At 38.6% G+C, this 72,089-nt stretch overlaps 1 long non-coding RNA gene across 1 annotated transcript; it reads right to left on the bottom strand.

Annotated features, from left to right (window-relative positions):
• Window positions 1-13,790: 13,790 nt before the first annotated feature.
• On the bottom strand, window positions 13,791-66,139 carry LOC137153942 (uncharacterized). Its single transcript, XR_010919965.1, has 3 exons — window positions 66,087-66,139; window positions 25,251-25,370; window positions 13,791-14,390 (listed from the first exon to the last, which is right to left on the bottom strand). It is a non-coding gene; the product is annotated as an uncharacterized lncRNA (long non-coding RNA).
• Between the last annotated feature and the right edge of the window lie 5,950 nt (window positions 66,140-72,089).

Raw genomic sequence — 72,089 nt, 5'->3', positions numbered from 1 at the left:
TTTGCAGCAATAAATAAATGAAGACATGGTAGTATCTATCCTTGGTACAGTACTATTTGTCAGATTGGCTGTGACAAAACATAGGATACAGAATAGGTTGAACATAATGCCAAGCTTAATAGACTCTTTTGATTTTGTATCTACAATCAACGGAATAACAACATTATGAATGTTGTAGTTTCTTTTGGTATTCCTCAGTGGGATCGGACAGTAGTGACTTGTAAAATGTGGTCTTGCAGAGTTGTTTAGCAGCCTCCTATTCATAATCCGACCTATTCATGATGACTACGGCACCTCCTTTGTCAGCCTCTTTGATTATAATGTCAGAGTTGTTATTGAGGCTGTGGATGGCATTGCGTTCTGCACGGCTGAGGTTATGGGGCAAGCAATGTTGCTTGTCTACAATCTCAACTTGTGCACATCAGCGGAAACATTCTATGTAAAAGTCTAGTCTGTTGTTTCGAACGCCAGGAGGAGTCCATGCAGAATTCTTCTTCTTGTAGCATTGGTAGGAAGGTATCTGTGGGTTAGTGTGTTGTTCAATGGCATGGTGGAAATATTCCTTGAGTCGGAGATGGCGAAAGTAGGATTCCAGGTCACCACAGAACTGTATCATGTGTGTGGTGGTGGTAGGGCAGAAAAAGAGTCCCCAAGACAAGACAGACACTTCTGCTGGGTTAAGTGTATATCTGGATAGATTTACAATATTGTTGGATGAGTCAAGGGTATCACTGTTGTGGTCCCTTGTGGCATGTAGGAGCTTAGATAGTTTAGAGTCCTTTTTCCTCTGTAGAGAAGCAAAGTGAGTGTTGCAAAAGGCCCGTCTTGTTTTTGTAAAGATCAACCATGTGGAAGCTTTTGTGGGAGCTTGGCTTTTCATGAGATTTTCCAGCATTGAGAGCTCTTTCTTGATCTTCTCCTGTTTGCTGTACAGAATGCTGATCAGGTGGTTCTGTAGTTTTTTTGAGAGTGTGTGACAAAATCTCTCACATAATCTGTATAATATGTCGATCGTAATGGATTTTTCACTTTCAGTCCATTTGATATGATGTCCATTTGTTTGCACTTGGAGAGGAAGATGATGTCTGTCGGTATCTGTACGAGTTTTTTCATGAAGTTGGTAGATTTCCATTTCATATGGTTAAATTCAGTGCCTTCCATGGTGAAAAGTTCCAGAGGGAGTTAGTATACAGACTAACATGGCTACCCCTCTGGAACTTTTCAACATTATGAATGAGGCATCTGTTAAGTCCTGCACATGAGCAGTGACGGAATCTGGGGTTCTGCTGCTTGAGGACAAATTAACAGATGAGAAAAGGTTCTGTGTTAGAGCCATAAAAAGCCTACCCCTTAGGGTAGACTGATGATGTTCTTTGTAATTCAATTTCCTTTGAAATGAAACAAAGGATGATTTGTAGGAGAAAGACATTTAAACTTTGATAAGTTCATCAGATAATAGCTCTGCATGAATTTTCACACATGCTGATCATAATTTTGGGGGTAGAAATCTTCCTAAAACTTGATACTCTTTCTTATGGGAAGAAATTAAGGAAACAAGTTAAAGGAGTTTCTTAGTACATTTTTACAGTACAATCATAAAAGGCTGTATTTACTTCCCCATTTTGAACTATTTCAGTTAGCTTGAAGAACAGAAGAAAACAGAATCCTGTTCAAGTCTATCTCACTGACAGACCCAAAGGTTTGCTTGAGAAGGTACCATACCAGTATTCTTGTATTCCAGCCCAATTAAAAGAAAAAGCTGATATGATATCCTGCCAGGAATATAATTCCAAGAAAACAAACCCAAATGTTTTCTTTGAGGAGATGAAAAGGAATGTTTTAACTTATTTTAATAAAAGTTAGGCAATAATATGGAGACTCAGGAGCCACAGATTTAAGACACAGTTCTATAAACACTTAATCGCATGCATAACTTGTCTTCTGTAGTGGGATCACTTACATTCTTGATGTTAGACATTTGTGTAAGAGTTTGTAGGATCAAGGCCGGGTAAAAAACTATTCATAAATAAATTATTTGGCTCTTTTTCTCTTCACAAATTTTTGTGAGTAGATTGCAATTTTCCTCTCTAATTTATTATTTATTTGAAATATTTTTTAATGTTTTCTGCAAATAATTCTTGGTCTGTAGATTGTTTGAGAGAAGTGTTCAATATCTGATATTCAACCTCTGTTGGTTAGATTTGATTGGACATAAGAGCCACATAGTATATTTCTGTTCCCTGATTGGATGAATGTAACTCTCAGAATCAGGTTTGCAGCAGAAATATTTGTTTGAACATTTCAAAATTCACTTTCTAGGAATATGCTACAATGTTCACTTGAAATGTATTGTTTTCATTTGCTGCCAATAAATTCATTGGCTAGAATATCCTCAGGAAAGGAACACAAAATTGTCATTATTACTTTCTATCTATTCTTCCTACATTCTAACAATCCCACTGTTTTACTCTTAGCATTGCAGAACCAATGTAGCTATGGAAGAGAGAGCTGGAGTCCTTTCTGGATCATGCATCATCCACAGCATTGTTAAATAAGTTCTGACAGCTAAATCTCTGTTACTGGTGAAGATGCACGAGCCAGAGGGAAACCAGCTTGAATTCCAGCTGGAGTGCACAGAGCTAGAAAAAAAGGCATCTTTCACTTGGGATATGGGCAACCTTAATATGGAAATAACTGAGAAACAATCAAAATGGAAGCCCATAAGGCTATTTTTATAGTATTAGTACTGAATAAGGTCACTTCCAATATATACCAAATATTCATTTTCATTAATATTAATTTTCATTAATATTAACATTTACCTCTTAATTACAAAATTTCCATCCCTAAACAATGCTTTAGCATAATGCTTTAGCATTATGTTGCAATAAAATGAATTGCTTAATTTACACATATTATGTCATTTGCACTTCTGATTAAAATTTCTAATATTAAATATTTACGCATCCTGATTTTCAGTGGAAATGTTAATTAAATATATACATTAACTATGAGACTACATAGGATACAAATCCCTCATGTTACAGCTAAGTGGCTTACTATATAAAACTAAGGAAATTAAATATCACATCCTGAAGTTAAATTAATAATTAAAAAATAAATTTAAAATAATTTTAAAAAATGACTCTTAAATTATTGTAAAATGTTTGATCAAATAAATATAAAAATCTTTATAGAGGAAATTTACTTAAAATACTTTCAACATTATACTACACAGTCATAAAAGTAAGATTTTGACATCCGAAAAAGAAACAATTTGGTTTAAAAAATGATGTAAAATTTTCTACAATCCTGTCAATACATTGTAAGAATGATGGAATCTGCATAGCCCTCTCTTAAAGAATCATAATAAGTGAAGTCACATTAAAGGATATATCATTAATGGGTTAGTAAATTACTACAGTTATCATAGGAGCCAAAAGTCAATGAGCCAGACCTTCAGCTGGTGTGACTTGACAGAGCTCCATCAAAATCAGAGTGATCTCACTTTACACCGTTTAAGGATCTGGACTAGTATTTTCCAACCATTAAAATAATTATCCCAAACATCTTCTATGGAAGCTGTGGTAAAGTCAGATGCCACTGGGTGATAACTGTTGGAAAATATGTCATTTTTAATAAGGTCTGCATTATATAGATGAGATTTTAAAATGGAATCTCATGTTTGGAAGGAAGGAAGGAAAATAAAATAAAAATAGTGCATTCAGATTTAAGACTATGATATCCAATTTATCACGTATTGAAACTGTATCAAATTGAGAGTAAAGCTAAAATATTTAATAGGTCATTACCCTATACCATTGAAGTCAATGGAATCATACCAATTTACATCAGCTAAGAATCTGGCCCACTGTATGTAACTAAACATACATTTTAAAACTATTCATTAATCTACCAATTGGCTAAACACTAGTAGTGACATATATACATTTTGGTTGAGTCCTCCAATGTCTACTGTAGCAACAAAATACTGTAGTATCCCTTGAATAGACAGAGAATATAAAAAATACATATGTGACCATAGCTGTGTAGGGAAAGATTCCACAGACACAGACTCAGCCTACCAAATTCTTTAATTACCCTTTCTCCCACATGTATGTCACTTGCATCATCATCATCATTTTCTGATCTGTTTTAGTGGTGAGGGAGGTTTTGTGGCCATTTGGTCATGGACCAAAATTAGTAGTCATTTGGAAGTAGCCAAAGCTATGTCACACTACAAATATCTGAAATTACGGCAGGTTTTGACGGCAATGACAAATATAACAAAAGACAGAGTTTTTCTGCATCTAAGACTTCTAAATCAAAAGATAAACACAACACTAGATCTAAGACATACAACCATTAAAATCCCTCATGTGTGTGTCATTGTCACTGTTCTCAAGCACATGGTAGCATCATAAAACAAATATCAAGAAACCATGGGGAATTGCATAGAAAGTCTCCAGATACACCTCAGTATAATTAAGCAATCTAATTACAGTCCACTTGTTGAAATCGCACAGCCATAGAAAAGCTGCCCACCAATAATGAATAGCGTCAGACTCAAAGATCACTTAATCACTAAAATGCCAGAAATACAAGTATCCATCACCTTAATTTGCTTGCTTTTGAGAAAGTCAATTACCTCTTCTGGCTTCCTGAATACTTGCTACTGACCTTGTAGCCAGTTATTTTGCTATAGATCTATGGGCAGTGCTAAATAAGAAATAGATATGGATTAAGGCAGTAACACAAAAGCCTAGAGGTCTCAAGCCTGTAAAACAATAGGTTAGCCAAACTAATTAAGGCCTAAACACTTGCCATAAGAAACTATCCAGTAAGGGACCCTATCTCAGAAGATGTCACAAGATAGAGTGCTATTATACACAAACACTGCGAAACTGCTGATAGTTAACCGCAAGATGCTGGTTTATACCAGTTATTTTATATATACCAGGTATTTTAAGTTAGGAACATCAGCAGATGTCCAACCAAGAAGAATATCATGGTAACCAACTGACGTATATGCTAATAAGCTTGAAGTAAAAGGCCTAAAAACCTATGGGAGAAGGGCACCCCAGGAGGTAAAAAATTACAGGTAAGGAAAAGGGGCTGAAACCACTACTGAAAAGGCATTCAGCATAGTAATAATTAGCTAATCTCTGATTAAAAGTGGCACTCAGACACTGCACTCCAAGAAGATTAACTGGAACCTGCCAGGCCAAGGACCACTTGTGCATCATTTTAGCTACTATGGGACTCTCCACAAAGGAGACAGTGACATGGAGATAGAATCCATAAGGGGTCCAGGTGTGGGTCACAGCAAATAACCTAACAAGGAGTCAAAAACAAAACAGCATATCAGGATACTTGTTTCGAGTTTATCTGGTACTCAAAAAATTCTGAGGATTAGCATCAAGGCTTTATTGTCCAAGTCAATTTTTTTATAATAAGAAAGGGAGTCAATGGCACTTAAGCACATGCTCAAATGTTCTGTTGAACAGGGATGGAATTCAGCTCATGCTTAAATGCTTTGCAGGACTGAGAGTCAGGAAGTCCTTAAATTCTAATCCTGGCTGTGCTACAGACTCACTGTATGGCTTTGAGCAACTCACTTCACCTGTCTGTCTCAGTTTCCCATATGTCAGTTGTGGATAACAGTACTTACTCACATACCTCCCAGAGGTGTTCAAGGATAAATAAATTAAATGTCTGCTCAGTGCTTTGAACACATTAAGTGCTATAAAATGTAAAGTCAGGCATTAGCCTTTTCTCTGCACAGAACTGAGTTCATATCCATATTCATACAATACACAGGCGTGTGATAGTCCCAGCCAAGTCCTGAGAAATGTCCACCTCACAAATATACTGCCTAGTGTAGAACAACTGGCAGTCTCTGATTCAGAAAAACTCACAGGCATAGAAAAACAGGATTAGTGTATATGGGAAGCTTGCACATCATCTGACTCTTGGCACTTCTTTTAGTCCCTCACTGTTTTAAAACAGCATGACTTAAAGAGGGAATGCAAGTCTTTTGTTTCAATTCCCAGATTTTCTCATTTTGCATCAATGTTTAATTTGTATTAATTTAATGCAGAGGTCATGTGTCTTCCTGTTGGCTATTACTACCACTAAAAATAAAATATAGGAAGCTACAGACCTGAAAAAATAACTTTTATATTAGAAATATGATTTTAAGGGGGGAAAACATGAGAAGAAGGGTGTGTGTGTAAGAAACAAAAATAAATACTGATCAAAAGGGATTGAGAAGTAAAAGTGAAAATACCAGTGGAGGGGAAATTTATTCTTCTAGGCATTTAGATCATGCTCATCTCTGTAGTATCTGAGCATCCCCATATCCTAAAAATAGGCACAATAAAGGAGCTTTGTCTTTCCCTCCCACCCTCCACTCAGCAAGTTCGAGTTTTGCTTTTGGTTTCAAGGTATGAATATTTGAAACAGTTCTAATATATTCTGGGTTGGGTCAGATGGTCCTGCATTCATAGATCTTACTCCTGAGGGTGATGGTTCCATTGTTCCAGTCATATGTAGCTATTGCAGGAGGTTCTGATCTTGGAGTATGAAGTGGTCCATCTTCCTGCCTCTCCTTACCCCATTGTTCTTCCATCTTCCCCCCAACACACGCAGTTTTACGCCGGTGCAGTATGTGGTCTATTTTGTCTGATAGGGCCCTGATCCTGTACTGAGAACTGATGAGCCCACATGTGCCCACATGAAGCTTGGTGCAGAATCTGGGCCTTTGCTTGTAATCTCTTCAGGGCAGAGACTGTGCTGCTTCCCAGGGGCACCTACGGTAGTGGGGCACCTCCTTACTACCTGCCCTTAGTGTGAGGGAGCCTTGTCTCTCCCTGCTGTGAATCAGCTCCTTGAAACCATCAGTGTCTGGCAGCACAACCACTACCTTCCAAGCCTCCTTCTCTCTACAGGTTTGGGATAGGCAGACGCCAACCCTGAGTCTGACGAGCATCTCTCTGAAGCACTCAGCCTCTGTTTCACTGAACACTCACAGAACTGTTAGATCTGCTATTCCCAAAGGAATAATACACAGCAGCTTGTGATATTCAACTCAACATCCCACTTTGCTTAATACACAGAATATATATATATGGAAAACAAGAATAGTTTATCGAAGAACTGAGATTCAAATGATAGTGAGTAAGATTATTGGAAACAAGTGGTTACATATAAAACAAAATCATAACACACTTTCTAGAGACCAAACTTAACTAACAAAGCATTCTCCTATCTCCTACAACATAGCTTAACCCAAGTTCTTGCCCAGTGTTTTCAATCAGTTTGGTTGAGGGCCCTTCTTATAAGATCAAGCCTTCTGGCAGCTTGTCCTCACAGATTCGAGGAATGTATAGGGGTTTATTTGCACCCCAGGTATAGTTTCAAAAATTCATTGTCTTATCCTTAAACAGGATAACTCCTATTTTTGTTTTTAACTCCAGCTCCCATAACCTACTGATCAGCATTTTTTTCAGACTGAAAATGGGCATTCATTGTGATCAATACAAGACTCAATTTGCATATGACCAACCAGGGTGAAATAAGTATCTCTTCTCCTGCTGCCTTCCAGGAGTATGTGGTTTACCCTTTGGCGACCTGTCTTAATTCACAGACACAGAAAACAAAGTTTTCAGTATGTATACGTAGCTCTTCACATATTTTCCATACGTATATCTTGCAATGATTACGATGACTAATGTGACACAGGCTTTCAGTAGAGACCTTGTGAGACATTCTTTTGTTGAACCGAAGGTATCCTTGTGCTCTCCACCCAGCTGGCATCAAGAGGTCCTTGGGTCACAGGCCTGTCTTATTACATTACATTTTTAAAGCACTTTCCCAACTTTTGGGTGCAAGGTACATAACTAATAATGAACTTAAAACTTACACTCTTATCCTTTACCTCTGAGTTACCACTTGGAAAATATCAATAATTAAACACTGGGAAAACTGTTTGTATTTTAAATGGGTTATTTATGAAGGGCAAAATCCTGCTCTGCACCTCATGTGAGCATTCATTTAGGGAAGGGGAAGATAGCATCACAAATATTTTCTCCTGAATGCATACTAATAGGGAGAAGCAAGAGATAGATCTAGCATTAGGCCTGGACCCAAGCTGACATGACTCTAAAGGGACATGCCAGCTGGCACGGGGATATGAGTAGGCCCCTAGCTCCCCTGTGAATATACTGCCAACTGGCCCTGGAGGAAGCAACACATTCTTTTTGGAACATAAGTAGGAACACTGCTGAACTTGCGGGCTTCCAGCCCCGTGAGTCATCCTGCCTCATCAGCCATAATTTATCTAGGGAACTCTGGTGCAGTTAGGAACCCCTTAGCCCATCTCTGCCTTTAAAAGGCAGCATCCAGCTCATTGCTGTTATTTATATAGCAACACAGATGTCCATTATAATGGCCCTTGGTGGAATTAGATATTTAAAGGGTGGATCATTTCAGGGCATTGCTAGGGGGCAGGTTGTCAAAGAGAGTAGCGTGCATTAAGGCCAACATTGTTAAACATGATTCATCTAGAGATAGGACCTAAATCCATATTTAAAGACCAACAGAAGTGACCAGTGGGAGCTCTGCATGCTCAACACCCTGAAAAATCAAGGCATAAATGTAGGAGGAGCAAACAGGAGAGTAACAAAGACTCTGGCACATAGTGAAACATTTCATTCCAGGGAAACTGTAACAAGAAGGGATACAACCTACTGCATGGCTTCTCTTGGCATATCTGGCTGTGTCACACAGATGAGCAGTCAGAGGATGTGAAGTGAGGCTTCTGCAAGAAGGGTCTGTGGCATCAGGGAACAAGGCTTAGGAACTCCCATAATTAAAATTAAATTTGACTTGGAATGGATTACTGTGACCATCTGAAATGATCCTGAGTTCCATCCCTGCATCTTATGATTGAATTTTTGAGCTAGTGAGATATAAGGGGCTTTTAAAAAATGTTATGGAAAGGCATGCAACTGTGCAAAGCCTTTATGCTGTCACTGTACATCTGGCACATTCTATGGTATTTAAGGCTCATTAAATTTTGAATCTTGTGTCATCTGCTCTTGGCTTAAAATAGTTCTGTATGTGCCTTTTGGCTCCAAACTTCCACCTGAATGGAAATTTTTTCTATTTCTCTCTCAGTTCCCTTTATTCTGCTATCTATATCAGTTCTTCAGTCACACTGTAGGTTCAAACACTACGGTCCTGATCCCTAAAGAGTTGAGTACCCTCCCAGTTACTTACATGGGTGTTGAGGATGCTCAGCATTTAACAGGATCTGGCACCATATAAACACTTAGTAATTATGATCACTGTGGCATAGGTGTTTTACCAAGGTGAACATTGGACAGGTAGAGTTGGGTACTTTATACAAATTAAGGACTAAGTCTCACAGCCTAATGCAGATAAAACTTTGACTTAAATGGCGGTTTTAACAGCATAAGGATCTGGCCCAACATGCTGGATTTTCCAACAGAACTACTCTTTCTGCCTGTTTGTAAACATTGCAAACACCTACTGATATGACGTGATTAGATATGTCTTGAGCTGCTGTAAGTAACATGACGTTTCTTGTTATAAGCCATGAGATTCACTCCAAAAACAGTGTCACATCCCAAAGATATTTCCATTTAATCTAAAATAACTTTTTGAAATTAATAAAATATGATCAAATTTCAGACATTTTTACAGAAATCAAAAAACTTCACATCACCGCTTTTTGATTTCACTAACTGCTTTAAGTTATTGGGAGGGAGGAAAAAAATCTTATTCCAGGTTGGCAGTACAGATTTTATGATAAATTTCTTCCCTGCCATAAAGACTTTATGACTCGAAAGGTACAATGCTTCATTTTATGAAGTATCTTTTCCTGTCATAATAATTGTTACCTTTTTCCTCAGTGCGTATATGCCTCTAGCTTATTTTGTAATGATATAACACCTGCAAAACATTAAATCTGTGCTGTTACTGTAGCAGATAGTGTAAGAAATGTCAGTTCTCATTAGCCTGCATATAAATCTGCCTTTGTGGTAAGCAGGATAAAAGAAAGACAAGTGAAACACCAAGAACCCAGAGCATATGTTGTTCATGCAAAAAGGGCATTCAACAATGTGCATCTTCTCATCATTCCCAACTAGGGGAATGTTGAAAGAAAAAAGAAAGAAAGAAAGAAAGAAGGAAAGAAGGAAAGATGTTATCAGGTTGTAGGAGGTTCTCATAATTGTTCGCTGACACAGCTGAACAGTCATAAAATATCAAAGAATAAATTAGTTGATAATGTAAACCAGTAATTAAGATTTGGTGCAGGCTTATGCTATTTACATATTTTAATGCTTTGATATTAACATGTCAACTTTAATAGTATGTAAATGAATTCCCCTGTGTGAGATTTATCCCGCTAGGCATTAGACATATATCCATTTGCTGCATTTATAAATTTTTCTTCCTTCTCTATCTTTTTTTAGTGTTATTTTTCCAGACTTTCATACAACATGTTTTCGCTACCATCTGTATAGATTCAAGTAAAGAAGTGTATAACTCTAATAGATACACCAGCAGTAGTCCCCCACCCCCAAGCTCCACATAGCACTGAGCTATATAGAATACACACACAAAAACACCCTCTTTGTGTCTAGAGGTTAGGTTAAATAAAATGAAGTTAATCAGTCTATTTCTGGATACCACTGATGCTTGCTAACAGCCTGATGTGACATATCTAAGCTGTGGAACATGATACTCCATGTCATTACAGTGATGCCTCCGAAGAGCTGTGTTACACCCAAAGGTGTTTTCAGTGGTTCAGGACACACAGTAAAACATTTTTATTTCACGGTTTTTCCACCCTGCTTTTATTCCTGATCTACCCTCCTTTGATATTATGTACCTGAAAAGTTTGCATCCTTCAGAATTCAAACACTATTTCATTAGAAACATCCAGTTTGTGTGCACTGCTAACAATAAAATATACAGCCTAACATCAGTTACTACCTAACTGTGCACAGCAGTTCAGTGATGGGTGTACAGCAAAACCCAGCACAATACATTTATGGTTGCCTAGCAACAAACAGAAACCAGATCGGAAAGCAAGGAAGGTGTGTAAGTAGGGTATGAATGGACTTCCCCTGCCGAGCTGGTATTTGCATGAGCGCACCCATCCCGCTTAGGTGCTCAGCATGATGGGACTGCTTTGCCCAAATGATCCCTTTGGCTGGTGTTGAGTTACAAATCATTTTAGTGGTAAATGCAGGGGTAACGAAATCTTGTTCCCTTTACTGTATGAGCAAAGGGCAGCAGAACTGTGCTTAGCCTGTTCTGACTGAAGAGTCACTGTCATCTGAACTGAACTGGGTAAGCAAGGGGCTCAGATTCCAGAGCCCTGGGAAGGTTGATAGGAGGTGGGTACAGATATTCCTGCCTGGAAGTTGCTGTGCCTAACCTCAGGCATGGTTAACCTTCTCATCCCATTATTCAAAGATAGAGCTTATTAAGATTCCATAAGGAGTCTTTTGTTTTGTTACGTGCTCCCTAGAGCTGAACTCAACTATTGTGGGACAGTGCTCCACCTGCCCAGCTTCAGCACCGAGGTTCACCCACTAGGAGCTGAGAATCAGAGAGCTGGACGGAATCTCAAGAGACCAACCCCCAGCCGTCATAATGGAGAAGCAGGTGGTGGCAGAAGGGGATGGCGTGCAGCAGATTAGCTAGTGGAGTGGCTGGCAGGGCAGCTAGCGGGCAACTGGCAAAGTGGCCTGCAACGCAACAAGCAGCCAGAGGGGCAGCTGGCAGGGTGGCCAGACAGCAGAACGAGCAAGGTGCCTTCTTTCCCACTCTCCCCGAAACCAGTGTCGGAGGCGAACTCTGCAAATATACCTCTAGACTCTGGGTCAGCCCTCACTAAGGACAACACCTATGAGTGGGGTGCTGTGAAAGGAGTGAAACTTCTTGCTGCTGGACTTAAGAACCTGAAGCAAAAATAAACTGCCCCATGTACTCTGAGGTGGGTGTTTTGTTCATGGTTTTATGCGTGTGAATCCTTCTCACTGTTTTTTCCCAAGTTAATGCCGGGTTACTTTTCCTCTTTTTATTAAAAGTCTGTTTTCTGCACTCAGTCTGTGTGCCTGCCAGAGGGGAAGTATTGCTTCTAGAGGTGCCCATGGGGCGGTGTATAATTGTCCCAGGTTACAGGGTGGGTGCTCAAGCCAGTTGCGTGTTGTATTGTTGAAAGGAACCACTAAATATTTGAACCCGGCCCTTGTTGTTGCCAGCTCCGAAAGGCAGAAGTGTTACAGGTGCAAATTAATAAATGGAAGTGACAGGGCAAAGTGAAAGTGTCAGGTGAGAGAGACCAAATTCAGTGCTAGAATGTCTGGCCAGATGCATTCACTAAACTGGAAATTAAACACTGGGCCAAATTCAACCCACAGCTATACTGGGCTGCAGGGGATGTAACTGAGAATTGCCTTGAGCCAAGCAATCACATGCCAGATTCAAATGTAACATAAGGTAGAGTTGGCAAACAAGCTGTTTTGGTGTAAATATGGATTAAAATGCAGTGTTATACTGTGCTGTATGTGCTCTTCCCCACGAACAGCTCAGTAGACATGTCTGGAACTCAACTGTTAGGGCTTGTCTACACTCGTGCTTATGCCAGCAAAACTTTTGTCGCTCAGCAGGGTGTCTTTTTCACATCCCAAAGTATTCCAGGCTTACACATCATTGTTAAGTGGTCGGAAACCAAGTTTCATGCACAATGAATTTGAATGGCCATTGTTCAATCTTTCCACTTAATCCCATTAAGAAACGCCCTAGTGGACGTACTGAGGGTTTTCCCTCTTTTCTTTGCACTGAAAAAGAATTTAAATAATTTCTTTACCTTTTTTATTTATTTTCAAGACTCTTTTGTTATGACCCACAGCCAGCTTGAGGTATTAGATATTTGACACATGGGTAGACTTAATACTGAAAAAATTACCATGTTAAGTGGCACTCCCCTTTTCACAGCACCACATTATTTTCCAATGATAGCAACTAGTATTACCACCATTGTATTTTTTAAAAACCACATAATAGGATCACAGTAGCTACAGATGGAAAAAGACTGGGTAGATCATCAAAGTCCATCACCTTTTAAAGTCTCTCGGAGAGTCCTGGGAAAGGACATATTAAACTGATGTTATAGTATGATTGTGGCACTGATATATTTATATACATGGGCTGGATGCTCAGCTGTTGTAAGTCAAAATAACTCGTGATTTCTGTAGAGCTAAACTGACTTATACCAGCTATGGACGACTCTGTTTCCTAAAAATATGCTGAAAATCCAACTAATATGAGCTTCCAGTACTTATTTTCATCTTTCCTATCACTAAAGAATACTTTAAAAAAATGTGATCAAACAGAGATTGATTAGCCAGAATTATGCTGACGTAATGTTAGAGCAGAAAGTTCCATGAGGTCATCTTCCTGAGCAGATGGTCTACAGATATTGGTTTTAACCGGCACATGGTTGAGTAAATAATGTTTAAGTTTTCTTTGTGTGCCTGGGGAGTGAAGCAGATAGAGTTGAGTGAAATACCTGTGCCTCCTGCCCACATCATCTGCTGCTCCTAGGGTTTTCATTTCCTGCGCTGTTTGTGCTTTATCACACGGCTCACTGGTCAAGCAGTCTGTGCCCTTGGTTCAAGTAGCTTATATTGAAAAATAGAGAGAGATGTGCACTTAGTTTCAATTTGTAATTTCTATATATACGTGGTTTGTTCCTTACAAGCAAATCACAGTCAAGAGTGAAATGGGTATATTGCTGGATTTAATTTTGCTCAGTCAATAGAACAAATTTTTATCTGTAATGATAAATGGCCATCAAAGGACACAAATCTGCATGGTTCAGTTTAACAAATGATTCAGTTTCCCTTAGAACTAAATGGCCATTGAAACATGTTCAGATTTGAATTCTAAACAGGTTCTGTTGATCATCAGTTAACTTTTTAAAAGTATAATAAAAATGCTGAGTTCTTTAAACTGTAAATTTGAAAGGATTGCCCTGGTCCTACTCTGTTGTCTCTCTTCATTCAGAATAAATTCAGAATAGCCACTAACACACAGGCAAATTTTACAAAATGTAATGTTTTTTGAAACACAGCAACAGTGATGGGATTTCTTCTGTATTTTCTTTTGCATTCTTGATGATTACCAAGACATTTGAGAGTGCTGTAAATAGAAGACCTTCTCCTCTTAGAATCAGCCTCAACTTGTCTGACTCCATCAGTAATGCCAGGCTAGTATCTGTACTATAACATTCGCTTTCACAGTAGCAATTTGGGTTGTTTACCGTCATTTAATATTTTGAAGATTAACTGGTGAGAGAGAGAGAGAGAGAGAGATTAGGTTGAGTTACTGGCAGGAAAACCCATATGAACCAATAAAAATCCATTTTTAGGCAAGACCCCCACAACATGCAGTGTTGTATATATCAAAGTAAATCAGATGGGTCAACATTATGCTAAATTACTTTACTGAAAACTACTGAATAAATATTAATCTTATACATTTTACAGTTAACTGTCTTGTCTGGCATTTTAATTATTTTAAAATGACCCAAAAAGTCTAGAGACCCATGCCTATACATTATTACTCTTTGTGAACAATTGCAAAATATATGTGTAAGTCACATGTGCATTCATTTCACTCTTGGTAAAAAGTTACTACTCCTTTCCACTTAACTTTCTAACAACTGCTGACTGCTAGCACAGACTGTATATTTCTAACTTTTAAAATAATGTATTTATAACTTTCATATTTCAGTCATCACTGACATCCTGTTGCTGCTAATAACAAAGGTTACACAAAAATCATAAAGAGAAAAGAATCTAATAGATATTACAGTTTGTCTTGATTAAAGTCCACAAATCATTTTGTTCTCTATCCAGAAAAACAAGAAAATATATGCAAATCCAAGAAAAGAAAAGAAAAAATATATACCACCTGGCTCTAAGGCATATGTAGCTCCATTTTTCACTAAGGGGGGGGTCTGTGCAATAGACTCCAAATCCAGCTCTTGAATATTCTAAAGTTTTGGAGAGTGGGAAGGTGTTTGGATGGTCCAATGTTAGAGATAAGATTCAGCTGCAAAAGTCATTTCCAGGTTTGGATTCTAATCACCTCTCTCCATATTTCAGGATATTGGGATCTGGCTGGGTACGATTCAGGTCCTCTCTAATTTTAATGACACAGAGGCAGTGTGTAGAGCCCTTATGGCTTTCTCTGATTGTGGTGAGTGATTTTCACAATGTCAGCAAGGAAAGGATGTGCTCTTGTTGACATATTTTCTATGGAGAACTTGCATTCAAAAGCTTCCATTTTACTAGAGAAGATCCCTGTTATAAATATATCCATCAACCTTCATCATTCACTATGATCTAGTTTCACTGGAGACACCAGAAGCTGTTAGATCATTGCTAATGTTATTGCAGACAAGTGCTTTTCTCCTGTTTTTATGACTGTAATGTCACTCCTGTTTGACTTCACTGACACGACTCATAGCAGAATTGCTTATGACATAATTATGGAAATACATAGCTTATTATTGCATAATAGCCTTACAAATCTCATGCATGCATCAGTATGCAAATCTGAATAGTGGAGCAAATGTTGTGGATGATGTCAATATGTTCATGCTGGAATAATCTAATCAAATGAAATATGGTCAGAAATCTTGAAGGAAGGAAGGGATGTATAAAAGTTATAGCAAATTTAATGTAACTTCAGAAAGAGGTGAAGAATTCTAGTCAGACTGTCGCAAAAACCCAGTATTGGCAACTCAAGGAGTGACTGATATATTTATCAAACACTAAGAAGACTAAGTTAGCAGAATCTGCTATCTACTGAATGGAGTTTTGTATGTGCCGTCCCCATCCATTCTAATTCTGATTCAAGTGACCAAAATGTGTTTATCCTAGAAGTGAAACTCGGTCTTCTCAATGGATATACAAAGGGTGGGTTTCAGTGAAAATACCATGTAGACTCTTAAACATACTTAATTAACTTAAAAGAGATGGTGGTTTCAGGCTCTGTGAAAATGTTTCTGAACTGAACAGACTGAAAGCAGGCTGCTGACATTCCAATGGAAGAAGACGCCAAAATGCCTATCTTTATCAAATGAACTACTGTCCCCTTCCAGACTCCCTCAGCGACTTCAGAACACTCCATGAAGCTGCTGAAGGGACCCACATCTCACTAAAGAAAATTTACGTGAAAGTCTCAGTTTGCTTGTTTTTTCGCTTGTCACCTGATATGAATAACAAACAGTACAAACAAGATTGAAGGTAAAAATGACATGACAGAGGAATTTTGCAGCTCTGTAAGGGGGACATTTAAAAAAAGTTATCTGAAATAGTGTTTTTGATGGGAGAATTGCAGGAATCTACTTAGTATTTATTAAAAGAGTTGGCCAAATACTATTTGTGGAAGCAAAAATAATGTGAATCTAGGCTTTTTCAGCAGGAGAATAATGAATAGTGTACTTCCAATACAAGTTTATTAAGTTTAAGAAATTGACGAACAGTTTGATGAATACTGGGAATTATGTGAATATTCACAAATATGGCTACACAAATAGCAGCAAAGTGAATCCAAGTAATTTATTCACAAGTTTATTTAGAAATCTGTTTTTTCATTATTTGATCAGCTCTATTAATAGAAGACAAGCAGGTTCTCTGGCCCTCCTGATACACGTAAAGGGAGAGTGGAAGTAAAGGAAAATAATTTCTCGTAAGTCTCTGATCCTATTCAGTGAGAAGCATCTTTATAAACAGAACAGAGTGATTTGGGAGCCTGGGTAGGTTTCTTACTTGGTTGCTCAACACGGCATGAAAGTGTCTTCTACATTATGCTAAAAGATTCTGCGCAAAAGACAGTCAGATAATCTAAGCGGCAAACAGGACCATTTCTAACTTGGTAGAAGAATAAAGTGTCAATATTTCATTAGACTTTAATAGGTTTACTTATAGTGCAAGATAATTTTCAGCATAAGTAAGGGTATCATAAGCTGGCCCTGCACAAAATATGAAGTGTTCAAATGCATTCCACTAAAGTATGTAATTATCTGCGCTGTTCACAAAGTAAACGCCATATGGAACAAATGTTTGTTCAAACAACTCAAGAAAAAGCCAGTTGTAGGTTATGTTACTGGATTGGGTACCAATAGATCCAGGTCCTGTACCCAGTTCTGCAAAAGACTTCCTATGTGAAAGTCACATAAATCTCTCTGTCCCGCAGCTGAAATGAGAATAACTAATTTTTTGCTACCTCACCGGGGTATTGGGAAGCATAAGTGTGATACCGGCCTCTGGGGAGCCACGCTGAGGTAGCTTAAACAAGGCAAAACTGCAAAGAATGGGGGCAGGCAGCCCCCCAATATGGGTGGTTTTCTTCCAGCTTCCTACAAGCCAGCAACAAAGAGTTTCTGATCACCTCACTGGTGATTCAGAAAATAAAAATAAAAATACAGTTTCCTTAAAGTCATCCAGCTTTCTGGCTTTTTCCCAGACAGCTAAATCAAATATGATAGGGATTATTGAAAATCTTGTCTATCATATGTAAAAAAAGTTCTAGCAATCCCAAAGGATTGGACACATTACCAACCAGATCAACGAATAGTTCAGATCTTACCCAAATACGCACTTAAAGTCAATGCTTATTAACTAAACTAATATTTATTTTAAAAAGGAGAGTAAAGGTTAAAAGATTATATGTACACAGATGAAAATAAAGTTCTTAGGTCAGTTTCAAAGTAGAGATGATAAGTGAGTTGCAAAGTTCTTAATTTGCAAAGTCTCTGAAAATTATCCAAACAGCTTTGGGGTCATCAGTCCTTGTTTAAAGCTTCCTTGTTAAAAATCCAGTCCAAAGACGCGAAACAGGAAATGAAGACCAAATAATCCATGTGCAGAGTCTGTTCAAATTCTCCCATGAGAATTAGCAGGGCGATTCCAGGCTGGTGCTGGGATCCCAATCTTGCGATCCAAACTTTCCCTGACAAAGCTTGAACAGATTTGAAATTAAAAGGATCAGTCTCCTAGAGTCTTTTATCAATAAGCCTGCACAGATCTATATCTTCTTGATAGCAGATATCACAGCAGGTAATCCTTCAGTGCATAATAAGTAATTATTTGTGGCTTTGAAATAACATCTCCTATTTTTTATGCACACAGGTAACTAGCTATATTAGCATAATGCAACCAGCAATTTACAACGATTCCCAAGTATTTACTACTTAAATTTCAAAAAGAAATAAAAACAATAGTATTGTTACATTCAAGTTCCATCTAAATGTTAATATCTTCCTTTAATTTTTGACTAACAGAATATAGTGACAGATAGGAACTATTTGGTCACATCGATAATCACTAGCAAGTTTATAGGTAATTACAGACATATATCTATTTCCTAACTCTTAACAATGCAAGGTATAACCTTAAAGTCTTAGCTATTTACAATGAATGGCTCTAATAACCATTTTAGCACCTTTGAACGTGTCCTCAAAGGTTGAGTTTGGGTTATTTCAGCCTGCTAGGCTCAACCCTTCCTGGCCCAGTGTCACAGTAAGTCATTAATGTTTGTAAAGAACACTGAAATCCTTGATTGGAAGGTGCTGTAGAAAACAATTCTGGGTAATTATCCCATTCGTTTCCAGTTTAACTTCCATTTCATCCATCAAGTGAGTGTTTCACTTTTGTCATTTCACAGCTGTTACAGTCTGTCTAATTTAAATCAATTAACTTTTACTTAAAAGTGTTATTTTTCTTAATGCTACTATATAAGGCCAAATTGTTCAAGTAAATTAGACAAATTGCACAAATGGATCTCTCAGCATAATGAAACCTTACCATCAAAGCAATCTGTATTAGAATTAATAATTCATTACTTATTAAAACAGACGGTATGACTAAGTAAACTTCTGTTGGGTTATGCATCACAGTGGCAAAACAGAGAAATATCCTGCCCATTACAAATATGCAGAGTAGATCATGGTGATTTTATTAAGGATCTTAAAAGATTATTGCTCATATTGTTTGATACGGATGAATACAAGGAAAGCTGCATACACAACTGTGTGCCAAACTGCTCATGTAATTACTGCAACTGAACATTCAATGTGTGGGTTTGAGTGATAGGATTTGTAAGTGAAGCATCTAAAAAGTGACTGCAGAAATGGCATCATAGGATCCCACTTTTATTATCTCTCAGTAACTCCTATGTCACATAAAAAGCTGGTTTTATTTTCAATGGCCAACCCTGCAGATTAAACTTGGGATCTGAAGGTCAAGCTGTGCATTATCATAAGTAATAAAGATTCTGCTGTTTGAATGAAGTTAGTACGAGCCAGAATAGTATCCAGTTCATTCTTCAGTGGTGATATTGGTTCTGCATAGCTAACAGGCATTCAAAGGAATAAAAACTTTTTTTGTCATTGAATCAAGTAGATAAGATTATGATTGCATACAGCAAGTAATTCAATTGAGACAGAAGGTGCAATTTTTACTTAGTTGCCATTTTAACTATTACATGGAGGGTTTTCATACAGAAAGAGGACATTACAGGTTTTCCTATATAATTTATACTATGTTTTAAACTAATTCTTTCAAATCCGGGAACCTAAAGTTAGGGTCTTAAGCAACTAGGCATGATTTTCGTAGATGAGCACTTGTCACATGGGGGTTAAAAGGAGATGCATGAAGGTGTTCCATTAAAATTTAATTCCTCTAAAAATTACTACCTTTAATTTTAATGCCTAAGTATGGAGTTAATAACCAAACTTTGCTTTTCACTGGGAATCCACTGGACACATTCTGATTAAGGATAAAGAGCCAGATATCAGGAATATGGAAGTGACCTTGAAATCTTGCCCTAAAGGGTTTGTTCACAAAGGTTCATGTCATCGCTTTGATGAGAAAAAGTATCTTTGATACAGCTCTCAGAAAAACTTACGACTTTTTTAAAATAGAGATATTTCATGTAATGTGAAATAAAAAATAAATAAATAAAAAATAAAATAAAGTCTGAAAATAATTTATTTCTTCTTTTGAATATATGGTATTTCCCCACCTGAACATTCTTAGGGCTACTGAAAATGGAAGTATTGTACTTGTCTTGATGCCATTATATCAGGACCTGTTATGAAATATATAACAGGAAGCTTCCATTTGTGCCCCTCTTCTAGTGCATGGTATTGGTGATATTTTTACAGGAGTGAAATGAGGCACATCTGAAATGGCTGTAGCCACTAACACTTAGATAACAGCCAATATGTTTTTTGGCATCTCAGCAGAAAGATTTCTGCTATTTTGCTAGTTGCTGTCAGATAAATAATGAAGGGTGACACTGGGAGTCTCTGTCCACCCCTTGCGCAACACCCTGTTTCAGATAACAGGGCCAAAACCTCTGTGTAGCTGTAGAGGCAACTTTAATGTTTTTATAAGTAAACCCAGCCAAGAGTTAGATTAGCATTTTCACATTCCCCTGATCACTGGTGCATAACTTCAGCGTGGATAGCTGTTTAGAATTCCAAGCTGGGTATCCAGTACTCAGCAAACACATTTGATGCTCGGAGGTGGTCCCTTGGCAACTCGAACTCATGTCCATGTGTTCAGATGGCATTGTGCCCATTCATAAGTTAGTCAGACTGTTTCATTTGTGTTAGTTGGCAACTGATCATGGGTTTGGATGTGCAGCCAGCTAGACACCAAACAAATGTCTTCTCTGCTACAACAAGTCCCTCTTCTGAGAAAGCACTGCCATGGTAGGTGTTATATGTGGTTTTATACTTGGTTTCACCCACTGACACATATGTGGAAAAAGTTTTAGAGTGGAAGAAAGGCAGGTTATAACATGGTTAACATAACACTTTAACCAAGAACTGGTCCCATAGCTAAAAAAAAAAAAAAAAAAAGAACAATACCTTGTGTTGTCATATAAGAAAAAATCTTTGCATACAGTAGCTGCCCAAAAGTTAAGGCTACAACTGAGTTTCTATAATAAACTTGATTTGTCCTGACATACCTCCCTGAATACACCGCTAAAATCCACACAAAAAAGGCATATTGAACTCACATTGGTACGTTGCACCTGGTATCAAAGAAGTTTTGTTCTACCAAATATGGATAAGGTGACCTCCAGTTGTAAGCTAGTCTTCTAAGACGGTGAGTCCAAGATTGGGGGGACATGTCAGAGGAAGCAAATTTGGCTGTGCACCACTTTTGTGTTCTGGATTATTCTGGCAGAGGTTATGTACTAAAGTAGTCCCCAACATAAGTCAGACTGGACCCAAGAGTGCTCTAATTTATATTGCCTGTAATGGCTCCATAGATGCATCCCAGAATAGCTGGAGTGCCCTGCACTCCAACCATGTCTCCATCTTTTTTCAGTATTTTCCCCATCAGCCAAGCCATTTTACAAGCCTATTAAAAGAGGATTGAAAACTATGCACACAACAGGAAATCACAAGACAATATGGTGTTCACTTATTTCTGAGAATGTGGTTATGTTGCAAAAATTACTTATTAGTACTTCTGCTCACTACATCCAGCACACTGCTATGCTGCACATTCGCTTGCCATTCAGTAGAAAAATGGACCACACTGTTTTCACAGACTCACAGAAAAGTAGGGCTGGAAGGGACCTTGAGAAGTCATCAAGTCCAGACCCCTGCACTGAGGCAGGACCAAGAACACTTAGACCATACTTGACAGGTGTTTGTCCAACCTGTTCTTAAAAACCTTCAGTGATGGGAATTCTACAACCTCCCTTAGAAGTCTATTCCAAAGCCTAACTACTCATCATTAGAAAGCTTTTCCTACTATCTAACCGAAATTTCTCTTGCTGCAGATTAAGTCCATTACTTCTCATCTTTCCTTCAGTGGACCCTGAGAATAATTGATCGCCATCCTCTTTGTAACAGTCCTTATTGTATTTGAAGACTATTATCAGGTCCCCCCTCAGTCTTCTTTTCTTCTGACTAAATTGCCCAGTTTTTTTAATCCTTTCTCACAGGTCAGATTTTTCTAAACCTTTTATCATTTTTGTTGCTTTCCTCTGGACTCTCCCGTTTGTCCACGTTTTTCCTAAAGCATGGTGCCAAGAACTGGACACAGTACTCCAGCAGAGTCCTCACCAATGCTGAACATAGCAGGACAATTACCTTCTGTGTCTCACATAGGACACTCCTATTATTGCATCCCAGAATTATATTTTTTCTACTGCATTACATTGTTGACTCATATTCCATTTGTGATCCACTATAACCCCCAGATCTTTTTCTGTAGTACTACCACCTTAGCAGTTACTCCCCATTTTGTAGTTGTGCATTTGATTTTTCCTTCCGAAGTGAAGTACATTTCACATTTTGCTTGGATGGTGCTCTTTATTGTGGTTTTTGTCCATTGACATGACATCTTGCATGCCCAGTGATTTAAATTGCCTTCCTTTTCCACTTAAATTAATTATTTGTGGAAGAATGTTGCATAAAGAGATGGATCTACAGAAACATCCATGGTCATTCTATTGTCTAGTGGAATGGAGATCCACAGCCATGCTCAGAGAAAGCCGTGTCCAGACAAATGAGTTTCATCTTAGCACAGATAATTCCACCATCCCTCATTAATGCAGCTACCATGGTCATTAGACAGAGAAAGCTCATCTACTCTGTCATAGTTTCAATTGTAGTCCTGTCAACAGCATAAAGTAGTTCCCTCCCAATACTTACTGTTCTTCCTCAGCAGACAGAATAATGATTATTATGACACTTTGACATCTGTATTTAAACATTTCTCTTTCATAAGCATAAGTGGTTTCTTTGCGCATAGAATGATATAGTTCTATCTGATTACATTAGCCACGTAAAGAAGCAACAGCCAGATTAGTCTGACTATATATTGCAGCCCATGTCATTCAGTGTCCTATTTTGCTGTCACCTTTTTGATCAAATGAGAGGAAAACCTTTAATTTGTTTTATGTCCTTGTAATAAATCATCAATCTTGTGTTCATTCACTGAAAAAAAACCCATTTCTTCTTCTGAGCCCATCTGGATGTGCCTATCATGCACCATTCAAAAGTCCATACTCTTGAGACATCAAAAGTCAGGTTATTTTTCAACTCTTGGCCAGTTGACACCATTGACGGGTTATGTACACTTCTTACTAGGAGACCACAAGCTGCCTTTGCATTCAATATTTTTACAAAGACATTAGATTTATCTACACGAAGGGTTCTTCCCCCCATATTTGCTACAATCAATTAGCTCTACCAGCATTAGTAGTTGTAAGAGTGTAGTGTAGGTCAGCTATTAGTCTTTTAATCACTGTTGTCTAGCCCTGCTCCGAGCATAGTTAGAAGACACAATTGCTAGCAATTCTAGTGCACTGACTGTAGCAACGGTGGAAAATATTAGGAAAGAAAGTTTGATTTAAACACCTCCCTAAAGATTCAGGGTGATTTGGGCTGTGCTGTTTTTTCTTGATTGCTTCTTTGTAATTCTTTCATCTGTTATTGATGGAACTAGACTTTTCCCCCCATTATTGATGGCATTTGATTATTTTCAGAAATACTGTTAGCCAAGAATAATATCTCTTGCATCAATATTGATTACGTGAAAAGTGCAGCAAAAGAAATGCAAAAAAAATTTCTAGCACTCTGGACATTGAAATGTAGAATATGACAATATGCCAGACAACAACAGACACATAATTTGGTGATTATGCCCCTTTATTTTGAGACATCCTCAGCTACTCTTTATCTAAAATTCCTCAGTGCTGTTTTTCTTTGGAAAAAGTACTTAAATATGACTTGCTATTTGGCCATCGTTTTGCTTTATGAGAGATGGCTCTAAAATGTCAATAGTATATCCATTTAAAAGGTGGTTTCATTTAAAATGAAAATCCAACTAGTGAAAATGAAGGAATTTTTTTTTCTATAAATCGTACAGTTTAGTGAAGGGTATGAAAGCCTTTCAATAGACATTGGGTTTGAACCGGCAAACATACATGAGTATGTTGCACCCAAACTTCTTGCAATTGCCAGTAGAAAAGAAATGAGAGGGAGAGAAATATAGCAGAGAAAGAAAAAAGATGGATGGTAGAGACAATTTTTTAATCATCTCTTTTTCATGCCATCACTGTTTTTCCCCTACTCAATCACTGATCTAAAATATTGTACTTTTCAAAGCAAAATAATATATACTGATTTGCAACATAATATGCAATATCAGTGTTGTAGCTCAGAGTTAACCTCATTCAACTAAGAATAGGATCTAAAGGTGAACAGTATCTACAATAGTGTTCCTAAAACTGTCATGAAAGATGCCCTGGTCTTACAAGGAAAGGGATGTCACTAGTGCTAACGAGAGCAGAAGGCTAAATTTTGGGGGATTCTTTTTTAGGTTTCACTTCAGGGATTATCTGGGCTGATCAGTGAGAATAACTGGCAGAAAATTAAGCGGTTGGTAGGACACCTGGAATTGCTTCACTCTACCTTTCTTAGCAATGATTGGTATGAGGAGAAAATTGTCCTGAAGCAACATAATATAAGTATTAAGGGAAATGTTTTAAATTGAGCTAATTAACTCCATGGGACCCAGCATTTTCCCACTGAAAGTGCTTTCAGTCCAGAACCCTCCATCACAGATATCATAGATAATGAAATGTGGTGTAATTTAGAGAAAAAAAAAAAAAAAAAAAAAAAGCTAATCTAAAGGCACCATTGCAACAGACAAATAAAGAAAACTATAAGTTTCATTTTCTTGTTGTGACTGTGATTCAGAAGAAATAAGTCTCACCAACTCCTTTAAATGAAGAACTTCCAGTAGAGAACCGCAGTCCCTTAACCCCTTTTCTGCCTTATGGATGTTTGAAGCTTGATCAAAAAGGTGACATTTGCTGGCCTTATAGTCCTACATCCCTGTATTCCATGAAAATCAATAGAATTTAAAACAACCATGTGGTCCCAAGCCATCGCAATGCACAGGGGTTTAAAACAGGAGCAGGGATAAATGTTGAACCTAGGCAAACTTCCTCTGACTACTAAAATTATCCACAAAGATCAGAAACAGAAAACAAAGGGATAATACATTTAAAAGAATAAAAACAGGACAAGAGGGTTGTGATCCTTCATTTGGAATTTCTCATCTGTGACCAAAACTAAAACTAAAAAATAGTCAACTTACCATTGTCTTCAAAAATCTCCTGAGTGGAGCATATTTCCTCTGCTTCTGACAGGGAACGATCACAACTCATTCTTGCAGTAAGTAATGTATTGGCCAGATCTTGGAAGAGAAATATAGCCGCTATGGAAATAGAATGGATCAGGAAATTAGGGTTCACGTTTGTCGTGGATAAATTCATATTGTTCTCAGAGAACAAATGCCAGCCCTCTATTAGGATATGGTCTTCTTTCAATAAGCATTTCAGGCAACACTTTGTTAAGGGTGGGCTGTCAGAAGAATTAATGTAACTGATATTTGAGAAATGTAATGTTTCATAAAATTATCTCAGACATATCCCACATTAGAGTCTGATTCAGCTAGCTGCTGAATACCCTCAATTCCTACTGAACTCAGTGGAAATTGAGGATGCTCAGCACCTCATATGTACTCCACAACACTGAGCCCTTAGTGACTAGGGATATGGAATTCTCTCTGTGGTTGAAAACACTGAAAATATATGGATTGTAAACATTTTATTGCCATTGTGAGCACTCAAGTAGGCCTATCCAAGTCACTGGGTTTGCTCACTTAAAGGGAGTAACAAGTTCACAATTCAGCCCTATGTGAGTATATCCGTTCATTCCCTTCACCTTCTACTGATGAAGCAAATATAATAAATAAACATAATACACAATAATAAACATAATACAAATATTTTGGTTCTCTTTTTTTCAGTTTCATGGATTAATTATCTTGTCTGTTCTTTCACATTTATTCTTTCAGGTTCTTCCCTGGTTATTATTTCAGGCTTCCTTAGTGTGGATGTGAAAATTAAAATACATGTAATGAGCTTCTTAAGAGAAAAATTGGCCAATATTGCACTACCTAGAGAATTACAATTTCACTTCTCCAGCATTGGACTTTAATATACTGACTTTGGTGGGAATGTTCTCGTTACTGCAATATTTTGGCTGTATTTGTGTCTCCCTCCTACTATCTGTAACTTTCTGCGGGGTATCAGTTTAAAAATAGGCCAAGTAAACTAAATACACAGTAACTTTGTTTTGGACAGAGAACAAGTCTAAGGACTGCAATGTGACACTCACGTTGGGTGAAATTCTGGTCCCACTGAAGTCAATAGAAAACTCCCATTGATATTAATGGGTTAGGATTTCACCCACTGAGTGGTATTTTACTTCACAAGTCGCTTCATTGACTTCAGTGGAATTATTTAGGATTAAAATACAATTCCACAGGACTAGGAGTATTACAGTCTGGCTCCATCTGTACCTCCAACCTTTCAACTCAAAATACAAAAATCTGAAATTAACTTGAGATGCACTTAAAACCGAAGTTTTTAAGATTCAGAAGTATAAATAATAGATAAATAGTGGAAGTGATTTTCTTACATCAATTATTTTAACAAAGATAATTTGTTATGCCAAACGGTTTAATATTGTTTGTTTTAACCAGAGGACACTACTGAAATAATTTTACAATTATATGTTTAAACATATCAATTCTATTTAGAAATGTTTCTTCAATACTTCTAATTTCTTACATCTTGCTTCTTTATTGATCTTTGACAGCTGCTTAATATGCTTTTTGTTAAAAAAACCAAACAAATAAAGGACTTCACCACATGCCTGCTTATAATTTTGCATAGTATATGGGATAAAAGGTAGAAAACAGAATCATATTTCTATTTCACTTTTTGTTCCTGTAGATAAAAAACACTTCATGCATATTATCAAAAGTAATTGAAATCATGAGTCAAAATGAAAGGGAAAAAACCTACAACTCTAATAGAGAAGGAGATTTCTCTCTCACTTATGTAAAATCCTGACAAATTCTCAGTCATAAACTATATAACGTGGGCAATTGATTTGTGAGATGAAGGAAGATACTCTAATTCATGGGTCTGCTCCATTCAGATCTCACATCTATGGGCTAGACTGCACTCTATACCCGTGCAAAAGATGAAGATCACCTCATGGGTAGTCCTGGGAGACATTGTACCTCAGAGACAAGGCATAATACCCTTCCTGCTTCCCCCGGCTCTCAGTGGGAGCAGCATGATGGGAGGGGAGCAGGGAGGAAAAGAGGGGGGAAGAGCCATAGTTTGTTGCTGGCCAATGATATAAGTCTACAAATACAAAAGAGTGTAAACAGCAAGAGGAATATGAATTATATAGAACAGTTCAAATATATATAATTAGGTATAATTAGGAGTCATGGGATGATACTAAGAGGTGTAATAGTTAAAATATCTATCAGGAAAAGGTTGGTCAAACTGAGATCTATTAGACTGTCAGGTAGTCTCCGAAGAAAAATTGGGGAAATTTCATCATTGGCAAATTTAAGACAAAACTTGGTACAACACTTGTAAGTGTACAATAGGGAACAGTCCGGTCTTGGATGGGAGAAGCACCATAGTGATTCAATAGTGTCTTTTTCTCCTACAGGACCCAATCCTGGTTCCACAGAAGTGAATACTACTGTTGGTATTGACTTCATGATGGAGCTCAAAGTCCAGAACACAGTAAGTTTCCTTTTTTATCAGCCTCCATATGTCTAAAAAGATAGTTGCAATGAACTATATTCAAATGCTCGTCCAAGGCGAAGATTTTCATATTCAAATATGGATAGTTCCCTTAAAATAATTTGATATTAAATTTTGTATGCGAATGCTTTAAGTTGCTAAACACTGTAAATATCACCTCCTTCCCCCTCCAAACAAAAGCAGGCTTGCATCCAAGATGTAAATTATACATTTGCAGGCAGCTGGGATTTCCCCAGGGACTGGAAATCTGATTCAAGCTTTTCACCTCTAGGTCACAGATTCAAATCTGGCCCAGACCAGGAGCAGCTGGGAAGCGGTTACAAATCAACCGCTATTAGGTGACCTATCTGAAAGAAGCTAGTAGTTTCAATCCAGTTTGTGGTGGGAAAATGTCCATATCCCAAAAAATCACTGTCAAAGCTGGCATTAATTGGGGCCATGCTGGTAGTCTCTGAGAGACCAGTGGTTACAGAGACTGAAGTACCCTGGGAATGAAGCACCCTGGTGGAGCAGAGTGGGGGAAAACCTGCCTTGTTCCTGTCCTGCAGCAAAGCAGAAGGTGCCAGTCTGTAGTACTGTTAGGCTACCTATAACTATGGGTGCACTTTCGACATTTAAGATGAACACATTTGCAGATTATTCTTTCATGTTCGCTGACAGCACTTTCCATTTGCAGGATATAGGAGCCAAGCCACCATCTCCACTTGCCTTCCTCATAAGGAAGATAATCTACTGCACTGAAACCTTATCTTGGATTTGTACCAATATTTCATTTTGTCTTAACTGCCATTCCACAAACCAACCTGGACACACTGCAATTGTGTGCGATTTTGACACTGTAACACAGCTGGTTGGGAAAATGGAGGGACGGCAGTGCAACATTTATGTTAAGATTTTTTTTCTTGTTTTTTTAATATGTTTGTTTTAGTCAACATTTAAACAAACTGTGATGAAAACATGAAAATTCATATCATTTCAACCAGTTCTAATGGAAGTGGGCCAGGTTCTCTTCTTGGATCTGGCTACTCCGTACTACTGAGACAGTGTGAAGCAGCTAAAATTTGGCCATAACTGGACAACTGACAATTTCCCCAGTCCTCTGGGGGTAAACGAGAGCTTTCAGCAGGCATACTGCTGGGAGAGCTAGATCCTGCACCAACTGCTCTACCCTGGTATAGGGGCATGCTGGAGTGGGGATATGTTGGGTGAAGGACAGAGCTCCACTCTGCTCTATCAATTCTCAGATAAAGTAAACTACAGCAACATCTGGGTTGCTCTCTAGAATTCCCTGATGGACCCTCTCACTCCTGCACTGAGCAGATCTTAGCACAGAAGTGAATCCTTCCCAGGATGTCCCGAGACCTGCATTTACACCACTGTGCCTCTGCAAATTGCCATCATAACTGTACCATAACAAGTAACACTGTGCCCCTAATTTTAAAAGACAGAGGCCAGAAGTGTGCGCACCATTTATGTGCACACCTACAACCAAAAAACGTGCAAATCTGATGTGTGCCCACGTGGGATGAACATATTTGCCTGTATATGAACAAACCTGATTTGTATGGGCACTCACATACTCAGATATATGCAAGTGTGCATACAAAACAGATGTGATCTGCAGCCTCTCTCTCTCTCTCTCGCTTTCTCTTGTTTTTAAATCAGGCTGGGCAGTTTCATGAAGCCATTAACATTGAGATAACAATGCATGTTCAAATTAAAATATCTTCATTGCTTTGAAGCTGCTATTGGTTTTTATGTTTTCAAAATACCAAAAGGTATGCTATAAGAACTCACTACTTGCAAAATGTTATTTTTAATATTAACAATTGCGGTAAAAATATTTTGCAATTCTGTAGCTGCAAAAATGGCTCAAAATATTTTAATGATTGTGTTTTAGTAAAATAAATTGCATCGGCAGTAAGGATATTGGGTGACACATTTTAGCCCTATGATATTTAAAATATTATATAATCCACAAAACCTGGGCTTGCAATGCACAAATTCCCTATAATATTGGCAGCTTTGATAGTCCACCTCCAATTCAGCAAGATTCCCCTTTCCATTTTGCATGCATAGGTCAAATGTCTAGATGTCTCCCTAATGAGTGCCTGCCATATTTGTGAATTCAGCATATTCATCTGAAGGTGCAATTACCCAAGCTCGATTGTCTACCCACAGTACATGTTTGCAGGCACGACTACCTAGAGACAGCATAGCCTTTTGTTTTTACAGACCAATATATGTGCAAATGCTGAATTCTGGGTGTGGCCAAGAGGGCTGTAACAAAGACCAGGTTTCCACATGGTAAAACAGAAAAACAGACGCTTTGAGCCTGACTCTCCATTGCCTCGCTCCTTGGGATGTCATTTACCGTGTGCAAAGCAAAAAGGTAAATGATCACACACCCCACACAAGTGTAATGAGTACACCAGGGATAAGACAGTGGACAATCAGGCTCTAGTTGTTCTGATTAAGGCCAAAGATTCCCTCCCTCCTGGGAAGTTGAGTTTTCTAGGCCTTTGGCACAGCACAGACCTCTCCATGTAGATGCTTAAGCCATGTGCTTTTTTACAATCCCCATACTGCAGAAAGGAAGAGAAAGTCCATCCATAGTACAGATCAATCCTTTTCCCCAGCTATTTGGGCAAGAGTCCTTACTGAAATGTCTCTAGCTTGTCTGTGACTTGACAGCCCTTTGCCAGGGAAGATCATCAGCTTACATATCTCTTGTTGGGTTAAATTGGCAGGAGAATAGCAAACCCAGTCTCCTAACCCTGGCTGATTCTGAATACATCATAATACATCAGTGACCAATTTGGGGCAGGTCTCCCACTCCCACATGGTGTTTTCCCCTGAATGGCCACTAAGCCCTATCCTAGATGCTTTTTAAAATGTGGCTCAGGTGTGTCAGTTCCAAATCCTGTTCAATGCAGGCAGGCAGAGCGCTATTGCCCTCCACGCAGACTCAGGGGCCTGCCTGTGTGGAACAGCTGGGAATCAGGGCCCAAGTCCTTATATATGTTGCAAGTTCATCAAAATTCAGAATAAGGGGGGTTATATCTATTCATTGTAAAAGTTCTGATTTATGTAAATTAGTCTGCCAAAGGCGGGCTATTCAAATACCATCTATGCAGCATCATTGCAGCATCAGGATTATAAACTATTTGCCAAGTTTTATATGAACTTTAAGTTTTTCTTAATCTAGCTAACATCAACTGGCAAAGGAAGTGCATGCCTTGAATGTCTTCAGTAGAGGAAAGCTGTTCAAGATCTGGCATTTTTAAACTTTACAAGGCTGCAGGCTATAAGAAATTCAAACAACAGGAACAAAAAAAGACGCTTCCTCTTATTGTCATTTTACACCCCAAATTGCAAATGAACATGATTGGGACGTTTGATAGGGGGATTTGTAGCCTACCAATCCACAACTTTTCAGTATTCGAAGAAAGACAATCTTGATATTTATGACAACTGGATTTGACCAACAAAAAAAGAAATTGCCAGTGAAAGGCCTATTGTTTTAAGTGAACATTTGACAATTATTATTTCTCATTTGTACTACAGTTGTGCTTAGAGACCCCAGACTAGATCAGGGCCCCTTTATGCTAGGTGCTGTACAAACATAGTATGAGACAGGAAAAAAAAATCCCTGCCCTGAAGAATTTAAAGACAAGACAAATGGAGGGAAGGGAAATGGAACCACAGAGAGGAGAGATGTCTTCTCAAAATTAGACAAACAGGCTGCAGTACTGGGAATTAAAATAGCATAAGACCTGATCCTGCACACATTTAGGGCCCATCCTGCACTGCGCTTTTTAAATCAATGGGGCTGACATTATTTGGAGCTCATTGCATGACTGGGGCTATTGGCACTTGAGTAGCTTCACTCTTTTAACAAGCCTCATTGACTGTACATGTTTTTCATCTGCTTTGTAACCTTGCTTTTGTATCTGACATAGCTGTTCTTGTTTCTAACTAAAAACTCTTTTGATATACTTTCTGCAAAACTGTTTGTTCTTCCCCATTCTATACACCTTTTAATGAAACAAAACCTGGCAATTTGTGTAAAATTAACAGAAATAAAACATCTTCCCAATGTTTGATCCTTTCCTGTCTTTGATCTTCTCTCTCGCTTTTCCTTTTATGTTGACATTGTACCTATCTGAAAGAATTAGGAAAATAAAGATGCTCATGCTTTTCTCATCAGTCACATAATTTTCTGTATTAACAGAATAGATAATGTCAGTCAATAGTAAAAAACAGAAAATGTCTGGCATAATATTATATAGACAGTTGTGTGAATGCTTTATGGCTCCTGTGTGCCACTGGAGCAGTGCAAATCAGCCATAGGAGGGGGGGAAAGAATCTTGCTCTTAATATGTATAATCAGAATATAGCTAATCATCTCCTTGACCCTTTTTCTCTAGTCTCTCTCTGCTTTTGCCTTTTAGATTGCAAATTCTTTGGGAAAGACACTCTGCTTTGCTTTTATTTTTGCACAGCACATCATGGTGCTATTGGGAATAAACTATAATCATATTGATTTAGATATTCCAGAATTAGGAACAAATTAATGATTACAGCATTGGCTTATCATGAGCTAGGGACATTTGAGAAAGAGAAATGGGTAGAAATAGGTAGAAGTGGGGTAAAAATAATTAACAGGAATTAGGATAGCTGGCATGACATTACAGCGTCTGCTAATCAGCACTAACATTACCACTTTGACAAACAGTTCCTTTTCAAATAATGTCATTTAATATAGTCCCAACACCCAAGGAGCAGATCAGAGAAAGCTCATAGAAATCCTACAGACCCTATACATCACCTGCAATAAACAGCAAAGTTAGTTTAGCAAGCAGACCACTGCAATAAACATTCATATTTTCATATTGTGGAAATACAGCCTCATACTCGATCAATATTCCAGTGGGAATTTACTTTTTGTTGGTTTAATAAGGGAAGTCATTTTCAGAAACTACAGATATTACCTGCAGTTTTATTTTTAATTGAAATAAAGATTGAAGTTAGAGCTCAACCTGTTTTCAATCATATGGGAATGGAAGCTTCTGGCCGCTTTATCTCAAAACAGATCAATATTTAAAGTGTTAGTTCGTTTGTAGGAAGCTAAACTTACTGACAACTTAAAGTACAAACTTTTTCAGACTGCAGGCCTTATATCCAGTGCAGCACATTACACCTGAACAGTACAAAAGGCAACTTGGAATTACGTAGCATAAATCCCCCTCCATGCCCTCTCCCCTCACAGTCAACCTGACTGGGCCAGCCCCAGGCCTGCCTAACCTCAAGCTTATAGGCTTACACTGGGCTCCCAGCAGGTTTTCTCAGCATCTCTGGGGAGAGCCAGTGACAGACTCTCCTCCCCTTTTCCTCCTAGAAAATCAGCGTCCTTCTCACCCTTAACTTCTTTCCCCCTGCTTCAATGGGGGACTCAAGGGGAGGAAACATTGAGTGACTGGGAGTGGAAGAGAGATATTGAGGGAGGACCCCAGTGTCGGAGGCAGATACAGAGTTGGGATGAGGATCCAGGCTGGGAAGAAAAGACCCTAAGCTGGAAGTAGAGAAAACTGAAGAGAGAGATCCAAGCTAAGAGAGGGTTTAAAGGTAGGAGGAGAGAGCTCAGCTGGGGATAGGGAAGAGACAAGGATGGTGTGATGTATGTGCCTGAAAATGCCTAGTTGCAAAGGTTGGAGAGAGATCAATAATGGAGACCACATTAGAGCTGTTGTACTATAGTTTATTCAATTTCTCTCAGCTATTTCCTGTGTAAAAGACCAAAATTCAGAGTGAAAAGTACAAAGCCCTAGAAGCACAAACAAGTATTACATAAACTACAGATGAGGGGAGAGACTTTGCTGGGGCAGAGGGAAAGATGCTGAGGACTGTACAAGAAAGTGAGACACCTCAGAAAGTATATTGCACTAGAGAAACATGAGGTGCTTCCCTTGAAGATGACACACAAAGAGAACGGCCTGTCCTCTGTCCCTTCCATACGTGCAAAATATAATATGACGCGTTTGCTGGCAAGCTGTGATCACAGAAATATATGCAAGTTTTGTGTGAGCTTTGACGTACGTGAGCCTGCCTTATAAGCAGATCCCATGACAGCCAAGGGTGGCAGGAACAAGGGCACAGCAGAACTGCAAATACAACTGTAAAAAATACAATCACCACCAGATCCTCCTCTACCTTAGCTCCCTCTATCTGTCTCCCCTGGTTCCCGTAATGCCCCTCCAGCAACTGTCTTTCCACTTCTGCCCTTAATTCTCTTCCTGCCCCCTCAAATGCACTTCCCCAGCAAAATCTCTGCTAAGCACCTAATTGGGACTCAGCTGCTCAAGCTAGACTGAGACTAGGCCAAGCAGAGTAAGCGGAATCCCAGTCAGTGAAATCAGTTGGCAGAACTCAGTGTCCAGCTCAGTACCTCTCCCAGAAGGAAAATAAGAAGACCCCCCTCAAGTAGCCCTCTGTCTTGCAGTGATGGGGGAAAGAACATCCCCGTCTTCTTCCATAAGTGTAAAACGGGGGTAATAATTGTATTAATTATGTGCAAATATTTAGGAATTTATTTTACAACTAGGGAACCTGAGGCATTGAGAATTTAGGTGACCTGTCCATAGAAAGCTGACTAGTAACAACATACTAGGTATCGTACTAATATACACACATATAAAAAGGACCCTATTTACAATGTAATTAGGCAGTCAGGTAAATGGCTGCACAATTCTCTACTTTTTTAACTACTGAATAATTGTGCTGCAGAATCGAAGCATTCATCTGAAAGGAAAGCCTTCAAAATGTCAGCTACGTATAAACAATTACTGCTTTCTGTGTGGGTCCTCAAAGAACCTCTAACAATAGTTCTGAGAGAAGTGTGAATTTATCCCAAACCTCTCAAGCACGTATTGTCACTGAATCCTAATGATAACTGGGCTAGTAGGAACTTTTCCATGTCATTGAATATCCAAATAGGACATGTCAATATTTTGCTTTTTCATTATTATATTTGAAGAGTGAATCAATTTGACACACCAGGGCCAAAACCTATTCGCTCTTATAACAGTGCCTTCAATGGTGTTCCTATGGATTTGTACCAGTGTAAGTGTGAGCAGAATTTGACCAACACTTGACATCCCATCCCAAGTACTCAAAGCTAATGAATATTTTAATTCTGGCTAATCATTAAGCTTTCAAACTCAGGTGAGCATGGATATAATAAATCAAAACAGGACAAGAGCAGTCAATAACAGAAAAGACTGGTCAGTGTAATCACCTCTACTAACAGTGAATCATATCATAAACTCACTGGCAGCTTTTATGTACAGTATATTTTCAGTAAGCTTATATACAGTACAGATTCACTAGAAACTGTGACATGTGGAAAACATGTATTATGGAATCTACCATGTTTTTTAGTGAACTGATGTTTTCTTAAATGCCCTTATCTTTAATGTTTTCAGGCAAGCTAAACTCTATCTTTCAGATATTAGATATCTCTACTCTGACTGTCCAATATATTTGATATCCATCTAATCTATATAATGGTGTTTAATATGCACCAATATTGTAGTACATAGGCACCTAGGTAACTTCAAGAAATGATGCCTTCCCTTAACACAACTTATGAGAGGGTGCAAAAGAAACATAGAAGTATTTCACGTATCTAATTACAATACAGTTATATTTACTCACATTTGTTTTATTTTTGCTAAGGCTAACACTTGTCCATATCTCTGAGCATGGTTCAGAAAATTCAAGGGATGATACTCAAAATATTTTTTCCTCGGACAAAGACTGCCTCAGAAAAATACAATTTGGTTAATATAGATTCATGGAAAAGAATGAAAAGTATTCCTGCGCTACAGCTGTTAAGATTACAAGGACACTTGTATCACAGCCCAGCTTGGAAAAAGATGATCCTTCAATCAACAGGAGGAGAGAATACAAAAACAAAGAGTGCTCTTGCCCCATGCCCTCTCAGTAGTCCATTTCTGTCTCAGTATTGGAGAAGTTTTATTCAAGGTCCGGTTGCTGCTTCTGATGTGAAAGTGCATTCCAGCTTTCAGCACTGATCTATATTATGCTGTGTTTCCTTTATTGCTTTGTTAAGGCCTACATCCTCATGAAGCACCTTAACTTCCGTGGAAGTTGAATCAGGCCCTGAGAGACCTCTGCAGGTTTTGAGCTTCCTACACTCCTCCCCTATAGCCAGCAATGTCTATTGTGTAAACTGCAAGGGAATCTACTCCCATGCAGACAGCTGACGTCATGGAAGGACCTGTCAGGGGTTTCAGTTATGGACAAGTGATGGGTTAAGCTCAAAGTTTAAAGGCTGTATTCAGAAAGAGATCCTAGAGTACGGATGTTTTTCTTAAGTTTGTTTCAGATAAGGTAGAAAATCTGGTCTAATGGACAACAAATGGAATAAGCCAGTTTACCAGACGTCCTTCCCCAAATGATTCTATTTAGTCTTTGACTCCAAAGGTTGAGGCATTGGTAGCAGAAATGGGGCAAAAATGTACTATCATGTTGGGGAATAGGTCTTTGGGCCTGCAAAAGCCATTTAGCAAGCTGACTGATTCCACAGTGAGACTGCTGCTTGTTCTGCTCTTGCTGATAAACCAATGAATGATAAAGTGAACTGAGAATATTTAGACACAAAATGGGATTCCCTCCTTATGTCATCTGTTGAGTAATTGGCAGATGACTTCATTTCAGGGATAGATGCAAGCTTTCTACTGGTGAGGGTTTTGGATTTACAAAAATTTTAAAAAGCTTGAAAAAAATGTACACAGAATGAGACCAATCATTTTTCACAGCTCCACCACCACACATTTCTAAGCATTTTCTAGTGCTAAGTTAATAATTCATGATTAATTTACCTAACCAATCTAGTCCCTTTTTCTGTGCACAGATATCTGTCAGCAAATCATAGTTTCCTTGGATTTATTCATTAGCTGAAATGTTGTGTGTGTGAATTTTTCTTAACTCTATGGATTGATCATGAACCAGTCTAACTGAACTTCCAATATTTGCCATTCAAGCTGTGTTGGTTAGCAGTGTTGCATCTAGTAAGTTGTTACATTTCTATGCCCTGATTGGATACATTTGTAAACATTTTTAACATGAATATTTAAATATATGTTATAAAATGAACCAATTTAAAATTTCTTTTCTGTGGAGATTCACATGTGCAATTTTGAAATTCATTTTCTTCAAAAAGTGACACCAGTAAAACTCAAATGCAATGGTGCTGGTGGAAAACAATCAAACAAGGGATGTAAACATCACTAGATTTTAATTAATCACAATTAATAAAATATTTAAGTGAAAATCTGAATATTTACAGGATTTGGGTTGGTTTTTGGTTTTTTGGTTTTTTTTTAAAACCAAAACTATATTTACCAAGCACTGCTACTTTCACATTTTTACAACTAAAAATAAATTGTGTAAAGCACATGAGAGATCTTAAATAGTAGTAGAAATTGTATATTTAAGAATTTATACCTCTAACTTTCTTTAAATGACTGGATTGTTGAAAACATATAAAAGGTTCCTTCTGACTAGATTTTAGGATTAGAATTCAATGAAATGATGGATTGAAATTATGAAATTTCAAATAGATAGATCTCCTTTCATCTTATGAGGAAAAGATTAAATAAATCTGGATGCACCAAAACTTCAAGGTCCCTCAAAATAATATCAATCATTCCCATGGAAAGATTTCCTCTGGTTCCCAACATCAAGCTCATCTTCTTTGACTTTCCACCCAGGGCTCCCATTCTCCCTCTCTGATGTTTGCCTCCCAGTCCTTGGATAGATCCTTGGTTTCACTGCTGCATCAGGACTTTCAGGCTGGTAGGACAGAATTTCATGGCTCCCATCTTAATCTGCCCCTACATGCTGTCACATAGTCTCAAGTTTGGGCAAGACAAGAGGCACTCATCTTTATCTCACAGCCAATCCTTTGGCTCTCATTCAAGTTGCTGCTGCAATGGTGCTGAAGATTAATAATTGCTTCTGGCAAAATCTATGTACTAGCATGGAATATATTTGAAAATAAACACTCTTCTATATTAAGATTTGGTTTCTGGTATCATTTAAGGCTGACTGAGTAGAGGACAAAGATTTTGGATCTAGGGAGAGGTTTCAGTTGAACCCACCATAAAGATAAGAACCATTTCTAAAATTCAGATTCAAGTTCAGATTTCAAACCCGTGCCTACAACATTCATGGATTCAGAAATCCCTGATTTTGGTTTGGGCCCATCTTCAAGTTAAGATAAACATTCAAAATTCTGGATGCTTAAACTGAAATCTCGTGAGTGTTTATTATTATTTACATGGGAAAACTGCAGTAAGCATGAACACTAGTGGCTGGGAGAAGGGAAGGTGTACATAAACTGCTACTTTTATGTACTCACATACTAAATGCACTATCCATGGGGATCACATCAAATTCAGTAAGGCTACACACAGACAACACTGGGACAGAATCCTGGCTGGGAACAAAGCTAGAAGACATTTCTAATTCTGCTGCCGCCTTTGCAGAGTCCATTTTATGGATCATCTGAATTCTTGTGCCTGTGTATAACATAGAGGAGATACAAATCAATAATGCTTTGGGTACAACGTGGGATCCTGGTGAGGATCAGGCCTGTTTACCTCCTGATGTTGCTACAGATGCTGTTTTGTGTGTTCAGTTATGAACATACTTTCTCACTTAAATCCTGCCTTTGCTTTTGATCCTGCTGCTGGTGGTATTTGCTGGTGAGTGATGCTGATCTCCTGCCTGGCCTAAATTCCACTGTACATCATAGTGGCTCTGTTGCTTAATACAAAACTGGCAAAAGAATGCTGGCCCTTGATCTGCTGCCGTTCACTGGGGAGAACTACATGGGTAAGACAGTTCACCTTATAGTAGACCACTAACTACAAGTGCATGAACACCGTCTGGATCAGCTTCCCAGGAAATAATCTGGATAGGGAGAAGAGGGAGGACAGCAACAGCAGCATAACTAATACCTCAGTGTCTCTCTCTTGCTTTACTTAAACACACAAGAGTCATCTCAGAGGGTGGGGCCTAAGGGAAATTGTTTATAGTGATGAGGAGTTTTGGTGTGGAAATTCCTGCCTATTCAGATGTGCTGTGAGTAGACTTTTCCAGGGGCTTTGTTTCTGGTTTTGTTTTGGCTGTGTTAATACTTTTACTATTGTCAAGGGCATCCAGAGTAACAGATGGGTGCCTTTTTCATGCATAAAATATAAACGGCTTCCACTCAAAATTTCACAAGCATCTCAAGCAAAAGGGGAGTTCTTAGGGGCTGGGAGTTTTTTTCCCCCCCGGCATGTTCATGTGTATGGAAGTGAAAAGTAACCTTCACCCAAAATTGTGTGGAAAAGTCAAATTTCAGAGGTATGTAACCATCAGAAAAAACCCATTGAGATACTTTTGATTAAACTGTCATGAACATTTTTGGCTCACTTTTGCACAGCCCTACTAATAATTCATTAAAGTTTCCAGCGCTTAACAAGAAAATTGGTGATGAGCCACTAAGCGTCACCACTCTCCTGAGGGAAAAGGAAGAAAAATTTAATTAAAATGAGTTTTCACAACACCTTATAAGCCATTTTTGCAGTTTCATTATTTCCCTCCAATAAGAAAGATACTAAAATATATTAATGTCCCTTAAAAAATTTATTAAAAGAGATTTAAATTAGTTGCCTTGGTTCAGTAGCATTTGAACTACTCCCTTCTGTTTGGTGTATCCAAGGTAGGGATTGAAATAATATTAATCTAACAACAGGAACATTCTGTATGCAAGTTTTCATCAGTCTTTAATGCTGAGTTTATTTTCTCAATAATTTATTACTATTAAGCTGTAAAGATTGCCCTTATTAAGTGCAGAGTCCACTAGAGATCCTGTGCTTCCTGAACTGCTGCCTTCTCCCTGTAAGGGAGTTAAGAATACCTGCAAACGACAGTGATCCAGCATAAAATGTCATTTGCATGGTGAGCGCAATTAAAGATTTTCTCTGTGTTCTTTTGAAGACTGACAGCTCAGCCAACAGGGCAGCCAGCTTTATGCAGCTCTCTGCAAGTTCATTGACAGTTTTCCCTGTGAAACACTCTCCCTGAGTCTCTTCATCAGGTAAAATCTTTCTAATGCACTGTCAGACAGCTCTTTCAAGAGCAAGGAGGATGAGGAGTTCCAGTATAAGCAGCTATGAAGTCTCATTAAAAAAGTCTTTCACACTTTGTTGTCCTTCTTCTGTATTATAATGATGGTTTGCCATAAAGTGCAAAGAAATGTTATTCTAATGAACAGAAGAGAGCCACTGGTACGCTGAGTCGTGATTAATGAGCTGAAGTCATTTGTGAAGTCATTTGACATGTCTGCTTGGTGACCTTTGGATTTGAAGAATTCTATTGTACATAAAGTATAATAGGGGAAATTACTTGGTTTGCATACAATGTATTCCTGGTTTAACAAAAAGGGATTTGGAGAGGGTACAGTCTAGCAGGAGAGGCAACTCTGACATAAGAGTGAGATCATTATATTTTAAAAAAACAACGTAGGCTAAAATAAGATTCAGGGCCCAGTCTTGCTCTCAGAACCTGTGCCTCAGAGCGGAGGCGTAAGAGCCAGATCTTCAGCTGGTATAATTCAGTGTAACTCCACTGAGGTCAATGGAGTTACACTGATTTACCTCAGCTAAGGATTTGATGCCAGGAGTCCAACTTAAAGTTAACAAAAGCAAGGAAGCACTTATGTTTAGGCTCTGCTACTCTAAACATCAGTGTATCATATCACTCCTCCATATTGCTTAAATAGCACTAGCAGGGCATGAACAGTGAAAAAATGGTATATTCCAACTCCCCATTGAAAGAGTGGCACAAAACTATTGTTTCCAGCTTTTACTTTATTTGCCCAAAATACTCCTTGAGTTCTTTTGACAATTGCATATTAATAACTGTGGATTACCTGCAGTACATTATATAGAATGGGCCAGAGTCCAACAGTCCCTTGTACAAGGGAGCAAAGAGGGTGAGGCTAGCATGCAAAGAGCCTGCACTAGTACTGCTGAAATCTAATTCCCCTCCTGCACCAGTCACGCTTGGCAGATATGGAAGGAATTTTTAATATTCTGTCCTCCCAGCATCCCAGAACAGGATATGTTGTTGCTTCAATGGAGAAAACTAGACATACAAAACTCTAGCTTCTCCCTTGGGTAATTTTACTGCCTTCTTGTCTGCGGAAGCTTCCTGTCTACCACATCCTTGCTACGTAGACACAAAAACTTCATATTCATGGCAGAATGACAAGCCCACCTGGCAACTAGGCGTTCCTGATTCTGTAGCTCATACTGGAAACAGCAGTGCATGTGTTTGCAGATCAGTCTTAACGTGCTGTATGTACTGCCTTTTGCCTCCTTTGATCATTTGTCATTTTGATGACTACACAGTGTGAACAAAGTAACTAATCAATCCTTTCTCACTTTGTCTTTCACATGCTGCCTGAGACCCTGTGTAGCTTTTTTCCTTCCCTTTTGATCTAAAATCCTTAACATATAAAAATAGGTACTACAGCATATCCATTCATTCTTTGGCATCTCTGGTGATGGGTACGGTGAACAGAAGTTAAGAACGCTGGTGATCCGGTCTTACAACAGTAAAACACTGCCCTGTATTGTAAACCTAGAGAAGCATCCTAACTCCTAAGTGCCTTTGTCAGTGTTCTCTGAATTCCAACTCTATTGCGTTCTCATACAAATAGGAAAGAAAGAAAGAAAAGGTAACTTAATCCCAACCCTAAATTCTTGACTAAATATCACCCCACTGGCAAGGAGATTCCTTTGGCCGCTGGGCGGTCTAAGTGAACAGTGGACTAAAAGGTTAGGGGTGTGGAAATAAAAATAATCTGGCAGTGTGAAAAACAGTGGGAGATGTCAAGTTATGGTAGGGATAGTGAAAGGAGGAAAGAGGTAGAGCCAACTCAGTTTTCACATTGTACAAATAAATGAGGGGTTCACTTAACATTAACTTGCACCATCTCCCCTGCCCCTTCCCATTGACAAAGATCTTGAATCAAACAAACGTTAAATGATTCCCTTTGAAATTTTCCACCCCTTTTTTGGCCACATTGGGTGAAGTTTCTCCAATCTCTTTTCTTTATGTTTATATATTGTACGGTTATTAAAAAGTGTTTATGAAAAAATCAAGGGGCTCCCATCCACTTCAATAGGAATCCACTGGCACAGTGCTTACCAGATTGGGCCTAAGATACTAAAGTCTTGTTCCTTTGGTGTTGTTGATCAGCACTGTTCCAATGAGTTCCTGTTTCTTGCATTTTCATACTTAGCAGCTGGGATGGGACATGCACAAGCAGTTCTGGAAAATTGTTATGGTCCATCTTTTGTTCTTGTTTTGTTACTAACTTTTTATTAAAGTCAAACAACTATTGACAGTACAATTTTTTTTAACATAAGCATTAAAAGAGAGGGTAAGAAATACAAAAGGTAAAGGAATAGAGCTGAGTTGAGAGTGTAGGTTACATGTTGCAATAGCTACACACATTATTCCTGTACGGTTATATCAATGACTTCTTTTAAATCAGTTCATCCCCATTGGCCCACCTTTTTTCTGCAAACAATTCAGTTGTTAATTTAATATAGGCCATAAGTTGTTCCATTTCTCTTAATTCTTTTATTCTATTCAACCATAGATCTACAGTGAGTATATGTTTTTCCGGCCATAGTGGAGAAATATGCGCAAGGCCCAGATTTCCAAAGATGCAATCTGCACATAGCTGACTTACATATTCACCAAAGCCAGTGTGCGAGCACACATCCCTGGGGATGGAAGGGAATGTGGCATACAGGCAAGTTAGTCACATGAAAAACTGCACTGTTGGAAATTTGTGCCCACATGATTTGCAGGATTCTCTTCTTGAATCACATTAGACTGGAGTTTACAGCAAGATCCCTCACCACAACATAACAGAGTTTAATTTGATGATCAAGGCTGGACTGCAATTTGCTTTGTCCTTCTCTTCGGCAAAACACTAGAACCATATGAAATTTCACAATCAACCCCCAAACAACATGGTTTCATGTTTCATTACAAACTGGAACACTGATGAATTTTAGCCTGAGTATTCCATAAAATTCACAAACTTTTTCAAATGATCTATGACCAATTTATGATTTTATGTTGAAATCAAAAGAAACTTGCAGTTTCCCATAATTCTGATGTGAAGTCTAGAGAAACAGGGGTTCAGAATGAATTTTGCTTAAAATTCTGAATTTGTTTGGATTTGAAACGCAAAATAAAAATGCTCAAAGGATACAAACAAATAGCTGAAGCCAAAGTAAAGGTTCATATGCACCTTCATGAATCAAAATCCTTGAATTTCACAAAGTTCTTCAAAATACCACCACAATGGGGCAGGGGGAGGAAAAAACTAGAGCAAAGGCAGTTTGTCGTCTCCAAAGCAGCAAAAGGACCATCTCTCTAAGGCCAACATCTATTCAATATAGAACAAACAACAGGCAACTCTAAATTACAAGACTATAATCCCTTTAAAGGGGAAGGTGGTGATGCTGTAAACTGAGAGTGAAGCTTGCCTGGTTGTATAGTGACTAGCAATCCATGATGGAATTATTGGCTCAATTAAAAATGTACCTAACTCTGCAGTATATGTTATCATTATTTGTGCTGTGGCAGCACCTGATAGCCCCAATCGGGATTCAGATCCCATTGTGCTAGTGGTATGCAAACACATAGGAAGACATGGTTACAGTGCCAATGAACTAATTTATTACCATAACATTTATTTTTATTACTAATTTATTACCATAAAATACATGCAGCTAAATTTTAAAATCTTTTTTTTTCTATTTCTATCATACCACCTCCTTCCAGATTTCTCGCTTCATCCCTGTACGTACCCATCCCCACTATCCTTCTTCCCTTCACCCCCTACATATCAGAAGAGACACTGCTCTTTGGCTGCTTATAGGGCTGCCTTAGGATTTGCAGAGCCCAGTGCAAAAGTAGGATGTGTGATGACTTTAGGCGGATTTCCACAAGCTTAGCATGTTAGAGAGAAGGAGAAGGTCAGGATGCTTGATGTATTGGAGAAAGAAGGCTACATTTATTTTTAAAAAACAACAGAAAACAGCCTTGCTTAGGGGGAAAATGAAAGCTGCAATTTTTTTTAAAGTAACAAATGGAAAAAAGGAAATAAAGAGAGAAATATAAATGAAAAACTAGAAACTGTATAAAATTGATAAGGGAACCAAAAGAACACAAGGGAAAATGTTTGACCAGCAGAGTTAAGGATAATAAGGAATTCTTAAGTGTATCAGTAACAAAAGGAACCATAACAAAAGTATTGTTATATTACTAGATAAAAATGGTAGAATTGTCTTTGATAATGCAGAAAATACAGAATTGTTCAATAAATATTACTGTTCTGTACTTTGGCAAAAGCCAGTTAATGTATTCATATTATATGATGATGATGGAATACTTTCCATTCCAACAGTAACTAAGGAGTAACTAATATCTGGCTAACCAATATGTCTCAAAGTGTAAATGGGAAATCATCAGAGTGGGTATGTTTTTAATCAGGTCCTGCAGAAATCAGTTCTTGGCCCTATACTATTTAATATTTTGTATCAATGACCTGGAAGAAAATATAAAAACATTACTGATAAGTTTTGCAGATAGCAAAGATTGAGGAAGTGGTAAATAACAAAGAGGACATGTTACTGATACAAAGAGATCTGGATCATATGGTAAGCTAGACACAAGCAAACAATACGCATTTTAATGTGGCCTAATATAAGGAACAAAGAATATAGGCCACACTTACAGGATAGGAGACTGTGTCATGGGAAGAGGTAACTCCAAAAACTTGGGTGGTCCCAATGGATAATCAGCAGAACGTGCTCCCAGCCAATGCTGTGATTTAGATGGTTGAAGCCATCCTTGGATGCATAAACAGGGGAATCTTGAGTAAAAGTAGGGAGGTATATTATCGCTTTGTTTGGCTCTGGGAATAGTGAGTCCAGCTCTGGGGTCCACAATACAAGATGAATGTTGATAAATTTGAGATGGTTCAGAAATGAGCCACAGGATTTATTAAACAATTAGAAGGCATGCCTTCCAGCGAGTCCCAAGGAGCTCGATCTATTTAGTGTATCAAACAGAAAGTGAAAAGATGTTTTGCTCACAGTCTGTAAGTACCAACATGGGTAACAGAAATTTGATAATAGATGGATCTTCAGTCTGGCAGACAAAGATATAAGAAGATCCAATGGCTGAAAACTGCAGCTAAACAAAGTGAGACTAGAAATAAGGCTCAAATTTTTAACAGTGAGGGCAATTAACCATTGGAACAACTTACCAAAGATAGAAGATTGTCATCACTAGGAATTTTTAATTCAAGATTAGATGTTTTCTTAAAATATATGCTCTAGGTCTCTGATAGTAATTACTTTAGAGGCATGAACTAAATTCTGGGAAGTCCTATGGCCTGTGTTATGCAGGAGGTCAGACAAAATTATCAAAATCATCCTTTCTATGAATCTAGGACACCACTGGGAAGAATGTTCATCCTCTGAAAAGGAGGTTTTTATACTAGTCAGTAGGAAGCCAAGGAGGGTTGAATCCCACGTTCATTTTTCAAGGTGAAGGGAGAACGAGTCATGATCATCTGCCATAGGTGCATGCTGGGAAATATGAACAAAGCTGCCCCTGCAGTGCAGCCCCCTGGCACACCGTACACAGACTTGGCAGATGCCTAACACCAGCTCCAGTTGTTAGAGCAGAGACAGAACTCTAGGGCCAGAAGTGCCAGTTTCACCTGTTTGCCAGATGGCACTGCCTTAGCCAGGCAGCTATGTTGTTTGGGAGACAGAGCAATTGGTGAAATTTGATTAGGTGTGATGTCCCAATTCTCAAAATCCACAGGGATTTACATGAACATCTGTGACTAGAGAGTCCAGTGGGAGCATCAATAGAACTGTGTGGGACTTGGTGAAGTGTGCACACTTTAATGAGGTATGCACAAAAATTGCTTAAGATTTCAATCTGCTTAAATTCCTCCCCAACACACACACACACACACACACACACATACCCTGAAACTCTGTTGCAAATGAAGTTTCACCTTGTTTTGCCTCACAGCTATTTGAAACTGAGAATATTTAATGGATTTCAGTGCAAAACAGCAACTTCCTCACATGTGCTCAAATCTGGATCCAGATGGTCTGTGGAAACTTAGACCCTGCTAAACTCAGGTTTTTTGCACTGATGTAACTACACCAATGTAATTATAATGATAAAAGCCACAGCACTGATATAAAACTAGTCTTGCAACAGTGAGACTCACTCCTTTACATCCTCAGTGAAAACTACCCTCTGTTTTTGATGATCGGCAACAAGTACAACTACTGTACAATAACTAACAGGGAGTCTCAGGACTGCTTGGTGAAGCATATGACCTTCAGGGGGAGCAAGGAAAACTACAGCAAGGAAATTAAAACAACCGTGCATGACTGAGCTGGTGCAGGCTTTAGGGAAGCCTGCTTTGGCATTTGCTTTGCTTTTACCTCTGGATATCCTTCTGGGCATAATCACTAAGAAACAAATACAAAAGAGGAGAGATGTGGGAAAAGGGTAAAATCGCAATCAGAGGCTTTTGATACAGAGGAATGTGTTTCAAGTGTTTCAGAGAAAGTAAACATTTGGGGTTTACACAATGTAACAATTCAAAGTGACCTACCAGGATCTGTGTTCATTAGCAACGTATCATCCCCAACCCTCTTTTGATGTCCAGTGTTACTTGCATTATATATCATTGTAAATATTATCTTTCACTGTTTCTTCTCCAGGAACATATCTATGATGAATGAATGAAAGTAAAATTCCTTTTTATAGCCTGCTTTTTAGGAAGATACATGATGATGATAAATGCCCACTCTTAACACACCATTAGCCCAAAACATTTACATTTGGGGCTTATTTCCCAATATCCCAAGAACAGAGTATTATTGTTGTAATGATCTGGCTCCATGTGATGTTTGTTGGCTTATGTAGGTATAACCTAAACACCTAATACAATTATTTCAAGGAAAGACTTAGGCAAAAAGAAAGGTTTTACTAATGCTATGCTCCACATCCAGAAAGAGCATCCTGGGTCGGCCTTGGGGAGGTCTCATCCTCCCTGTGGGATGTGCCCAGTAGAGTTCCAAAGGGAGCCTAGCCAGGGTCATCCTGATCATGTGCCCAAACCTCCTCCAGTAATGCCTTTCAGACTGGAGGAGCAGTGACTCTACTCTGAGGCTCTCCCGAATAGCTGAGCCTCTATCTCAGAAATTCAGCCTAGCCACCCTGCAGTGAAACCTCATTTCCACCACTTGTACCCAGGATCTCATCCTTTTGGTCATTACCCAAAAATTCATGATCATAGGTGAGGACGGGGACGTAGATTGACCCGTAAAATTAAAATCTTAATTTTAAAAAAAAACCTAATACAATGCTAATGAAGCATGTATTAGGTCAGTATCAACAGGCGAGTGGTGTCAAATGTAATAAAGGGATTACAGCGATAATCAATGATCATCAATGGTGTCAAACGTAATAAAGGTATTACAGGCTCAGGGCCCAGAGGATAGTTAAGTGCTAAGAAAACTCCAAAGGGCCACATTTTGGATCTGGGAGTTACAGGTGGGGACAGCTCCTTCAGTGCTGGAGCAATCTGGAAGGAGGCAGTTTGCCTCTAGAAGGCAGAATACCTCCTGGGCACTGGGGTGAGCATGCTGAGTAGGGGCACTCGCTAAACACAGTATTGCCAACTCTTACCATTTCATCCACAAGTGACAGGATTTCAGAGGTTGCTGGAGATCATCTTGCAATGATGTCAGAAGCTTCAGGCCCCTCAGAAAGAGCCCAGCCACTGCGCACAACTCCACTCCCTCCTCCGCTCACTGTTCTTTCAGGAGGGGTGGGGGCAGCAAAGAATCCAGCAGCCCAGTGCAGCTCAGCTCTCCCCTCCTCTCTGTGAGAAACAGAGTGACTGTGCTCCTCCCCATCTCCTCCCTGCAACACTCAGCCTGCAAAAGGGCAAAGCTGTGGCTAGCTGGATCAGCAGGATTCTGACGCTACCCCACCAGCCTGAGGGAGCAGGTGAAGAACCCTAGGAAGAGCAGAGGTGAGGCTGTCAGGGGGCTGTTGAGGGGCTAAATTGATGGGGACTGAAGAAATGAATCGATGGAGTGGAGTGGGGGGCGGAGGATGAGGAATGATGAGGGGGAGCTGAAATGATGTGGGAGGAACTGATTGTGCGGGCTGAGTGGGGACACCATAATTGCTGATCAGGAGATGAGAAGATGTGGTGGTGAGAGCTCCTGCAGGAGGGCCCAAAAATCATCTTACCCAATAAATTTGAGGGAGTGGGCAACACTAATTGTCATGCACACGTACACACACACACACAGAATGGGTGGGGGACTTCAAAACTCAAAAGCCAGACAAAGAACACTATATATATATATATATATAAAAAACTGACCCTAACCCTAACTATATATATAAACTCATAATATTTTGGGTTAATCTTGTTTTGGGAGAGTCGTGGGTGTGGCACATTTGGCTATATTCCCAACTTGCTCAGAAAGTCCCCCTTTGGAGTGTGCAATACTAATGCAAGCATTGGCTCACTTGTGCACCAGGAGCCTGATACAACACCCACTGAAGTAAAATGGATGGACACTAGATCAGGGCCCAAGTGGTTAGGCAGCGGTATCATACTCTATGTACTGTGCCCTCTCCCCTCACCACCTTAAATATTAGCTTAGGCTGTACCATGTTTATGTATCATGCGTAGGATAAAAACATTAGAAGATTCCATGTTTCTAAAACTAAACTTACTCTTTATTAAAAGAGCTATGTACAGAGATGGAACAGCAGCAGCTAACATTCAAGCCATTTGCACACACAGACAGGCTTCCTGGTGCCTCCTTCAAATTGTTCCCCTCCTGCAAGACGTGTTCTTCCCTCCAAGTTCCATACAGGTTCCTAAAGGCAGCACCTTAGCTGCTCACTTATTGAAAACTCATCTTTAAATAATTAAATCTTGTAGACACAAGGTTGAGGATTTTTTTAGACTAAACATAACAAAAATCCCTCTGGATGAATCTGAAAATGCATCACTTGAACTAAACATATCTTAATGACATTATTAGAAAAATAATTCCTTTGGGACAAAGCTCCATTGTGCCAAATCTCAGCACATAGTAAATTAAGGAACTGATCTTGCAAACACTTACACATGAGTAAATTTGCTCCCATACAAGTCCCAACTGGATTTCACTTGTGAGTTCAGCTACGTGTGTGCTTAAGCATCTGCAGGCTCAGACTCTGAAATAGGGAAGTTCTTCACTTCTTAATAAGGAAACTTTATTTAAAAAAAAAGCAGGAAAAAAAAAAGCCTGATAAAATGAAAACTCTAACATGCACTACAGTAATAAAACTCAATAGGTGGACTTTGAAGCTTCAGAACAAAAATACCTTATAGCTATTATTTTCATCAGTTTCTGCCCTTTCTCATCTAAAATTTCAGAGAAGTATTTTCCACCTTTGTGCTGCAAGAAGTGAGTTAATCAAAATCAATTAATGTCCTCCTTAGTCTCAAAACTTTCCTAGGAGTGTTCTAGTATTGGTTTATATTAAGGCGTGTGTGTGTGTGTGTGTGTGTGTGTGTGTGTGTGTGTGTGTGTGTGTGTGTGAGAGAGAGAGAGAGAGAGAGAGAGAGATCAGATATTTATTACGTTAGATTAGATTAGATTGATTCTCTTATCTGTATGTATTTTTAAGCTACATTAATTCAACATTACGTGTCACAGTAAGTGCACCTCTGACCCTTCCTGGTTTCTAGGGGCATCCTTACTCAGGTCTCGTGCCACATATCACCACGTTTCTTGATATGAAATCATATGATTCTCTCACTCTCAGCCCAAGCCCAGGCTCACCGGATCAGCTATGATTATCTCAGCGTGTCTGACTTAGTACCTGCAATTTTATTCCGCCAGGAGTAATGACAGTGTTAACAGTGACCACACAGCCTCCCTAAAGCAAAGTATTATTTATTTAGAACATATGCAATTAAGAGAAAACAGATCTTTAAAAAAAACCACATAGGCTGTACACATATTTATCTTACCAGGTACCTATTCATCTTCCTCATGAGTATCCTGGTAGGTCTAAAGCTTCCTGCAGACACATATCTCCCCAACCCTAAGTCCTCTAGGGTCTGGCTGACATAGCATGTTCCCTTAACTCATAACCACTGCTTCAGGGAGATTCTCCATTAAAAGCTGCTTAGCCCTTTTGATACCCTTGACAGGTTTTTTAACTGTTTATTTTTCTTTTGATCTCCAATTTCCCCACCAGGGATAACAAAGTTTGCAACTTTGCTGGAGACATGGAATAGGCTCTTCAAAATCAATAGTTCCCCTTCCCCCCCCCCCTCCAGCCATTTGTCTTTCAAGTTTGTGCCAGAATGTTCTTATCTGAGGAGCCATTGAATTCAAGTATTGTAGGCATACAATAAATATTCCACTATATAAATTAGATACTTACATCCCTATAGGAAATTCTAATAACCCACTATAGTTATACCGCAATGTTATGTCACTGACCAGGTGATATATAGGGAGTTGGGACTGGGTCTATTTTTTTAAAAATAAGAATTTTAGAAAGAAGCCAATCACAGTTGCTAACTTTCCAGAATTAGACCAACCTTAACGTGGCCTGTTGAAGTTTAACACATGGCTCTGCATGGATTGTCTTAGCAAGACAAAGACTGTAGTGAATTAAAAAAGTGTAGATTGACAATATATCCATAAACTGCAATCACTCTCTGACCACCTTGGGCTTCATCCTGCTCCTGTTGAAATCAAGGCAAATTTTTTACATTGACTTTGGCAGGAGCAACCCTTCGGGGTTTTGTGTAGACCTTACTTAGGTCAAGTTTACATTTGTGTGCCTCCTTTAACTTTGGTGGAGTTATTCATAATACGCGCCAGTGTAAATGCTAGGAGAATCTGGTCTTCTGAATAACTCCAGTCTATCATGATAGTCACTGCTATAGTATAATTTTTTTAAGACCATAACTAATTTAGCAACTTTTGTAAATTCATTCTAAGAACATTTTTCTTCTTTTTTATATATATTTTTTTCTTGTTCTGTTAATTTGAAATATGTTATTTGTGGCTAGGATCTTCAAAGGTACCTAATGGAGTTAGGAGCAGATCTGGTCAAAATTTTTAATTTAAATTTGTTTTTCAATGGAAAGTTACAGGATTTGGCAGACTAAATTTTGACTAAACACAATTTTTCATGAAAATAATCTGCTTTCCATTAAAGACTGTGACTTAAACACAAAAGCAATAATAAGATGAAATTTGAAAATGTCAATGGATGCACCTCTCCACCCCACACATACACACTTTCCAACCAGCCCTAATTGAAATTCAAATGCAAGTTGGGCATCTAACTTTCTTAAGTCCCTATGGAAATCTCAGCTTCTGCATTTTCTCACCCTTATTTGGTTCTGTTAAAATCTTTTCCATAACACTTATGAATGGGCCAACATTTTCAAATGTAGGTACCTAGAGTTAGGCACTTACATTCGTATTTAGGTACCTAAATAACCTCTGCCTGATTTTCATAGGTGCTGAGCGCACCACAACTATTACTGACTTCAGTAGGATTCCAAGTACTCAGTACATCTAAAAATTTTAAAAAATCAGACCTATTTTGTGTGTGTTTACAATTGCAATTTTCTAAGCCATCTATGGGATTTAGACACACACAAGACATTGTTTTTAATGGAAGAAATATGGCTGAATCACCTAGATCATAGCTTCTCAGCCTGGGGTTCACAATTCCTTGAGGGGCCAAAAATAAGACTCAGGGGTTGGAAGTGCCCTGCTCTTCCCAACTGGCTAAATGGGAGAGGATTTTGGTTACATCCCAGATAAATGGGATGAAGAGTGGAGGTAAAAGACTGACAACCATTTCCTAGATGGCTTTGAAATGCTCTACCTTTCTATCTAACTTTAAGCACTTACACTTGAAAACTGTAGAAAATATCAAAGCAAGCATAAGTATGATTTTTTATTAATTAGATCATCATAAAAATTCATTAAAACAAAGCTTGAATTATTTAATAAATAAAACCATTAATACACAACATAACTAGGCAAAGTGACTCCATACATTCAATAGCTTCTCTGCTGTATTGGGAGGCTGCCAGGCAATTTACAAACAAGTTAATTTAGATGCCCCCAAATAGTTGTGAACAAATTAATGATGTGTAAAAATAAAAATAGATTCCCAACACTATCCATGTTTAAAATACCCAGTAAGAGTAAGGGAAAATGACTATCACATTTCTCCTGAATAAGCAATCTGTCAAATTCTGTAGTTGGTTAAGATATGAAACACCTGACCCAAATTTTAACATAGTGGGGGTGAGAGGAGAACAAACTTATGGGAAAATGTTTATTCAATTTCCTGACATATCAGTCATGTCACATTGGGTTGTGTCATTCACGTTCCATTGTATCACATCATCCTTCTCAAACTATAATGAAACCTGATCAACATAACACGCTGTAGTACAAATCTGATTGTATCTTATCTATTTTTGTTTTTGAAAAGCATAGCAAATTGTGTCATTTAAAGTATAACTTTTATGAGGGGGGTGTTGTCAACTCACTGTTCAATTGTACTAAAACGTATCACACATTATTCTCTGATCCCGTACTCGCAGATGAATACCACATGTAATGTTTGCACAATAAATTGAGAAAAAACAAAATTATAAACTTAAAGTCCCCGTAATAGATAGCTATCCAGCTAACGTATCTTCACAGTGTTCACTAGAGAGGCTGATTTTCAGATGACTATCAAAATAAGATGTTCTATGATTCACAGCTCAAGTATTATGTACAAATACAAAATAGACATAGTGGAGTCCCTAAAAACATTGCATAGCCATTGAGAGCACACAGTTACCCAGCTACATATAGGTATAATCCAATGATGAGTCAGTTTCCATACCTTAAGTCATTGACTCCATGAAAAAGATTTAAAAAAAAAAATCAGTTCCTTAATTTTGTTAGCAGATATTCATGGTCAGGATCCTGATTTTGTACAATAAGATTGTTGCCTTTGACTGAAGTAGAAGCAGGATCAAGTCCTATTTCAGCCATATTTAGTTCTCATAAGAAATGTTTTGGCTATAGGATTTTTTCAGATTGATGAAGATCATAGAATGAAAACTCACTGAAAATAAAATCAATGGTCACCATTAAAGATATGTGACTCAGAATGCTGCAGAAGGAAGTCAAAGCTTGAAGGTAAACATCAGCTGTTATAATATCAGCAGACCAGACACAAAGCTGGCAGATAGAATTGGTTCAGACAGATGCAGGAATCAGTTCTACACTGATTGCACTACCTTACACCCAGGCAACCCCATGGAAAAAACAGTTTCTGAGTTTGGCCTGAATTCTCTGCAATATCCAAAAAATTTACTTTGAGTGAAGAGCCACAGTGTTTTTGGCTCCAGAACTCTTGATCGGCTCTCAGTTTACTTTGAGCCAGAGTGGTAACGACCTCAGTAGTTTTTTATTCCCACACTCTGAAGATCTTCCCAGTATGGCAATTCCCTTTCCATCCTAGGAAAGCTAGATCCAGCTTCCGTTAATGATAATCAATGCTGTTTTTAGCCAGCAAGAAAGATTCACTACTGAGGAATGTTATACACTTCCCCCTTCCCCAATGGATTGAGCAGGCTGTCCCCAAAGTGCTCCCAAGCATCTAACAGCACAGCAAGAGCAGGCCAAGTGAAGAGTCACCAACTCCGACTCCTTGCTCTGTAGCATGGGGCACGACTCCCAAACAGGTCTGTAAATGTTCTCTACTAGCATTTACAGGGACCTTTCTGGAAATCACAAGACAGTGGTGCCACCTCACAGAGCAAGTTTCTGATCTCTGGGAAGCTATGCCAAAAATTGCAAGGGGGCCAGCAGGAGGGGAAGCTGGTCTGCCTGCCACAGAGCCATGCTAGTAAAATAGCAGTTGGGCTTATTGGTGGCTGCTGTGGGAGAAGCGTAATTGACTGATGTTAGGTTATTCTCAGTTGTGATCATGTGTCTCTTGTTTAAGCAAGACCTGTGATGAAGAAATAGCAGGGCAAATATACCAGAGACATGTGTAGCTTTCCCAGCTGTATTTTCTGAGTGATCTGAAGAGTTTCCTAAAGCAAGAAATTGGAAATCTCAATATTGCTTTCTATAAATGTCAAGTTCTAAAGTGTAGGCCAACCGCACACAGAGGTCTGAACCCTGGTAACATGCACTGAATGCCAATAGTTTACACTCTGTAGTGTGTGTTCCTTCAAATGGCAGCCCTTCTCCCTTCTCAAACAATTACACATACATATATATTTCATTAAATACACCTGAGGGCACACACAGACAAATAGTAGAAGGTCTTTGCTGGAATCCAATAAAGTGGATGAACATATAACATACTTGGCTATCAAGGTGGGATATGTCCCATTCTTTGCAGTTATCAAATTCTTTAGTCAATGCTTTACAAATAAAATATTCTAGACATTTTATGGGTGAAAAAATATATATATACAGTTCCTCTAATACACATCTATAAAACAATGAATTGCTAAAACATTCAGATTAACTCGCATTCTTCTATAGATCTGACAATCATCCAAATTGGTTCAACACTGCTAGTGTAGTCCAGTCACATCCTAGAATTGTGATGAGTGCATAGTTCTTTGTTTATCATTTTGTAAAAGATTAATTTTCTGCATGTTGCTTCATTGGCAATTATAACAAAATAGCTGTTATATCATCCAATCCCTTCAAAAATGAAAAAAAATTACATGATTATGAAATTAATTATTTTCATTCAAGAATGAGTTTGGTTTTGTTTAGAAATGGTTTTGCTCAAAAACTGGCCCATCTTTTCTGGACAACAGGACTGGATCTTGTTTGAAATATTCACGTACTTGAGCAAAATGTTTGTTAAAATGTATACGTTTATTAAAAAGGTAAATGTTTTGTATTTTGGGTATCTAAAATGTTTGTAACTTTTGCTGATATTCTATCCTAGCCCTAGCTGAGAAAGGAAATATCCTTTTTGTCTTTCAGTGTCTTGCTGCTAGAAACAAAGAGCTACATTCTCCTATCATTTCTCACACTGAGTAATACCTTACTCTGAGAAAAGACCCATTGAAGAAAAGAAGTCTACCCGAAGAGTAGAGCGTTGCTCAGTGTAAGTGTGGCTGACTCTGGCCCAGAACAAATCAATTTAATTTTAAAATACCCTGATTGAATTATATATAATCATGTTTTCAAGTCCAAGTCATAACACCTACAAAAATCATGTTAAGTCTTGATGGTTTGTTCATTCTTTTTTAAATTCAAATACCTATTTCATTTTCATGCAATATTTTAAATGGTTATTTAATATTAAATGCTTCCACATACAATGCCTACCTCTACAAATTGCTTTTATTAGTAATGAATCCTAACATTCAGTTTGCATTCTGCTTTGAAATAGCCAGCCATTCTTGGCATTCTTTTCTCTCCACTTGATATATTGGAGCCATTTCCCTGGGCAGCAATCAGTGTTGATAAAAAGGTTTGAAACTCAATTCACAAACAGAAAGCATATTTGTGTGTAAGTGAAAAAGTGCTTGTTTTCAGTGTGTATCAGCAAACATGGATATATTACTTTGGTCTGACAATAAATTCCTGTAGTAAGATGCATACTGGCATTTGAGAGGAATTAAAACAAATGTGCTGATTTACAATGGTTAGGCCTGGCTTTACTTTTTTATTTTAAATATCTAAATAAAACTAATGGGAAAAGGGTATCATCTTCATTCACAAATATCTAAGCATGCATTATTTATTATGCACTGTTATTGACTGAATAGTACTATTCAGCTCTCACAATTTAGATGTGAGTCAACCTCATTTTTACAAGAAAACTATATATCTCTATCTTAGGGTTTTATATTACTGTTTGTCACCATGGAGTCTGAGCACCTTCAACATAAAATCAATAGCAAAATCCCTAATGGATTTCATGGAATCTCTGGCATGTCTGCCTCTTCAGGGTACAGACTATCTGGCTAGGATTTTATTCTGGGGTTGTTTTTGGTTTTTTTAGATTTTATTAATTTGTTTTGGTAGGGGCTTTGGGGGAGAAGGGGGTGTCAGTGTTGTGCATATCAATCTTTGTGAAGAGTGAGGTTTGTGCAATATTTATGCAAAGAGGGCGGGTCATCTTTTCCACCTCTGTGTGAAATCACTTCCCTTCAGTTCAGTAGAGGCTTCAGGTGTCAAAGGACTGGTTTGTTGTTGTTGGGTATTTTTTTAGCTAACTCCAGATTTTTCACCATTCGAGTTTGGGGAGTGTTTGCAAAGTGTCCTGCCCTTTCTGGTGCTGAAGATAAAACCACTCCCACTGGTATGGTTGCTGCTGTGGCCATCTAAATGGTCAATTACATCATTCTAGCATTTCTAGATTCTACATTCTAGCACCATCTCACACATTTGTCATAAAGTGAATTGTCTTAATCACACACATTTCCAAGTTATCAAATGAGAACAGCAGTGAATTTAATACCAGAACTTTGCCTATATTTCAAGAGACCCATAGGGTACATGGGATGGAAGACAGGATACAGGCAGCATCCATCAAAAGAATTGAAAGAACAGGCAAAGTAAATATATGCACATACAGAACACTGTCTTCACCACCAGCTAAGTCAGCCTGATCCCCACCAATGCCCCATATTGTGTTGAAAACATTACTAGGGCCTGTACACTGCACACAGATAGTCACAAGGGTGAGGAGGACTCAGCAAATTTAAAATAAAATAAGCTCAGGCAGGAGCAGCAGAGTTTGGCACACCTTCTGGCTCAATGACTGTTTGTGCACTTGTCACCATGAATTGGCTGGGTAACACAGCTGGTGTCCTGGCAACGCCAGGGAGCCTGTGTACTCTTGTGAGTTATGGAGATTGCTTCCTGGGATGCAGCTAGCATTTAAAGCAGCAGTGGAACAGTTTATACAGGAGATGTCCTGAGCCATAAAGTTTGGATCTGGACCCAAAGCCGAACCTTTCCATGGTTTGCCATGTTCTATCTGGTGTTTTGGATTGGGCCTCTCTCTGCTTCAGTTACTTACCTTTGGGCCACTCGCACAATAGAAGAATAGGCTCAGTTAGATATTAAGGTATATAGCTACTTCAGAAATGCAGATAGATGGATGAGCTGGATTTTCCTTTAGCATGGCCTCTTTTCAACTAGTCCCCTTGTTCTGCTTTAACTTCCCAAGCTGAGTTACACTCATTTTGCAGATTCACAGAATCTCCCATCAACACAAGTTTCACCATTTTGGCACTTACACCCAATTTCCAATCACCTTGCACATCACAGCTACCTCTGCACCATTGAGTAAGTCACCACAGAGTTTTCCTCAGGAAGATGTAAGTACAAGCCAACAGTAAGACTGTGCATTTGTGTTTGGGGGAGGGGGTTGATTTGGGGGGCTTTTTGGGGAATTAAAAATTAGTTTAATTTACATGCAAAGTAGGTGCCACCTTCATACTCCAAGCAACTTGCCTGTGATCTTTGGTGTCACAAAGTTTAGATGTTCCTGAGCAAAAAGAAAGCCCTTGCTATCACTGAGCATTGTAGAAATAAGAACCTTTCCACAGAGATATTTTGCACACTGTTCCATATTCTGCCCCCCTAAAATTCCTCCCATGGTTTTAACTGGATAAATTAATCTTAACTTCCTCTGCTAGATGGTGACTATGTTCCCACCACACCGTATATCACAGGATACATTATTTTCTATACACAGTATTTTGTAAATCTCTAGAGAAAGCTTTGTAGAGTATTTACAGATGTTTCTGGATGAAAGGTGCAAGGCTAATGAAAGGTCATTGCCATGTTTTCTTTCTAATCTTCTTCAAAATAGCTTGTTCTTCAGCTAATGATTCAACTTACAACTTTCTGATAGGCTCCAGTTGAAAGTCTCAGGAGTAAATGCAAATGTACATCTCCTGCAGTGATACTGGGTAACTCTGGTGCTTTCATGTGTTCCTCATGAATCTAGTTAAAGGCAATTTTTAGTTTGGTTCATTATTTGGTTTGATAGAATATGTTCTCTGTCTTTGCTGTGTTACTGAACCCACCTGTATTGGCCCTATGAGAGAAGTGATTAATTAATCAATGAACCATCACCTCCACCTCCATTTCAAGAAAGTTAAATGTAACTGCAAAATACAGCACATTTTGGTTCAACATATGGTTATTTTTAGCAGAGTATAATGTCACTTTCAAGAGAGTTGACTAATGACATGCTTCCAAAACTTTAGGGAATAAGAAGGAGGTCAATATAGCAAACTATTCTAATTGACATTTTTGGCATGTATCAGCAAAACAGAACAGGAAATGAAATTACTGTTTATGCAAGTGTAGCAAAATATGTTCATTGCCAATCTCTTGATCAAATTGTAAAAGACTATCCTTTCAAATACATGGGAAAAGGGTTTATTCAAAATTCTTTTAAAGCTGTTAAACAGATTTCATCCGTGCTAGGTCAGGTGTGTTGTTTTTGTTTGTTTGCTTGGTTTGTTTTGTTTTTTAATTTGTACAGTGATAGATGAATTATAACAAAGTAAATAACACCCAATTTTCCCCCAATGAAGAAAAGGTAATCCAAAAATTGTACAGGTTAAATAAGTCAAAAGAAAAAAAAATTTTCAGTCATATAAAAGACATAGTAGTTAGAAAAATAAACACATTAGAAAAAGTGTTTATATATAAAATATGTATATTTTAAAAAGGAAAGGGCTAGCCACTTAAAATATCAAGTTAACAAGTACCAATTATTGTTAAATTTGGTTTCTCTCGAAGGATCCACAAATTCACCTATGAGAGTTTTGCATTGGGAAGGGAGAAATCTTGTCTTAAAGGCAAGATCCTCTCATCTCTGAAAATCTTTCCAGCTGTGATCAAATGATCAAACTAGACAGCATATGGATATGGAAAATAAAACCTTAAAGGGTCAAATTCTGTCTCAGGACACCCACTTGAAGCTCCCATTCAGTTCAGTACATAGAGGCCCAGATTTGGTGCCAGTACGGGGACACAGGGAAAGTGGCTTGCATATCCCTTACTGAGGTGCTGATGGGGACTGGTTTGACCTGCATGCAGGGTAGAGCAGCTCTAAGGACTGATTTAATTAGAGTCCCTGCTGCAGGTAGTAAAAACAAAATAAAAATATTTTGTACAAAACCAAAACCCCACTGAGACTGGCCCCCCAATCAGCTCCCAGACTCATATTTCCATTAAAAAAAAAAAAAAAAAAAAAAAGAGCTTATCAAATAGGGAAAAAATGAAACAAAATGAAATGGTCATATACCTAAAAAAAATGAAGATTTTGAGACTAGCTTGTTCTGTGTTTTGGAAGGTTCTCACAGCCTATAGAAACATGGCTAATTCTCTTGTAAGAGCTGGGAATAAGTGAAAGTACCTTTCCAAAATAAGGTAAGCCTCTGGGCCAGCTATTCAGCTGGTGTAAATCAACATAACTCCATTCCTTTCGATAAACTATGCCAATTTACATCAATTGAGGATCTGCTCCTATATTTTCAAAAGAGTATGCTCAAAAGTGCATGTTTGCTTTTGGCCTTGCGTAACCTGTAGATGCAAACTGTGATTCCATGCACATGAATGTACAAGTATCCAACTCCCATGCATGCATTTGAAGTGCCCATGCAAGTCAGGCACACAGTAAATGTGTACATTCTTTTGAAAATCTGGGGCTATATCTTGTAAATAAGTGAACAAGTTGAGAGAACATTTGGGAATTTAAACTTGGATTTTGAAGAAAAAACAAAAAATGATTCAAAAATACACTGTGGCAATTACCCCACATTCCATAACGAAGAAAAAATAAACAAAACAAAATGGCTGATGGCACATACACAGCAGGCCTCATTCTGCTGTCAGACACGCTGGTGTAAATCAAGAGTGGTTAATGGATTTATGCTAGTTTTAAACTGGAATAAGTTAGAGCAACTTTTGTCCCACTTAAGAATTAAACTATCTTGCAGCTGACAATATCTAGCTATTAAAAGCATTTTATCATTGCTGTTGATATCCCAAAATCTTGAAATTAAAGGTGAGATCCTGGCCCCACTGAAGTCAAAGGAAGTTTTGCCATTGACTTCAGTAGGGCTAAAATTTAAGGGTCTAAGTGGAAATGCTGCACACACTTTTCTCTCTTCTTTTGTTATTTTCTCCTTTGTGAGAAGTTCTACTTTAAAAAAAAACATGAACATCATTCTTTGCACCGTCTTGAACAACCTTCAATATAAATAAAGGAAACTTGATTTAGTAAGATGTGAATGAATGGGCGAACAACAAATCTAGCAACGAGATGTCGCAAAATGATGCATTTACTAATATCCTCACGGTCACATGCTTAAAATTCTCCTGCTAGAAGAAGCAAAATCATCTGCTTCTCACCATCTGGCCTCCATGAAAAGAACTATAAGAGCATACTAAAGTCCTATGATTTACAAAGTCAGCTGCATGCTAAAGATTAATTTATATGGGATAAAGTTTAGTATGGTAATAATCAAGCCTTTACACAGTCTTAATTTAGAGATAGGGACTAGCTGCTCCAATCAGGAGTCTGTAACTTGTCACAGAAGTGAAGGAATTAAATGAGTGCATGCACCAATGTAAAAGTGCCAGAAGACACCTCAGCCATGTTTCCACTTGGGCTACCATTGGTGCTAGCACCTGTGCATCTGTGGGAATTCCTTGCTAAAATTCTGTGATGTAGACAGGGTCTATTCACGCAGAGTAGAGGCATTGGATGTCCAGAAAAAATGGTCCATTAATGTGAAGGGGAGGTGTCAAGGGACTGGCCTGACCTGAATACCCTCTTCTCTAGAAGTGTGAGTACCAATTACATGCCAACTACTATGAAGAATGAAATGGACCTAGTCAAACCCTGGTATTTTCACACAGCTATTTCTACCCTCTTGTTTGCCACAAATTACAAAACGAAGCTACATTGGAATGTTTGCTTTTATTGAGAATTTTCTAAAAACTTTGCTGCCTGGATTTCACATGCAATAGAGTGGACCAATAGGAAGACAGCAAATCCAAAAATATTTTGATACAAAAACTAAAACCCACTGAAACCATCCTCACTATAAACTCCCCAAACCAATTTTCCCCTTATAGCACTTACAGCATGGCCAGCTCCTGTGTGAGTGTGTGGAAGGGCAAAAGAACCTTCCTCCCCTTGAGGATCTTCAATGAGAACCAGTCACAGTCACAGCCCTTGTGCTCAGGGCAGAATAAGGACAGCTCGTGATGCTATCCCTCAAGAAACAGGACCGTGAGTTCTTTGGAGCAGAGACTTTTTTTAAAATATAAAATTCATAGATTAAGGCCAGACGAGACCATCATGATCATCTAATCTGATCTCCTGCATATCACAGGCCACAAACCCACACCCATTCATTCCTGCAATAGGTCCTCTGGTTAAACCTATGGTTGAATTACTGAACTTAAATCCTCAAATCTTGATTTAAAGACTTAAATTACAGAGAATCAACCATTTACTCTAGCTCAACCAGCAACTGACCCGGGTCCCATGCTGCAGAGGAAGACGAAAAACAAAAACAAAAAATAATCCACCTGACTCTCTGCCAGTGTGACCTGGGGGAAAATTCCCTCCTAACCCCAAATATGGCAATCAGTTAGACCCTGAGCATATGGGCAAGACCCACCAGCCAGACATCTGGGAAAGAATTCACTGTAGTAATTCACAGAGCCCTCCCCATTCAGTGTCCCATCTCTGGCCATTGAAAATATTTGCTAATAGCAGTCATGGATGGGCCATATGCCATTATAGGCAACTTCATCATACCACCCTCTCGAGAAACTTACCATGGTCAGTCTTGAAACAAGTTAGGTTTTTTGCCCCCACTGCTCCCCTGGGAAGACTGTTCCAGAACCTTCATCTCATTTCAAGCCTAAACTTATTAGCGGCCTATTTACATCCATTTGTTCTTGTGGCAACTTAAATAACTCCTCTTCCTCCCTGGTGTTTGTCCCTTTGGTGCAGTGCTTAATTTGTAATGAAATCGGTGCCAGGGCTGAAGCAAAATTTTTACTTTCATAACTGACCCGGCAAGCCCAGAGATGCTGTGGCTATGAACTGCCAAGCCTAAAAGATGCTTGGCCTCAGCCCTGGCAAGCCCTGACACAAATTAAGCAGCACTCTGATGTATTTATTAAAAGCAATCCTATCTCCGCTCTCAGTTTTCATTTTATCAGGTTAAAAAGCCAAGCTCCTTAAGCCTCCTCTTGTAAGGCAGGTTATCTGTTCCTCTGATTATTTTAGGAGCCTGTCTCTACACCTGTCCTCTTTGAATTCATCTATCTTAAACATGGGAGACGAGAACTGCACACAGTATTCTAGATGAGGTCTCACCAGTGCCTTGTGTAATGGGACTAACACTGCCCTGTCTTTGCTGGAAATACCTCACCTGATGCATCCTAGGATTGTATTTGCCTTTTTCATGGCCGCATTACATTGGCAGCTCACAGTCAATCTGTGATTGACCAATACACTCAGGTCTTTCTCCTCCTCTGTCACTTCCAGCTGCTAAAACCCAGCTTATAGCAAATATTCTTGTTGTTAGTCCCTAAGTGCATGACATTACTCTTCTCACTATTAAATTTCATCACATCTCTATTTAGGGTGACCAGATAAGTGCGACAAATTGGGACGGGGGCTGAGGATAATAGTCGCCTATATAAGAAAATGTCCTGAATATTGGGACTGTCCCTATAAAATCGGGACATCTGGTCATCCTACTTCTATTCCTCCAGTTTTCAAGATCATCCAGTTCTCCTCCATACTGGCAATACCTCCCAACTTTGTGTCATCCACAAATTTTTTTAGTACACTTCCACTTTTTGAGTCAAGGTCACTCAGGAAAATATTATATATTAGTGTTTGTACAGCATCTAGTAAAATGGGATTCAGGTCCATGACTGGGGGTCCTAAGCTGCTACCACTATACAAATAATAAATGTGAATAAATAATAATAATGGTCCAGCCCCACCTCTACACCAACAGCACAGATTGCCAGACATTGTGGAGGAGGACACACTGCATCTCCTGAAGATGCAAAGAGGGTACACTCCATCCACATGCCTGGCAACTCCAGGAGGAGGCATTGTAACCTCCCTTGTAGCACCCACAAAGGCAGGGCAATGCAGCTCCACCCAACCCAATCCATGGGGCAAAGGTTTAAAGGCACAGTCGAGCCCAACGCCAATACACCTGCAAAAGAAATGCTTCCCCAACCCATTCTTTTATCATATGTATTGAAACCACCCTAATGTTTTATCTCTAGCCATTTACAAAGACAACTCTACATTTCTTACTTTCTTCGTTCTTATTAGATTTGTTGTTTCTCTCACACAATCTTTTTTCCTTTAACTGCTTTAGTTCTCTGTACTGAAGTAAAATCTATAAATTCCATCTTCAAAGAAAATCTGTTCCCAATTGTTGTCCTCCAGCAGTATTCTCACATTCTATATTCTCACAAAAAACAAGATCTTCTCTGACCTGGCACCCAGTATGTCTCTCTCTCTCTTTAAAAAATATACATCAAAACTCCAGCTTCCCCAGTGTCCCTTTCTTGGTCACCGGTAACCAAGGAAACCAGATACTATGGTAACTCAGGGATGAAAACCATGCATTCAATATTCCTTAATCTCCTAACTAGGTTGAAAGTCCTTGTCTCTTACCTTCCCCAGGTGCTGAAGCAGCAACAAAAGAAACAGTAGCAGTAAGCCCCTGTCTTCATTCATGTGGTGTATTTAGCTATGTAAATGATGTGTGTTCGTTTTCTGCATGCTGCACCTTTAAATCTCTAAGGCAGAGCCATTTTGTGTTCCATTCAGTGCAGGTTGTTACAAATGAGGCATACACTGAAAGTGCTCTCATGGAGATTACACTTTTGTTGTTCCTTCTTTTGTTCTTTTAATATCAAATAAAAGTAATTAATGACTACATTTGAGGTTGCTCTGTGTCTGGAAAAAAATAAAAATCACATTTCACACTTTCCAGTGTGAGTCTAACTCTGAAAGTGTTGATACTTGTCCATCCAGCGGCTTAACAAAAGGAATGATTTGGTTTCAAATAATCCACATGAGCTGGGATGGAATGAGGAGTGTACCTGCTGTCTGCGATTTCAGAACACATTTTATACTGTATATCCTGACCCTACTCCCACTAAATTCCATGACAAAAGTCCTATTGACTTCAGTGAGTGTAATTCTCCTTCTGGAGTAGAGTATGCAGTATACTAGAACGGTATGGTTTTTAGTGGCACGCTTTTTATAGCTGTTATAGTTTAGGGAGATAAATACCAGTTACATACACAGTTAGTTATAAGAAAAAGTGGCGTCTAAAGCATTTATAAAGAATTTTACAAATTAATTGCCCTTATTAGCACCTAATTGAGACAGGTACATATTACCTCCATTTTGCAAATGAGGAATATCACAGGACTCCATTTCATATCAGACTAGAAGTCTTTGACTATGTGTACACCACAAGCCAGGGGTGTAGGGAAGTTATGATAAATAGTTTTTACTGAGTGAACACAACAGGTATGTTGCAATGAATTAATCTCTGGACAGCTGTCTTCATTTTACTGACCTGCTGGTGTGGACATCACACCACACGAAAAGCACAGTATAAAGAATTCACAGAAATGTTGCTTTTTGTCAATGTAACACACTGATGTCTACACATGTGATTGTTAAATTCCTATGTTGAAATGGTTATTGAATGCAATATAATTAGCATGAAACTTCACTTGAATAACAGTGCATTTTTAAAATCTGGCCTGACATTGCTGGATTGTGTTGGTGCTTTCTGCGTTTAAACCATTAGAACAAAAATAATCTACATGCGTGCATACGTTTGTTCCTCAGAGCTTGCAAGCATACTGCTTTTCAGCCAGTGAGTGTGAGTCTCAAAAAATAAACAAACCGTTGAGCCAGGTAGAAATTCAAATGTTTGCAGATGCAGAGCTTTATAGAAAAGCTATATAGGAAGCTTTATAGGAAAAAATATATTTTATATATATATATATAAAGCTTGCCAGCTAGCTGAAGTTTCCCAAGGTTATTCAGCTTTCAGAGACAATAGAACCTCTTCATAAACATGGCATTTATTTTTATTGGCAGCGCATTTTAAATACAGCTAAGAATACAACAAGAACTCTCCCTTTCTCCTTACACCTCTCCAGAGGTGTTAGGCACTTTGGTGGAACCAATGTTGTGGAAGCTTATGCTGATGCTCTCTGTGCTATATAGTACCTGTCCCGTATTAGGTGACTCCAGCCTCCATGGTCCAAAATCTGGCACCTTTCACTATCTCTAAGATAATTCAAATGTAAACAACGCACATGGATATACTCAGTAAAGGATAAACTCTTTAGGGCAAGGTAAGGCTGGTTCAATTGGATACCAGTCAGTGAGTTGTACCTCTCTGAATTTGGCCCCATAGATACATTTTTCTGAGTGCTGTATAATTTCCCAATATGTCACCCAAAATAAAGTGAGCTATATGCTAGTTTCTGTGTGCTGTCTGGGATTATAACCTGAATACTTTGAGATGGAAATTTCTTATGTGCAGGTAACATAGTCAAAGGGGGATATGATTTAAAAGAAATAGTTGAGCTGTATTTCCAGATCTGGTGTAAGCAGCTGTGACTCCCCTGAACTCAAAATTTCTAACAAATGGAAACTATGGAACCACACTGACGAAGCCACAGCATGTGACAGGAAAAGAAGACACTCAAGTGATATGCCGGTACAGAATACAAAGACTGCTTTTTCAGTAGTTTAAGAGACTGTACAGGAAAATCCTTTGAAAAAGAAATGTAAAAGTCTAATAAGAAATAAAATTAAAGTGCTTGATATGGAAAGAAAGCTGCTGCTTCCACCCTAACTAGCTTTTCTGTAAGGGAAGGCAGAGGTGTAGCTGAAAACCCACTATATTATAAAAACAAAACAAAAATTTGCTAGACCTGTGAGTTGTTTTGCTGCATCCAGTAGCTGGTAAGTGCTCAGTTGGGTCACTTCTGCCTTCACCAGTACGTGTTCATGCAGACAATGAGAAACCCTAGGGAAGATTTGAGATGTCATGTTAATAGTTTAGCTGGAGAGGAACAAAGAAGATGATTTAGAAAACAATGCTCAGAGGTTTGGTTTAAGATTTTTTAAACAATTTTTCCATCTGAGAGGTTTAAAAGAGATATATAGGATATAACTACAGGCAACCTCCGTGTTTTTTAAAAGGTTTACTTATATTTATACTTGAAACTCAGTTCAGTCAAATGTACTGCTCTATGTTTTGCATTTCTTATTTCAATTATAATACCAAGGGCCTAATCATGCAGCCCTTACTCATGGGAGTAATTCCATTGAAGCCAACGGGACTCATCACATGAGAGAGGACTGCAGGACTGTGCCCTGGATTGGCCCAATTTAGTGAGTCTTTTCTATATTTCCAAATATTTATATATACACACACACATACACTGGGTACATCTACACTGCAACGGTGAGGTATGATTACTGCACTGATTGACATACCCAAGCTAGCTCTAAGAATGGCAATGAAGCCGTGAGTGTGGCTAGCATAGGCTAGCCACTCAAGCACATTTTCAGAATCCCATGGTGGGCTTGCACTTGGGTTGCTTGCCCGTGCCCCTGGCACCTGTGTTGCCATGGCTAATTAGTTCAAATACATATATACATTGTATAATCACACCTCTCAGTTGCCGTGTAAACATACCCACAGAGAGGGGTAGAGAGAGAGATATCTATCTAGGCTCTTAAATGGTCCAATCACAATGGTATTTGGTGTTTTCCACAATTATAAAGTATCTGTCTCTCTGGCTTCCAGGCAGGATTTGTTAGTAGTTACCATGGGAAGGGAAGGTCAAAGAAGTGGAGTTTGCCTTTTGCTCTGAAAGTGCTGAGGTTCAGGGTCCTATATCTCTTTTGGGAGTCAATTTTTGATTTGCAGACAAGTCACTGAGAAGCCTCTGTCTCCTGAACGCACCAGTTTAATCCTTGAGCTTGACAGTTCCATTGTTTCAGCAGACTGTAACTGTCATGGGATGCCATGATAAGGCAAAGTGAAGTGGCTTTTCACGTATGTTAGGTCAGTTCTAGTGAATGGCTTTGGAAATAAGGACTGAACCTTGAACGTGACCAAGCTTTTAATGAAGAGACAGTATAGAAAGCAGAGCATGAGGATGATGGTCTTGGTTGTCTGGGTTCCTAAGCAGACTGGCTGCTGTGTCCTGGACCAACTGTTGCCTTTTTAAAATGGAGATGGAAACACCTTCAAGAGACATTCATTGGGCTAAATTTTGCTTCTTAATGCTTCATTTCTCCCTGTATTCCTTTGCTGCAGTAGTATTTTATTTTTGTGGGTATTAAAAGTAACCTGCAAAGTGGATTTTATTTAATTGCTTAAGTGTGTTTTGTTTCTTTTTCCCCTCTGTTACTCAGCTTTCAGTCTCCTATCTCCTGTGCTGCCATTGTATCATTAGTTTTCCAGCCACTACACTGTCTTCTAGAATAGAGAAGACCTGAATTGCTTTGTGAAACTGTCACAAAAAATTCTAATATTAATTATTATTATTAAACATTTACATCACACTAGGACCCCTAGAGACCTCAGCCAAACTAGGGGTTCATTGGGCTAAGCGTATAGTAAATCACAGTCCTTAGCTTGTCTCAAAGAACTTGCAGTCTAAAAAATAAGACATAACAGGTGTACAAAACAAACAAGCAGATGGGGATGGAGAGAGAGTGACAAACATGATAGGATGCTTTATTGTAACCAAGCTGTGTGCACAATTAGTAGCTAATCAATAGCAGTGATTACAACTCACACTGCCCAGCCATTATCAGATGATGGTTTTCTGTATGCATTACAGCAGAGGTGCGTTTTAAGGAAGGATTTGAGAGGACAAGGTGGTGGCTTCACAAATTATGACTCGGAACTTTTCTCTAGGCTTAAAGAATGGCTTGGAAATAGGAGAGAAGGTGTTTGTAGGAAAAACAGACAAACGGGGCATCAAGGTTGGCATCATTAGCAAAGTGATGGCAGGAGTTGACTCTGCAATAAGATGACAGGATGGACAGGTAGGAAAGAGCTTTCAACCCTTTTCATACATCACACAGAAGCGAGAAAGGATTCAAGCCCAATTTCTTTTCTTTTTGCCACCTTTAGTGAGAGATTTGTAATTTACTTAGGTGTCCTGTCCCAGAAAGAAAACTCATTGTCTATGGAACATTCTGAATTTTGACTCTTCTTGCACCTAGGAACCCAGGCTGAAATAGATCAGTGGCAAAATAGGAGCAGCAGTACTTAATGTGAAAAAGGGGAAGATAACTTTATAATGTTACATAAATGTGTATTCAATATTATGTCACTAGTATACAATTTAATTATAGCCCAAGAGACTTGGTAACATTTTGAATTGCATTTTTATGCCCATTTAATTAAGGTTTTAAAAGGTGCTTACTGTGTAATTATTAACACCAACTGTTAAACCTAAATAAATACTCCTCTAACATTCAGCTATGTAAGAGAGACAGTGCGTAGCTCATAGTTAATCCTTGATAGAGTGTAAATAATCAAATGGTATGTATATTTCACATGCAATAAATCCCTTTTAAAATCTACACGATTCATTAGGATAGTTATCATACCATGTATTAATAAAACAACTGAAGATTATTAAGAAACTATTCAAAGAGACTAAATAATATCTTGTATACGTCTATCTAAGGCTTTCATTAACCATAGTATCTGAGTACCTCACAGTCCCTACATGCTGTGCCTCTGGCACTCCATTTCCCAGTCAGCACAGCACCTCCAAGAGCCATCCATGCTATTACTAGGTGGGCTCTAGCCATGTACGAGCCACCTTGGGCCTGATTTACCTAAATTATTTGCACCCAACAACTTTAGCTGAAGTCAATAGGGGCCACAAATGATGAGCCCAGTATGCTTCAGTTTGGACACCCAAAATCAGAGTTGCTTTTTAAAATTTTGACCCTCCTTACTGGCCTCAATAAAAGCCCTGTTCCAAAACCCAATGAAGTCAATGGGAGATTCTCTACTGACTTCTCTGAACCTTGGAACAGGTCCTAGATGCTCCATCGCTTCAACAATCCTTGCCATATGTAACATCCTACACAGAGTACTTCTATTTCTTCGCAAGTCACTGTGTGTATCCAATACTATCAATCCTTAGAAACTGCACAAAAGTTGAACACATTATACCTGGTAACAAAGAGAAGAGCTAGGTAAAGGGTTTACAAATTATAATCCTAGTTTTCAACTTTGTTACTGGGCAAAGGTAGCAGGACAGTAGGCTGCGCAGCGTGTGTGTCCTTCTGATAAATCTCCTAGCCAATTTATAAAAGAAAAAGACACTGATTCATAAATAATGACAGAAAACGGTTTTGAAAATTTCCATAGACTGCAGAATAAGTAAAATGCTTGACAGAGAAAAATGAGTATTGGCAACTTCATTTGATCCACATGGCAAAAGAATAAATTGAAGCCATAACAGACTTCAGCAAAGTTCAGATATTGATCACTGGAAAAAGTCATTACGAAGAAAGTAACAACCTTGTCACCCTCCTTATCCTCTTTGAACAAGATCAGTCAAGTCATAACAAAAAAAATGGATACTCCTCATCTATCTTGCTTTCTTTCTTTACCCATTCATACTGTTGGACCTGGATCATCTGACCCAGATAACGTTAATAAAAGATGCAGTCATGTGGCACACGCATACACCAGTGTAAAAGTAGTTACCAAGCTGCTCATTTGTCTGACTAGCTAAACCAAAACTATTGTTTGCCATGCACGATAATGGTAAAGCGTATACAACAATTTCAGTTTTCTAGCAATGCATTTACAGTGGGTGAAAATTCACCACCTGTGCAGAGGCTTAAGCCCTGGTTCTAAGCACCAGTCGAGTCCTCAAAATAGGACTTAAATGATGCATAGGACCCGCATTGGCCCTGAGTATTCAAATTCACCACCCCTTTGGGAAAAGGGAAATATTTAAGGCAAAAATGTTAATGACCTGCCATAATTACACCCCAAAATTTAAACCCTTTTATATGACACTTGTGACTTACTACATAGCATTTTGTTTTGTGAAATTATCTCCTGTCATTGTTACAATTTAATTGGATATAAATGATAGCATATCTTTTTGTCATTGTTTTAAAAAAATGTCAATTTATTTTATCTTTTCAGCTACCCATATGAAATAGATCCTTCCCTGCTATCCACAAATGGTGGCAGCCTATAATTTTTTAACGTTGACAGATAATTCAGAAATATTGGATATTTCACTCATATAGATTGCACATCTCTGCTGCATTAAATCTTTTAAAGCAAGGCATCACAGGGTAATGGTATGAACAGTGATGCCACCCCTTCATTATTTTTATGATCAATCTCTAGTGTGTTGGAAAATATTACTTGAATGTATTTATATAATCAATTTACAAAGGCACTGCATTATTTTAAAGTCAACAGTCTGCTCCCTCACTAATCCTTCATTTGAGGACCCAAGGATTTAGATTAAAAGCATCCTATTTAAATATAACACATGAAGGCAGGCAACTGAATATTGACAAAATATACAAGTGCTTAAATACAAATGCTGGAAGTCTAAATAATAAGATGGGTGAACTAGAGTGCCTGGCATTAAATGAGAATGTTCAGATAATAGGCATCACATAAACTTGGTGGAATGAGGATAATCAATTGGACATGGTAATACCCGGGTACAAAATATATAGGAACAACAGAGTAGGTCACACTGCTCAGGGGAGTGTTGTGAATCTCAAAAGTATAACTGGGTTCAAAAAAGAATTAGATAAGCTCATGGAGGACAGGTCAATCAAGGCTATTAGCTAAGATGGTCAGGGACACAACCGCATCCTCAGTGTCCCTACACCTACAGCTGCCAGAAGGATGGACAGGGGATGGATCACTCGAAATTGCCTTGTTCTGTTCATTCCCTTTGAAGCATCTGGAACTGGCCATTGTCAGATACAGGAAACTGGTGGACCATTGGTCTGACCGATTATGGCCATTCCTTTGTTTTTATTTCTAGTGAAATTACACATGGCTAAGAAAAGATTATTACAAAATAGACATTTTAAAAACTAAGATCCACTCTCTAAATGTAACATTTCATTTTCATAATATTTTTGCCACTGTCCAAATGTTTGAAAATCCTAAAGGTGATCACAGTTAACCTTGAATGACTGTGGTACTTTGAAGTGAAAAATTTATCAAGAATGCCTTTTGCTCAAAGAACTTGAATCTTTTCCGCTTTTCATTTTAAAAAGACAGAATGAATCTACAAATCTACAAGCTATCTTCTGCAAATAACCTCATCACACATTAAGTGGTGGGGGCCACTGTTGGCTTGTTGGAAATGGTGCGTGCCCCTTTAAAGGCTAGAGAGCCAGGGAGTGATTTTCTGCTGGAACTGCAGATCAGGTCAATGTGGGGACACTGATCCATCCCCCCATGTGGCCGGAAGAGAGGGGGGACTCTGTAGGTCCACGTCAGTGCAGGAAAAGCCCTCTTTTACCTGGACCAGGTGGAGCAGCACCCATCCTCCCACACATGGAAGTCATGAAATACCAGGTTTTTTCAGGCTCCAAGGTAAGCATTGTGTTAGTCGCGCCTTCCTCAGGGCTCGGGGAAGGAACATTTCCCTCACTGCCAGATTGGCCAAGGTGAAAGGGTTTCTTTTCATCTTCCCCACAGTGGGTTTGGGGGTCTAAGTTGGGGCAAACATAAAATGGGGTGTAGGCTATGATGTCGCAACTCATTATGTAAACATGGGGCAGATGAGTAGTGTAGGTACTCCGTAGGGAAGGGATATAGTGATCAGATAACATGGATCGGTAAACGGATTTAAACGGGGTATTCTTTAAAGAAGTAGAAACAGGTGTCTTTTGGAGTT

This window comes from Emydura macquarii, unplaced genomic scaffold (assembly GCF_026122565.2).
Source record: "Emydura macquarii macquarii isolate MOO-44397 ecotype Brisbane River unplaced genomic scaffold, CSIRO-AGI_Emac_v2 contig_295, whole genome shotgun sequence".
NCBI lineage: Eukaryota > Metazoa > Chordata > Testudines > Chelidae > Emydura > Emydura macquarii.
This window is presented reverse-complemented; position numbering and strand designations above follow the sequence as displayed.